This window comes from Ailuropoda melanoleuca, chromosome 3, assembly GCF_002007445.2.
Source record: "Ailuropoda melanoleuca isolate Jingjing chromosome 3, ASM200744v2, whole genome shotgun sequence".
NCBI lineage: Eukaryota > Metazoa > Chordata > Mammalia > Carnivora > Ursidae > Ailuropoda > Ailuropoda melanoleuca.
Window position 1 is genome coordinate 69,518,832 of NC_048220.1, and position 72,089 is coordinate 69,590,920.

A 72,089-nucleotide genomic window follows, 5' to 3' on the forward strand; every position below is an offset into this window, starting at 1 on the left:
TGAGGGGGTCTTTGCCTGGTTTGGGGATCAAGGTAATATTAGCCTCATAGAATGAGTTTGGTAGCTTTCCTTCTGTTTCTATTTTTTGAAATAGCTTTAGGAGAATAGGTATTATTTCTTCTTTGAATGTTTGGTAGAATTCCCCAGGAAAACCGTCTGGGCCTGGAGTTTTATTATTTGGAAGGTTGTTTATCACTGACTCAATTTCTTCATAGTTAATTGGCCTATTTAAGAAATCTATTTCTTCCTGTTTCAGTCTTGGTAGTTTATAGGTTTCCAGGAAGGCCTCCATCTCTTCCAGATTGTTTAGTTTTTTGGCATATAGCTGTTGATAAAAGTTTCTAATAATCCTTGCAATTTCAATGGTGCTGGTCGTGACCTCTCCCTTTTCAGTCATAATTTTAATAATCTCAGTCCTTTCTCTTTGTTTTTGGACAAGTTTTGCCAGTGGTCTATCAATTTTATGGATTCTCTCAAAGAACCAGCTTCTAGTCCTGTTGATCTGCTCTACTGTGGTTCTGGTCTCTAATTCATTGATTTCTGCTCTAATCTTGGTCAACTCCTTCCTTGTCAGTGGGTTAGGCCTGTCCCTCTGTTGCTGTTCCAGTTTCTTGAGGTGAGAATATAGAAACTGCATTTTAGATTTTTCTATTCTTTTGAGTGAGGCTTGGATGGCTATGTATTTCCCCCTTAGGACTGCCTTTGCAGTATCCCATAGGTTTTGGACCGTTGTGTATTCATTCTCGTTGGTCTCCATAAATTGTTTAATTTGTTTTTTGATTTCCTGGTTTATCGAGTCATTCTTGAGCAGGATGGTTCTTAGCCTCCAAGTGTTTGAGTTTCTTCCAGGTTTTTCCTTGTGGTTGAGTTCCAATTTCAGAGCGTTGTGGTCTGAGAATATGCAGGGGATAATTTCAATCTTTTGGTATTGGCTGAGACCTGTTTTGTGTCCCAGAGCATGATCTATTCTTGAGAATGTTCCATGGGCATTTGAATAGAATGAGTATTCTTTGGTTCTGGGGTGTAGTGTTCTATATATATCTATGAGGTCCAACTCGTCGAGTATGGCATTCAAAGCCTTTGATTCTTTGCTTAGTTTTTGCCAGGGTGTTCTGTCTATTTCTGATAGTGGGGTGTTGAGGTCCCCTACTATTACTGTGTTCTTATCTATATGTCTCTTTATTTTGGTTAAGAGTTGGCTTGTGTATCTTGCTGCTCCCCTGTTGGGGGCATATATATTAATAATTGTCATATCCACTTGTTGAATACTTCCTTTAAGAATAATATAGTGCCCTTCTGTATCTCTCTCTATGGCCTCTAGTTTAAAATCCAGTCTATCTGATATGAGAATTGCTACTCCAGCTTTCTTTTGAGGTCCATTTGCGTGGAAGATGGTACTCCATCCCCTTACTCTAAGTCTGAATGCATCTTTGGGTTCAAAATGAGTCTCTTGTAGACAGCAAATGGATGGGTCATGTCTTTTTATCCAATCTGCAACCCTGTGGCGTTTTATGGGAGAGTTTAAGCCATTTAGATTGATAGAGATTATTGACAGATATGATTTTAATGATGCCATTTCTCTTTAAAGTCTTTGTATCGGTTGTGACTTGCTGCTCTGTATCACTCTTGGGGCCTTTTTACCTTTATAGAGCCCCCCTTAATATCTCCTGTAGGGCTGGTTTCGTGGTTACGAAATTGGTTAATGATTGGCGATTTTGGAACGTCTTTATTTCTCCATCAATTCTGAATGACAGCTTTGCTGGATAAAGGATCCTTGGCTGCATGTTTTTCTCTGAAAGAGCTTTAAAAATGCCCCCCCAAGCCTTTCTCTCATTCCAGGTCTCTGTAGACAGGTCTGACGTAATCCTGATACCTTTGCCTTGGTACGTGAGAAATTTCTTTGCCCTGGCCGCTTTCAATACTGTATCCTTGGATCTAATATTTGCGAATTGCACTATGACATGCCGTGGCGTAGGTTTGTCCTGGTTGAGCTTGGATGGGGTCCTCTCTGCCTCTTGGACACGAATGCTTGTTTCCCTTGCTAGATTAGGGAAGTTTTCAGCTACAATTTGTTCAAATATCTCTTCTAGACCTCTGTTTTTCTCCACCCCTTCAGGGATGCCGATGATTCTGACATTGGATCGTTTCATAGAGTCAGTAATCTCCCGTAATCTACATTCGTGGGCGTGGATTTTTTTAAGACCAGCTTCTATTTTCGTTTTTTCTTCTACTAACCCATCCTCCAATTCGCTAACGCGTTCCTCTGCCTCGGTGACCCTGGCCGTCAGAGCCTCTAGTTTTGACTGNCTGAGAGAGCAGCAGCGGCTGAAATTCAGCCTCTGTCTCAGAACAGAGGGATCGCGGATCGTTCTCCACTGATGTTCTGGCCACTTTAACTCTGTTTCTGTTGGTGCTGCTCAACCCTGCAGCATCCCGGGCTGTGCGCCCCACACCCGGCGTCCCAGCCCTCACTTCCAGGGCCGGCACGTCTCTGTCCTTTGTGTTTCCAACCCCGCCCGCCGCCAGCCGCCCCGCGCGGGCTCCCGGAGCTCCCCGTCTCAGTCTGGTGTCTCACGGGTGCTGACCGCGAGTCCGCCTGCTCCCCCGTGCAGGTGGCCCTCCAGCCGCCAGCCGCCCCGCGGACGCTCCCGGAGCTCCCGGTCTCAGCCTCGATCCAGTGAGCACACCGGAGCTCCGGAGCTCCGTGAGATGCTTGGTGGTGCACGCTCCCGGCTCACGGACTCAGTCTGCCGTTTCCAGAGTGCGGGTCCGCGGTCCGCCCGCTCCCCGGTGCTGGTGTCCCGCCAGCTGCCCTGCGCGCGCGCTCCTGGAGCTCACGTTCTAAGTCTGCTGTCTTGCGGGTGCCGTCCGTGAGTCCGCCTGTTCTCCCGTGCAGGTGGCCCGCCAACCGCCAGTCGTCCTGCGTGCGCTCCCGGAGCTCCCTTCTCAGCCTGCTGTCTCAAGCGTGCGGGTCCGCGGTCTGTCCGCTCCCCCTTGCAGGTGGCTACCGCTTCCCGGCGCCCTGACACGGCGGCTCCCTCCCCCTTCTGTTTAGCTTCCGATATCTGTGCGCGGTTTCAGCTCCCCGCTTCGTACCTCGATACTCAGCGCTGGAGATGTTCATTTGTAGAGATCCAGATGTATCTTCCTGCGTCTCAGGCTGATTCCGTGGATATTCCTGCTGGTCTGGTACCTATCCAGCTCAACTCAGGGGACCAGCTGAAAAAGGGGTCCCCTACTCCTCCGCCATCTTAACCTCCTCCTTGTCAATATATTTTCTAAATGATTTTTGGGTTTTATGCAGGTATTTCTGCTGCTTATTGAATAATGGCCACTGAACTTCATTTTCCTGTTCCTATTCTAGGCATCTTATAATCTCATTTCTATAAAGAAGCAAGAGTAATCTATTTAAAACTTAGATAAGCTCATGGCATGCCCATATTTAAAATACTTCAATGGTCTTCTATCACATTTAGAACAAAAATTCAAAACCCCTTGCCATTTTAGTTTGTAGATAAAGTAATCCAATGAAGAAATTGGTTTTATAGGAGATGAGAGGATAATTTATTACTTAATGCATTCATTCAACAAATAAATTTTGGGTGTTTATTATGTGTCAGGCGCTATTGTAGCTACTTGGGTAAACAAAAGACATAAAAATACCTGCCTGCATGGAGCTTATTTTCTAATAGTGCAAGACAGGCAATCAACATAGTTGTATATAGCAAGTTAAAAGGTGCTAAATGCTATAGAAAAAAAAGGATAAAAAAAAGGGAAGAGTGACGAAATAGGACGTATATGGAAATTTTTAAAAGGTTATTCAGGATAGACCTCATGAAGAAGCTGTCATTTGAGCAAATATTTGAAAGAGATGAGAATTAGTTATGTTGTTATTTGGGGAAGGGATAGTCCAGGTAGAGGGAATAGAGGGCAAACAATCTAACAGGAAGTCAGAACTGCCATATTTGAGGAACACTGATTTGCCTCATGTGGAAAGAGGAGGAGGGTTTCGAGCAAAGGAGTGGTATTATCTAACTTAAGTTTTAACTTGTCTCTTTTGTCTGCCGTAAGGCAGAGGCAGCAATGGTTGAAGCAAAGAGACCAGTGAAAGGAGAATAGGTCAAAAGACGATAGCTTGAAATAAGGAGGAAGCAGTGGACGTGGTAAGAAGTAGTTTAATTCTGGGTTTGTCTTACAGATAGAGAAAACAGGATGTTCTAACAAATTGAATGTGGAATGTTGGCTGGGCATCTGACTTACAGAGGGAGGGAACATCAAGGATGCCCAGGTTTTTGGATGGCTGCATGGAGTTTCAGGTTTGAGAGGGAAGGTAAGATACTTGGTTTTGTATTTGTCAAGTCAGGGATGTCTACAACATGTCAAGTGAAAATGTTAATAGTTAGATATATTGATCTGGAGCTCAAAAAGAACTCTAGGCCTGAGGTAAAAATTTTGCTGTCACAAGACTGGAGAAATAAACCCTGGAAGTGAGTGAGAATAGAAAAGAAAATAGATCCAAGTACTGCATTGTGGGGTACTCCAAACTTAAGAAGAACAAAATCCATGTGTGTGTAGGGAGGTGACAGGATCCCATTCACAGCTGTTTATTTATATATTGCTCGCTTCACACTCCCACTGAGATGAGAGAGAGGCTTCTTGTCTGTCTAGAATATTCTTGGCACAGAATAGTTGCTCAGTAAATACTTGTTAAATAACAGCCAAATAAATGAGAATGTTATAGATTTATGAAAACAATTTTGATGTTTTTTATGCAAATTGAAAGCTGAGTCCATAAGGTATCTATTTGAGGTCTCATATTGAGAAGCATAGACCTTTACTGGCACCAGACTGACTGTTAAGGGATTAAGTCCTGGTCTTGGTATTTGACTTATTTCCCCCTCACCAGATAATATAAGTCGACTTTTTTTTTAAATAGTTATGCTGAAAGCAAAAATAAAACTCTCAATCATTTGTCACCAAAAAAGGTGACCCATGTACATATATTCTTCAGACTGGCCAAAGGTAAACTCCAGGTTAAAACCCTGTAAACTGGTCTACTGAGTCATTCTCTCTTATCTCTATACTATTATCATCATGGGTTAGGTATCCGACCCAATGAAGGGAAATGAGAGACTGATTCTTGGTTGGTGAGGTCACATACAGATTTAGTTTTTGAACTGGTGATTCCAACCAGTCTTTTTATGAGGACCATTTTAATAATTTCCACAGAACTGAAAGACTCCCACCCCCACCACAACCTTGGCCCTCATAGTCATTGGCAAGGGAGTTACAAGAGGTAAAGGATGTCAAGTTCTTGACTAGACTTCAGACTACAGTGAATGCCTAGATTTTGTGGTACCATCATGATTCTGTCAGTCTCATAGGGGGAGATGACAAAAATTTTTTGCTAAAGGCACTTCCTGATTAGTTCTTATAAGTTGGGAACCAGTTTCTCCGTTTATTTGGATGCTAGGCCAACCTGTGCATGCAGACTGGCAGTGCCATGCTGGTGTGTGTATGTGTGTGCTTTGCAAATATGTATCTGTATGACATGTAGGACACAGGCCTATGAGTGCAGGTTTGTGTCAAGAAAGATATTCCTTCTGTCTTTCCTGTTTGGTTTTACTCTATAATTGGTGTTTTTCTAAGTTCATTTTACTAGGATTACAAGCCATTTCTTCATAATTAGGTGGTTGGCAAAGAATAGAGAGATTTGCCTAACGAAAAATTATCTTTTATTAGAAAAGCAGTGTATGCTAACTTAAATGTTTTAAATAGTACACTGAGTGTATAAATTTGAAACTGTTGCACTGTTAACAGCTTGGATACTACCCTTCTAGACTTTATTTATTTATATGTAAGTGTTTATATGCATATACTTAAAAACATAAATGCAGTGTAACTATGAATATCATTTGCTTCTTGTGTTTTTTCGCCTAACAAAACTTCAAGGGGCGGCTGGGTGGCTCAGTGTTGTCAAGCGTCTGCTTCAGCTCAGGTCATGATCTCTGGGTCCTGGGACCGGCCTGCTTCAGGCTCTCTGCTCAGCTGGGAATCTGCTTCTCCCTTTGTGTGGGCACTCTCTCTTGCTCTCTCCATCAAATAAATAAATAAATAAATAAATAAAATCTTAAAAAAAAAACCCCAAACTCCAAAACTTCAAGATACTGCTCTATGCCTGTGTATGTGAATTAGACACATTATTTTTTTTTTAATAATTAATTTTATTTTATTATATTATGTTAATCACCATACAGTACATCCCCTGATTCTGATGTAAAGTTTGATGCTTCATTAGTTGCGTATAACACCCAGTGCACCATGCAATACGTGCCCTCCTTACTACCCATCACCAGTCTATCCCATTCCCCCACCCCCTCCCCTCTGAAGTCTTCAGTTTGTTTCTCATAGTCCATAGTCTCTCATGTTTCATTCCCCCTTCTGATTACCCCCCTTTTCTTTATCCCTTTCTTCCCCTACCGATCATCCTAGTTCTTATGTTCCATAGATGAGAGAAATCATATGATAATTGTCTTTCTCTGCTTGACTTATTTCACTTAGCATTATCTCCTCCAGTGCCGTCCATGTTGCAGCAAATGTTGAGAATTCGTTCTTTCTGATAGCTGAGTAATATTCCATTGTATATATGGACCACAGCTTCTTAATCCAGTCATCTGTTGAAGGGCATCTCGGCTCCTTCCATGATTTGGCTATTGTGGACAATGCAGCTATGAACATTGGGGTGCATATGGCCCTTCTCTTTACTACGTCTGTATCTTTGGGGTAAACACCCAGTAGTGCAATGGCTGGGTCATAGGGTAGTTCAATTTTTAACTTTTTAAGGGACCTCCACACTGTTTTCCAGAGTGGCTGTACCAACTTGCATTCCCACCAACAATGTAGGAGGGATCCCCTTTCTCCACATCCTCTCCAACAATTGTTGTTTCTTGCCTTGTCTATCTTTGCCATTCTAACTGGCGTAAGGTGGTATCTCAGTGTGGTTTTGATTTGAATTTCCCTGATGGCTAATGATTTTGAACATTTTTTCATGTGTCTGTTAGCCATTTGTATGTCTTCATTGGAAAAGTGTCTGTTCATATCTTCTGCCCATTTTATGATTTGTTTATTTGTTTCTCGTGTATTGAGTTTGAGAAGTTCTTTGTAGATCTTGGATACCAGTCCTTTATCTGTGGTGTCCTTTGCAAATATATTCTCCCATTCCGTGGGCTGTCTCTTAGTTTTTTTGACTGTTTCCTTGGCTGTGCAGAAGCTCTTTATCCTGATAAAGTCCCATAAGTTCATTTTATCTTTTATTTCTCTTGCCTTTGGCGATGTGTCGTGAAAAAGGTTGCTCTGGCCGATGTCATAGAAGTTGTTGCCTATGTTCTCCTCTAGAATTTTGATGGATTCCTGTCTCACATTGAGGTCTTTCATCCATTTGGAGTTTATTTTTGTGTATGGTGTGAGAGAGTGGTCAAGTTTCATTCTTTTGCATGTAGCTGTCCAATTTTCCCAGCACCATTTATTGAAGAGACTGTCTTTTTTCCACCGGATGTTTTTTCCTGCTTTATCAAAGATTAGTTGCCCAAAGAGCCGAGGGTCCATTTCTGGGTTCTCTATTCTGTTCCATTGGTCGATGTGTCTGTTTTTGTGCCAGTACCATGCTGTCTTTGTGATCACAGCTTTGTAGTACAGCTCGAAATCCGGCATTGTGATGCCCCCAGCTTTGTTTTTCCTTTTCAACAGTTCCTTGGAGATTCGGGGCCTTTTCTGGTTCCATACAAATTTAAGGACTATTTGTTCCAGTTCTTTGAAAAATGTCCTCGGTATTTTGATCGGGATAGCATTGAAAGTGTAGATTGCTCTGGGTAGTATGGACATTTTAACTATGTTAATTCTTCCAATCCATGAGCATGGAATATTTTTCCATCTTTTTATGTCTTCCTCAATATCTTTCAAAAGTGATCTATAGTTTCTAGGATATAGGTCCTTTACGTCTCTGGTTAAGTTAATTCCAAGGTAACGTATGGTTTTTGGTGTTATTGTAAATGGGATGGATTCCCTAATTTCTCTTTCTTCAGTCTCGTTATTCGTGTATAGAAATGCAACTGATTTCTGGGCATTGATTTTGTATCCTGCCACCTTACTGAATTGTTCTATAACTTCTAATAGTTTGGGAGTGGATTCCTTTGGGTTTTCCATATAGAGTATCATGTCATCTGCAAAGAGAGACAGTTTGACTTCTTCTTTGCCGATTTGGATACCTTTGATCCCTTTTTGTCTTCTGATTGCTGTTGCAAGGACTTCTAGTACTATGTTGAATAATAGTGGCGAGAGTGGGCATCCTTGTCGTGTTCCTGATCTTAAGGGAAAGGCTTCCAGCTTTTCCCCATTGAGAATAATGCTTGCAGTAGGCTTTTCATAGATGGCTTTTATGAGATTGAGAAATGTACCCTCTATTCCTACACTCTGAAGGGTTTTAATCAGGAAAGGATGCTGTATTTTGTCAAATGCTTTTTCTGCATCAATTGAGAGGATCATATGGTTCTTGAGTCTTTTCTTGTTGATATGATGTATCACATTGATTGATTTGCGAGTGTTGAACCATGCTTGCATCCCAGGTATGAATCCCACTTGGTCATGATGGATAATCCTTTTAATGTACTGTTGGATTCTATTAGCAAGGATCTTGTTGAGGATTTTGGCATCCATATTCATTAGAGAAATCGGTCTGTAATTCTCCTTTTTGAGGGGGTCTTTGCCTGGTTTGGGGATCAAGGTAATATTAGCCTCATAGAATGAGTTTGGTAGCTTTCCTTCTGTTTCTATTTTTTGAAATAGCTTTAGGAGAATAGGTATTATTTCTTCTTTGAATGTTTGGTAGAATTCCCCAGGAAAACCGTCTGGGCCTGGAGTTTTATTATTTGGAAGGTTGTTTATCACTGACTCAATTTCTTCATAGTTAATTGGCCTATTTAAGAAATCTATTTCTTCCTGTTTCAGTCTTGGTAGTTTATAGGTTTCCAGGAAGGCCTCCATCTCTTCCAGATTGTTTAGTTTTTTGGCATATAGCTGTTGATAAAAGTTTCTAATAATCCTTGCAATTTCAATGGTGCTGGTCGTGACCTCTCCCTTTTCAGTCATAATTTTAATAATCTCAGTCCTTTCTCTTTGTTTTTGGACAAGTTTTGCCAGTGGTCTGTCAATTTTATGGATTCTCTCAAAGAACCAGCTTCTAGTCCTGTTGATCTGCTGTACTGTGCTCCTGGTTTCTAATTCATTGATTTCTGCTCTAATCTTGGTCAACTCCTTCCTTGTCAGTGGGTTAGGCCTGTCCCTCTGTTGCTGTTCCAGTTTCTTGAGGTGAGAATATAGAAACTGCATTTTAGATTTTTCTATTCTTTTGAGTGAGGCTTGGATGGCTATGTATTTCCCCCTTAGGACTGCCTTTGCAGTATCCCATAGGTTTTGGACCGTTGTGTATTCATTCTCGTTGGTCTCCATAAATTGTTTAATTTGTTTTTTGATTTCCTGGTTTATCGAGTCATTCTTGAGCAGGATGGTTCTTAGCCTCCAAGTGTTTGAGTTTCTTCCAGGTTTTTCCTTGTGGTTGAGTTCCAATTTCAGAGCGTTGTGGTCTGAGAATATGCAGGGGATAATTTCAATCTTTTGGTATTGGCTGAGACCTGTTTTGTGTCCCAGAGCATGATCTATTCTTGAGAATGTTCCATGGGCATTTGAATAGAATGAGTATTCTTTGGTTCTGGGGTGTAGTGTTCTATATATATCTATGAGGTCCAACTCGTCGAGTATGGCATTCAAAGCCTTTGATTCTTTGCTTAGTTTTTGCCAGGGTGTTCTGTCTATTTCTGATAGTGGGGTGTTGAGGTCCCCTACTATTACTGTGTTCTTATCTATATGTCTCTTTATTTTGGTTAAGAGTTGGCTTGTGTATCTTGCTGCTCCCCTGTTGGGGGCATATATATTAATAATTGTCATATCCACTTGTTGAATACTTCCTTTAAGAATAATATAGTGCCCTTCTGTATCTCTCTCTATGGCCTCTAGTTTAAAATCCAGTCTATCTGATATGAGAATTGCTACTCCAGCTTTCTTTTGAGGTCCATTTGCGTGGAAGATGGTACTCCATCCCCTTACTCTAAGTCTGAATGCATCTTTGGGTTCAAAATGAGTCTCTTGTAGACAGCAAATGGATGGGTCATGTCTTTTTATCCAATCTGCAACCCTGTGGCGTTTTATGGGAGAGTTTAAGCCATTTAGATTGATAGAGATTATTGACAGATATGATTTTAATGATGCCATTTCTCTTTAAAGTCTTTGTATCGGTTGTGACTTGCTGCTCTGTATCACTCTTGGGGCCTTTTTACCTTTATAGAGCCCCCCTTAATATCTCCTGTAGGGCTGGTTTCGTGGTTACGAAATTGGTTAATGATTGGCGATTTTGGAACGTCTTTATTTCTCCATCAATTCTGAATGACAGCTTTGCTGGATAAAGGATCCTTGGCTGCATGTTTTTCTCTGAAAGAGCTTTAAAAATGCCCCCCCAAGCCTTTCTCTCATTCCAGGTCTCTGTAGACAGGTCTGACGTAATCCTGATACCTTTGCCTTGGTACGTGAGAAATTTCTTTGCCCTGGCCGCTTTCAATACTGTATCCTTGGATCTAATATTTGCGAATTGCACTATGACATGCCGTGGCGTAGGTTTGTCCTGGTTGAGCTTGGATGGGGTCCTCTCTGCCTCTTGGACACGAATGCTTGTTTCCCTTGCTAGATTAGGGAAGTTTTCAGCTACAATTTGTTCAAATATCTCTTCTAGACCTCTGTTTTTCTCCACCCCTTCAGGGATGCCGATGATTCTGACATTGGATCGTTTCATAGAGTCAGTAATCTCCCGTAATCTACATTCGTGGGCGTGGATTTTTTTAAGACCAGCTTCTATTTTCGTTTTTTCTTCTACTAACCCATCCTCCAATTCGCTAACGCGTTCCTCTGCCTCGGTGACCCTGGCCGTCAGAGCCTCTAGTTTTGACTGCATTTGGCTCATAGAATTTTTAATTTCTGTCAGATTCGCTCTCATTTCTGCCCTTAGGGATTCTATATTCTCAGCAACGCTTTCTCTGATGCTTTTTTCAAGTTTACTCATCATCTTGACCATTGTTGCTCTGAATTCCATTTCTGATAATTGGGATACATCCATATGTATTAATTCTGTGGCCGAGGCCAATTCTGTGGCAGAGGCCACAGACTCATTATCTTTTCTTTGCTGGGGGGGACTTCTCCTTCTCGTCATTCTGATGAAGAGAGATTGCAGGGTTGTCCAGAGCCCAAGTGTTGACTGGGACCCAGGCCGTGCGCCCTTGTTTTATAGAGATCTTAGGGATGTGGGCTTCTTCCTTAAAGAGTTTATTTATTTATTTGAGAGAGAGAGAGACAGTCAGCAAGAAAGGGAACCCAAGCAGAGGAGTGGGAGAGGAAGAAGCAGGTTCCCGGTGGAGAAGCCCGATGAAGGACTCCTTACGGAGCGTTGTGATCACACCCTAATCCGAAGACAGGTGCTTGGTGACTGCGCCACTCAGGCGCTCCGGGTTGTGGGCTTCTTGATTTTTCAGCCTGCCTTCTGGGGGAGGGGCCTGCCTGCAGGTACTCAGAAAACCCTGTTTGGGTAGAGTCTCTGTGTCCCTTGCGAGGGGGGATGGGGATGGGCACCCTGTGAGCCGGTATTTCCGGGCTTTTGTTCTCTGGCGGCTTTCCCTGGCGGTTTGCTATGCCTCTTCTGAGAGAGCAGCAGCGGCTGAAATTCAGCCTCTGTCTCAGAACAGAGGGATCGCGGATCGTTCTCCACTGATGTTCTGGCCACTTTAACTCTGTTTCTGTTGGTGCTGCTCAACCCTGCAGCATCCCGGGCTGTGCGCCCCACACCCGGCGTCCCAGCCCTCACTTCCAGGGCCGGCACGTCTCTGTCCTTTGTGTTTCCAACCCCGCCCGCCGCCAGCCGCCCCGCGCGGGCTCCCGGAGCTCCCCGTCTCAGTCTGGTGTCTCACGGGTGCTGTCCGCGAGTCCGCCTGCTCCCCCGTGCAGGTGGCCCGCCAACCGCCAGCCGTCCCGCGTGCGCTCCCGGAGCTCCCTTCTCAGCCTGCTGTCTCAAGTGTGCGGGTCCGCGGTCTGTCCGCTCCCCCTTGTAGGTGGCTACCGCTTCCCGGCGCCCTGACACGGCGGCTCCCTCCCCCTTCTGTTTAGCTTCCGATATCTGTGCGCGGTTTCACGGCTCCCCGCTTCGTACCTCGATACTCAGCGCTGGAGATGTTCATTTGTAGAGATCCAGATGTATCTTCCTGCGTCTCAGGCTGATTCCGTGGATATTCCTGCTGGTCTGGTACCTATCCAGCTCAACTCAGGGGACCGGCTGAAAAAGGGGTCCCCTACTCCTCTGCCATCTTAACCTCCCCCCTCCTTCCTCCCTAGACACATTATTTTTAATAGCTATCTAATATCCCATTATACAGGTAATTATTTACTAAGTCCCACATTTTTAGTATTTAGGTTATTTCTGTTATTTTAAAAATCACAATATTTTAATAAACATCTTTGTACTTACACAATTACACACATGTACAAGTTTGATTGAACAATGAATTCCTAAGTTCGATTATTTGATGTTTTGGTGGGAAAGTACAAAGCACAGAAAATGAGATTTAATTGGAATTTATTGTGGGAATAAATATCCTGCGGCACTAAGTGTAACAAGCAGTGGGCATTTTGGTCTGCCTTTTCCCCTTTGCTATCTTTTATGGCAAAACCTTACAGTGTTTACTTTTCAGAGCTCTGCTTTCATAGTAGTAGCCGGCTTTAAATATATTCTTTTTTTTTTTTTTTTTTTTTTTTTTTTTTTTTGGTCTAGAAAGCCACGAAATGTATGCATTGATCTCTCTGGTCCTAGATTGAGGACCACCTGTGTGTGCTCTGTAATGTATCTCAGGCATTACCTGCCTTATTTATTGTTATATTCCCACTATGTGTCTAGCAAAGTGTAGGCAGTCACTAAATATCTGTTTATATATTGAAAGATACAGCAAAACTGGAAAATTTACTTATGTTGTAGCTAAATATTTTGTTCACAGTGAAACAAGAATTCTAGAGGCAAGAGAAGTCTAAGTTTTTCCTAGGCTAGCATATAGAGCAACGAGAAAATTTAATAAATATCTAAGGACTTAACAACAGAACAAAGATATTTATATGCATTATTGCTGAATGATACTTCCTCTTTAGCTAACTTGCTTCCAGCTTGAACTTCCAAACCAGAAAAGATGCACCTTAAAGTCTGTGGTCCCATTATATCTTGTGGTCACCTGTACTCCAAGGCTGCTTATCTTGCCCATGAGAACAGTGCCCGTTGAGTTACATATGGATGGACTGGGTGGAGATGATGAACATTTTGCTACAGTTCTTCTAGTTCTTATGTCACCATACAATGCTGATAGCTATGGTTATCAGCCATGACAGCAGGAGCCACAACTCTTTTTTGCACCACTTACTTTCAGATATTTCTGCCAAAAGTTGGCAGGTAAAAATATGGTTCAAGCATCATCACTTTTCTTTCTAAATGATGGCAACAAACAACCAACCTCCTTACCCTCCAGAGGTATGGGGAAATTAGTATCCCCTTGTATTTGTTCTTCTTTTTACCTCTTCCCATTCAGGCACTCATGATAGTATAAAAATTCTTTTCTATTCCTTTAACTTGTGCTAAAGCTGTGAGTAGTGGTTGTCATTGACAGCAATAAATCGTATGCTACATATACATACCATTGCAACACCTTTTTTTAAACAGATGTAGGCTGTTTGTTACTTTACATCTCTTCATGGTTGTGGAGAAATTATGTCTGGAGGCCATTTTAGAAATTTGCTTCAAAGTACATATGATCATTTCCATATAATTGTTAACCATTCCATAAAATTTTAGAATTGTAATATTCAAATATAATGATATAACTTTTCTCATTCCCACCTACATGATTGAACAGTACAAAGAACACTAATTCTACTGGTTCTTTGGTATAAAAATTTTACACTTCTATATTTTGAATTGTTATTTACGGTTTGTTAGTATCCAGTAGAGAAAATGGAAAGTAGTTTATGTGTAGGTATAAAATAATGTAGCAGTCAAGCATAAAGTCTCACTGGATGCTTAAATTATTTGTTTCTTTGCTCCTGTAAACCAGAGGTTAGCTTTAGCCCTAAAGGCTAACCCTTGTGTCCCTAAAATCTGTTTAAAACCTTTTCACAAACCTAGAATCCCTTTACCAGTTAGAAAGTAATTGTATATTTACAGCCTTTCGGGTCTCAGAAAGTGATTCAAACTGCTCTTGGAAGTGATGTAGTGAGAAAGAAAATTCTGGCATTAGATTTCTGACAGATTTAGTTTACAGAATGGAATCGTAGATATGATTAAACAATTTCTAACGTTTTCAGACCCACAACCCACTGGGTAGCTTTCAGAGCTGGTTACCACATTGTCAAATATTTTAAAATCAAGGGAGAAATTATGAAGCCGTTTGAGTTTGGGATAGCCATTAGTTTATCCATTAACAAACATTTCTTGAGCGTCTATAATATGTCAAGCATTATTCCAGAGGCTTGGGATACACGAGTGAACAAAGTAGACAAAAGTCCTTTCCCTCATAAAGTGTTTAGGCATTATTTACCTTTATTTATATAAAACCGGCAAATATTAAAATATGTTGGAAGTTGTTAAGTGCTTTGTGAAGAAAGAGAAAGTAGAGTAGGGTAAAGGGGAGTGGAAATGCTGAGATGGGGGAAGGGATGATGGATAAAGAGGGCACTGCAATTTGGAATAGCGTGATGAGAACTGGGCTTATTAAGAAGGTGACATTGGAGCAAAGGTTTGAAGGAAGTGAAAGAGGTGGCTGTACAGGTGTTAGGGGCAGAACATTCTACCACTAAGCCAGTTCATGCAAAGGCACTGAAGTGGGAGTTCTGGCCTATCCAAGAAGCCAATGTGGCTGGAGTAGAGAGAGTGAGAGAAGTTACTAAATCGTGTTCAGAGTGGAGACAGATGAATGGGCCACTGCAGGAACTTTGGCTTTTCCTGGGAATGAGATTGGGGACCATGACAAGGTTTTGAGCAAAGGAGTGACATGAATGATGTGTCCCTGGAGCTGCTGTTCTGAGAATAGACAGCAGGGGGCTGGAATGCCATTCTAGTCAGGAATTAAGAATAGGGAAGAGCAAGGGACATCTGTTAGTGGCTTGGTCCAGGGCAGTAACAGTGACAGTGTGCCAAGTAGTTGAATTCTGGATATATCTTGGAAGTAGCATCTACTAAATTTCTTGATAGATGAGATAAGGGGCATGAGATAAAGAGAGAGATGATTCCAAAGTTTTCTTGCCTGAACACCCAGAAGTTTGGAGATTCCATTACATAAAGTAATGAAGCGGGCAAGAGAAGCAGCCATGGGCAAGAGAAAGATTAATCACAAAACATGTTTCCAATATAGGACCTACTTTGTAGTGTCATCATTTTATTAACATATTATTTTGTAAATGAGTTATAATGGATGAACTGGGCAGAGCTTGTGGACTTCGGTTGCTATGGTGATTCTGTTTCTTACTTTATTAACATATCCTAAACATTTTTCAGCACATTATAGAATTTGTTTCACCATTTTAAAAAGAGCCATCCAGGCAGATCTCCTCATGGCCTAATTGAAGTTACCGATATGATGTCACTGAAAGTGGAGATGGGAAGAGATGTGGGTAGTAGGCTCTTGGGAGACAGTGTGAGCCATCTTGAGCACATTGTGTCTGAGCTATGTAAATTAGAACTAACCTTTACAATATGAAGGGGACCTCTTGAGTCTTAAGACAGACTTAGATGTATGGGCACTAAACTGTATGTCTGTATATTTGCTTAGACCATGGATCATAATTCAGCTATTACATTTTGTATGATGGGATTTTTTTTTAAGATCAGTGTGGTCTTGAAAGGAAATTTACTGTAGGATAATTCAGGAGAAAGAGCCATTTTTTTTTCATTTTCTTTTTTTGTTTATTTGGAATAAATATCACATTTTACTTTAAGTTGGATACTTAGTGAGAACAACCATTGGTGACTTTGAATTTTGCTTCTAAGACATTTTGATCTAAACCAATGCCCTTGAAATGCGTATATTCTCTTTAATTTAACCCACTGAAATATGTATTTAGCAAGTTCATTTTAGAGTCCAATTAATAGTGTCTTATGGTTTTATAATATGAAGTCTGGTTGCTTGACTTTATGAAAAATGCTGATATATTTAACCTAATAGAAGGTATTTTATTATATGTAGGGGTAGTGATGTTTTTCACCAACTGTGCTATGTTAAATCCTGTCTTGAATACTAAGTATTTAGTCCACGTATTGCTGCAATATACCCTGGTCCTGTAATTCTGTACAGACAAATTGGGTGAAATGAATGTAGTACAAATCTGACCAGCCCTTGGGGTATTAATTATATTGCACAATGAACTCAGGCTCAGATATACATTTCCAAACTGCCCTTTTCATGGAAAGCGATTACTCAAGATTGGTAATCGTATGAAATGCTGTAGTTCATTAGATTTGTTATATTATGAAAACTGACAAAAGAAAACAAGAAAATGGATTTTGTTTTCCGTGTTTCATGAGACATAACACATTACTATCATCAAATTTTAAACCTTATATGATTTAAAACTATATTTACTAGTTTTGAACTAGTTCAATTGGCGATAAAATAGACATATAGTTAAATGCATGGATATTAAGTTTATAGTTCAATAAACTTTGACAATTGTAAGAACCCAAATAACCATCACCCGACCGTAGACCAGCACTGTCCAATAGTACTTTCTGAGATGGTGATAATGTCGTATATCTGTGCTGCCAATGTAGTAGCCACTACTCATAAGTGATTTTTGAGCATTTGAGATATGGCTAGTCTGACTCAGGAACTGAATTTTTAATTTAATTTAATTTTAAGTATTTTAAATTTAATTCATATGACCACATGTACTAGTGGCTACAATGTGGGATAGTAGGGCCCTAGATAATTCTCAGCTGCGTCTGTAGGAGAGAAATAAACCCTAAAGCTGTCCTAAAAAGTTTCCCCGTTTCCTTTTCCAGTCAATACCAGCCCCTAATGACAGCCATAATTCTTTTATTTATTTCCATTAACTATTTTTGCCTGTTTACAGGCTTCATATAAGTGAAAATATACAGTGCATTTTCTTTTGTGACAGTCTTCTGTCCTTCAATATAATGTTGTAAGTATCAATAGTACATTCCTCTTTATATTGCTACATATCATGTGATATATCCATAATGTCAACATAGCAAAATTTATTTATCCATTCTCCAGGTGTGCCCATTTCATTTTTGTCAAATTCATTGGCATAAAATTTTTCATGGCGTCTTATTATCCTTTTAAAGTCTGTATTATCTGTAATGATGTCTTTGTTTCATTTTTGATGTTGGTAATATACTTAATTGGTCTTGCTGGGACATTATCAATTTATTAAAGAAACAACTTTGGTGTTCTTGATTTTCTCTATTTTTTTATATTTTACTTATTTCTGCTTTTATCTTTGTTATTCCTGCCTTTTATGTTTAAAGTAAAATCTATTAAAACTAAATCTAGTTTTTCTCCTACCCTTTCATTTACTATATAAATTCTTAGCTATGCTATGAAATGCCAATTCCTTCCATTTTTTTAAATTGGTTCTTCAGATATTCATCAAACATCTGGCTATTCCATGGAAGGTACTAGGATAAGCAATAGTGAACAAGATAGACACAATCTTTGCTCTTTTGCATTCATAATTTTGTTGAGCAGGTGGAAATCAGAAAGGAAATTGCAAGGATGGTAGATACCATGATGCAGAATTACAGAAAAATCTGGGATTTTACAACAGGGGACTTACATAGATTGGGAAAATCATCCTGAGGTAACGCACCCTGAGATGAGCATGGCTGGGAGTTAGCTAGATGAAAGAGGAGGAAATAGAATACAATAGGCAGGAGGGACAGATGTGCAAGACACTGGAGTGAGAAGGAGCATGGATGTGGAGTTAAGGAAGGCCAATACGGATGGAATGTGGAAATGAGAAGGTGTGTAGCTTGGGATGAAGCTTGAGAAAGAGATGGGGCAAGATCACATGGTCTTACAGGCCATGTGGATAATTTTAGATTTATCTTAACTAAGGGTAACGGAAAATCACTGAAAACTTCTAAGTTGAGGAAGCACATCTGGTTTGCATTTCACAAATCTCGTTCTGGTTACTGTGGATGTATGTTGAATGTAGACTGAAGGCAAATATTTATGAATAAAGGCTAAATGGGAAGTAATTGCAGGTGAGACATGATGTGATATGGATCAGAGTATATTCAGAATTCCTTGTGCCCCAATAACTATAGTTCCTGTTAAAATGGAACTCAAAGTGATGTAATGCCATGATTTTTATAAAAGGCTTCCTTTGAGTTGACACTCCTTTTGAGCCAGATATACTAGGCAGTGTATTTCTTTCATCTTATAAATGTTGAATATAAAGTGCTCAAATGTGAGAATAACACTTTTATTCTGTATTGTGACAAGTCAGACTGGGGTGACTGCAGAATGTAGGTCACCTATAATATTCAACTTCCTAAGAAGACTTCTGAAATACAAAGTAGAAGAAAAATTTCATTCTGTGTTGACAATTTCACTGAATTGTATAATTTTTCTGACAGCTTCACTTTTACATGGAATTTTTGAACATTTAAAATTGAAATGAAAAGTTTGTCAGTGTCTCAAATCTTGAATAAAAATAGTTTTTTTTTCAAATAAGTTTTGAATGTGAATTTAACCATTAACCTATTTTTTTTAAATTGCCAAAATTCAATATTTATATTAGCACAAAATTCAGTTATTCATGCATATACCTTAGGTGTTGTAACTATTTCTTTCTTTCTCTCTCTCTCATCATCTATTTATTTATAAGCCATGTATCTTAAAAAATTGTCATAAAGTTTGTCCTTAACGATTGTTTAATAATTATGCTGGGAAGAAATAAGATTTCAGTAATATATTTACATTTTAAAAGTTGTTTTTAATTTTTTGTAACTTTAACAATTTTTTTAATTGGTTTTTTTTAACAGAAAGCCTATGAGTACCATTTAAATAACTTTTTTCCTTTTTGATTTTTTTTTTTAAGATTTTATTTATTTGACAGAGAGAGAGCCAGCCAGTAAGAGAGGGAACACAGGCAGGGGGAGTGGGAGAGGAAGAAGCAGGCTCCCAGAGGAGGAGCCTGATGTGGGGCTTGATCCCAGAACATGGGGATCACGCCCTGAGCCGAAGGCAGACGCTTAATGACTGAGCCACTCAGGCGCCCCTCCTTTTTGATTTGAATGGGGGAATATCTAGCTCATCTTTATTTGGGACAAAATGGAAGTAAGTTAAGTAGATTAATTTCTCAGTGGGATTTATCATCTTCAATAGATTAAAGCACAAAGTAGATGGTCAATTTGGTGTAAGAATAAGCCAGTTAGTGGATTTTAATATTGTCAAGCTATCATTGATTGCTCAGATTTTAAAAGATGAATAACCTTATGATCATTCCATTTTCTAGAGATTTTTAAAAGTACATTTTAAAAGCCAGATATATTTTTAAAAGATCATGCCTACAATAAGTAAATTATATAGTGATAGAACATCAAAAAAAAGAGTTGATGAACAAAAAGGCACATTCTAAGAGCTCAGGAGTAGAAAGAACAGAAGAGTTCTTTTTGGTTTGGTTTTAATAGAGGAGAAAAGGGAAATAGGCATATTAAAATTATTTTCATAAGTCAGAGGAAGACAAATACCATATGATTTCACTCATATGTGGAATTTAAGAAACAAAACAGATGAATGTAGGGGAAGGGAAAAAACAGAGAGAGAAGCAAGCCATAAGAGACTTTTAACTATAGAGAACAAACTGAGGGTTGCTAGAGGGAGGTGGGTGGGGTAGTGGGCTAAATGGGTGATGAACATTAAGGAGGGCGCTTGTGTTGAGCACTGTGTGCTGTATGAAAATAATGAATCACTAAATTCTACTCCTGAAACCAGTATTATATTACATATTAACTAACTAGAATTTAAATAAAAATTGAGGTCCAAAAAATTAGTAAAGTCAATTTTCTAAGTCTTTCCATTATATATAAGAAATAATTGTTTATGGCAATACCTTTAAGTTGGTTTCTACCCTTTATGATTTTACAAACGTAATTTACTTTGTGTGGCATTCATCTAGCAAAGATACATAAATAGAAACACCAAAGTTTGACCTGTTGTGTGTATAGTCACACACCTGTTTGTGTCCTAAAAAACTACGGTTATATATCAGGGTTATTTTTTTTTAACTATATATAATCATGGAAACTAAACAGGAATTAATCAACACATTTCATAAAGACTTGACACCTGGTAAACCTTGCCTCTGGCTATGCCAATGAGTCAACAACTATGGGTTAAAGACTATAAATTCTTATTGCCATCTAAGTACCATCTGATGGACTTTTTTGTAAGTGGTACAACTACATTTTCCCAGCAATTCTCTTGAACAATAAAAGTAATTTTTAAAGAATTAAATAGTAAAAAATAATATGCAATTAAAAAATAAAATAATTTTTCAGGGGACAGTTTCTGTCTGTTGAAACAGTTAACTTTGGCTTATTTCTCCCTGGTCCAAAGCAGTCTTTTCTTTCATTGGCTTCCTGAGAATGTGTTTGGTCTTGGACTGTGTACAGGTGATACATCAAGGCTACCACCAGTGCTGAGATGGCTGGGATCACCCAGTTGGTCCACCACCTGGAATTAGAAACAAGTAGTAATGAGAGTTTCCGAAGGCTTGGTTATCTTTGATCTGTCATCCGGATGCGTGATGTATGTTTTGACATTTCTCCAGTGTCTGTAAAGTGCCCAACGTCCTCAAAGTTTTCAGTAGCATCTGCTCCAGCTTGTTCCCTTAAGACTTCTTCCACACCAGGATGCTCCTCCGAAACCTTGGTCAAATCGTACACCTTGGGGTACAGGATCAGCCAAGTGCTTTTGCTGTGGTTGTGCTTCTGGATCTTTTCCAGGGTGTAGTACTTGACGGTCTGGTCCAACTGCCCAGCCACTTAGGAATGCAGAGAGCCTCAGGCAGGGCAGAAACCAGCCAAGCCGGGTGCACCAGAGTGTGCATCTCAGCTGGTTGGACCCTGGACATTCCCAGCACTGTGGCCCCACACCCAGAGCCCCATTCTCTAGAGATTTTACTGGTATTTTTAAAGAACAATTCAGAATAGTGGAATATCAACAAGCTTCATTTCAGAAGAATTTTTTGAAGATCAAATATTAAGATATTAATTGAAAATTATTTTATATTGTTTTCTGACATATTCAAGTTAATGATTAGTTTGCTTAATTATTAGTGCTAGATACAGCATTTATTTTTGGCATACACTTTGGATTTTGCATGATCCTTAATACAGAAACAAGCTACATCTTCCTTCTTTCTGTGACTATAATGTAGAGTTGCCTTCCTGGAGTGTTTGATTTTATTGATATTTTCTAGTTCAGTATTTCCTAAATGTTATTCTACCATAATACATTTTCACTAGTTCATAATACAGTGAGAAAAATAAGGATAATGTATATTTTGCATAAAACTGAATGTATTTGATTTAATAAGTATCCTTTATTTTCAGATTATACTATTGCTGTTATGAATTTCCACAGTCCTGTTATTTAGAAATTATGGTAATAATAGATGGTGGTTGGCATTGATTTATAAGATATACTTATTTGACCAGAATGAAATGTCTGCAGCACTTGGTCAGACCTATAAATATTTAATTTTGGAATTTCACCAGTCCTTCAAACTTAGAGAATTAAGAACTACTAATTCAATTATTATGTAGTTCTTCAAAATCCTAAGCAAAGGAAAAATTCTAAAAAGCTCACTTAAAGGAAATCTGTGTTCACATAGTGATAAAAACTTAATCTGTTTGAAAATAATTGTTCAATTCTGATTCTAGTTATTATGGATCCTCATTTTTATCTGTAAGTATCCTAGAGTTGGTCCTCTGTACTGATGTAGCTTTTAATTAATTAATTAATTAATTTTTAGAGTTTATTTATTTATTTGAGAGAGAGAGAGTGAGAGAGAGAGTACATGAGAGGGGGGAGGGTCAGAAGAAGAAGCAGACTCCCCACTGAGTGGGCAGCTCCATGGGCTCCATCCCAGGACCCCGGGATCATGATCTGAGCTAAAGGCAGATGCCTAGCCTGACTAACTGAGCTGCCCAGGTGTCCCCTGATTAGCTTTTGATCTGACTTCTGGATTTCATTTATATGGATCAACTTTGTTTTGAAATTTAGGTGCAGTTAATTGAACTGACCACATTTGTCAGTCCATGGCTTATTTTTCTCATTGGTCCATACAAAGCTTCCTCTCTTTCCTTCTTTCTCTTTTTTCTCTCATACCTCACTTTCATTTACCCCTCTTTGAAAACTAAATATTTTAATCTACATATTTTAATTTGAATATGTTCTTCCAAAAGCATATTGTTTTATATAAATATATTCTTAATTAATAAGTGGTATTATCGTACATTTTTCATTTTATTCCTTTTAAAACTGAGTCCTCTTTTTTGACATTGTTCATGTTGTTACTTGTATATCTAATGTAGCTTCTAACTGCTGCATACAATTCCATAGTCTGTGCCAAGAACTCAGAAGGTTTTCTTAAGATTAAAAATCAGGAATGATAATATTACCTGAAATTAAATATTCCGTTCTCTTAGGGACTCCTTGGACAACAGTCCCTGACTGGAAGTAGAAAGCTACTTGCAAAATCCAATAATGACTGGGGCTTAATATTTAAAATATGCAAGTGACTTTTGCAAATCAACTAGAAAAATATACCCCAGGAAAAAGGTAAAAATAGATTAACACAAAATTTAAAGAAGAGCAAATTTAGAAAATTAAAAGGCCTGTGACAAGATGGTTAAAATAATGAATAATATAAGAAATGCTAATTAAAACAACATTGAGCTATGACTTTAAAGCACTAGACTAGCAGACATTAAAAAGATGGATACTAGCAACTGAGACATGAAGGTGTAAGAACTCTATTGCACTCCAGGTGTTAGTGGAGAACAATGTAGCAAGACTTATTTAGAAGAAGTGTAAGTGTAAACCCACCATTCTACTTCTGAGTGTATATCTGAGGTAAATTAAGGGGGCATACATGGGGATTTTCTTTGTAGAAGTGTTCATGGAGGTGAGCTGGAAGCACCCTGGTGTCTGTTGTCTGGGCAGGGATAGATTAATCTGGATGCCCATCACTGGGACAGTGGGTACGTAAAATGTGGAGCATATGGGTGTTCAAATGTCAGCCATTATAAAGGAGTTCTGTGATATTTAAAATAGTTTGTATTTTTCTGATTTTAAATTCGAAGTCCCTTAAAGTGCTCATGGGCCACTTAAGAAAATTAAAGTGCTATATGTGGGATTTAAACAAACCAACAAGTAAAAAAACCAAGCTTATAGATACAGAGAACAATTTGGTGGCTGCCAGAGGCAAGAGGGTGGGGGGTGGTGAGTAAAATACGTAAAGGGGGTCAAAAAGTACAAAATTCCAGTTAAAAAATAAGTAAGTCATGAGGATATAATGTATAACATGGGGCTAGTTAATAATACTGTATTGTATATTTGAAAGTTGCTAAGAGAGTAGATCTTAGAAGTTCTGGTTACATACCCCCCAATTTTTTTTGTAACTATGTATGGTGATGGATGTTAACTAGCCTTATTTTGGTGATCATTTCACAATATATACAGATATCAAATCATTACATTGTACATCTGAAAATAATAGAATGTTGTTTGTTAATTATACTTCAATTAAAAAAAAAGAAAGAAAATGAAAGTGCACTTTACCAAATTTTTAATGTCTGAAGGCTTGAGAGTAAGGGCATGGTTAGGGACTCCTGTCATCTGCCCCTTATCTTCAAATACTTTCTAAATAAAAAGAATACATGGAAGAATGTTTAATAAAGTCTCATAGTGTTAAAAGAATTACAACTAAAAATGCAGTCTCCTGCTGCATCTCTTTTAATCATCAAAACAGCCTTCCCTGTCGGTACCACTTTCAACTCTAAGCTATTTTAAAATATTTACCTCCATATTTTAAAATTATGTACTCATACTATCCTCAATTTGTGAATTTGAGATATTTATTTAAACTTGAATATGCTATTTCAGTTTTTCTCCTTCAAGCATTTGTGCTATATTGCAACCGCATATTCCCCATATTTTATTCTTCCTTCCTCTCCGCCGCCCTACTCCCCTGCCCTGCTATCCACCATGGTGCCTGGTGTCTCTGAATTTCTTGCCTCTCTGGTTCAATAGGTACAGAAAAGGCTGGTTTCTCAGGATGGTCGGTGGTGGTGGTTACAGTTATTCACTTAGAGATATGGAGGTAATGGTAGGGGCCTCAATACTTAATTGTTTCTTTTTAGACTTTCCACCAATCTTCCTATTTTCATTCACCCTCCCAACTTATTTAATTTTATCACCTCTGAGTGTTGAGCTATGAACATCATGGATCTGTAGAACAAACTTTCTTCCAATTATCTTGCGAAATCTCTGAGGTATAACAGCAACCATTTTGCTAAATGCACGATGGGTCTATTTTCTTCTTATATTGTATTTTGTGTTTGAAGATATCTCCCAGTTTTATTAAATATTGTACTTCTATTTCTATTTTTTTCTACTTGTGAGTTTTGGGAGATTATCTATCTATCAACGATAGAACAGTTTATGTAGAAATTATACATAGGATTTTTCAAGCATCAGCCTATAAGACTATAGAAACTTTTCTGGTCATAATTTTGTAGGACTAGGATTCCTTAAAGAGCACTTTGTATAAATGCTTTCATAGGGCATTATTATTTCACACATACTTCCTTAATTCCCAACATCTCTGCACATTAAATGTTATTATTTCCCCAGTTTAGCAGATGAAGAAACAGAGACTTAGAGGTTTAATCATCTGCCCAAGATCACAAAGCCTCTACAGGCAGCACTAGCATTTGAACTTCTGGCTCCATGGCCCAGCCTTAGCCTTCCGTGCTAGCAAGAGCAAGGATTATTGGTGACTTCTTGCAAAACCAGGGCTGGTGCATGGACTTAATGAGATACAAGATGTATATTATGTAGTGCTCAAAAAAAGTTAGCTTCCTCTCCTTTAGTTTTTATTTTGCCATTTAACATAGTATTTTATTTTTTTTAAACCTGTGTATCTTATTTCCTTATATAGATAACATTTTTTGAAGAGAAGTTTTTCACCCATTTTGTAGTCATTATAAAACCAAACCCACTGCTTTTTAGCTGAATATAGGATTTAGAGCTCAATAATTACTTTTATAATAAGTACATGTTTGGAGATTGTCTTTTGATATCTAACTTGTTTCTATTAATATGTGTTGTTATTCAGGTATTTTTAATATGTTTAAAATATCCGTTTTGCAAAACTTTTTTACATAGCCTGTATTTATTGGTTATTATTAGAGAGGGATAAAACAGGTTTGAGTATCATTGTGAAAATTCTGAAATACTTTCTCTGTAATTCTAAAATGTTAATTAAAATAGTATTTTTTATAATTTGAAGTAAAGAAATAATAAAGTGTACTTGACTGGGCTCTTAAGTTTTAGGTGTGGGGTCATCATTGCCTCACAAAGGCTTTTGATTATGGCTTAGTATTATAACAGACTTCTAGGTCCAGATTATACCCCGAGTCTCTAACAATTTCCATGGAGATTAACAGTTCAGAGTGGGGAATATAGTCAATAATATTGTAATAACATTACAGTAATGTATAGAATTGTTGAATCAATATGTTGTATGCCTGAAGCTAAAGAAACATTGTATGTTAATTATATTTCAATAAAAAAGTTCAATACAGCACAACATTCTTGGCTTTTCAAAATATGGTTCAGTGTGCCTTTTAAATTATAGTTTTACATTTTTCCCAACTTGCTACTATTATCTTGGCTCATTACTCACCACACATGTCCTCTGCTTTCTTTCTGCCTCTGCCCATGTTGATCCTCTGTCTGCTGAAATCATGTGCATCTTTCCAGGCCTTTCTCAAATTTTATCTTCTCAGAGAGGACTTTCTTAATCCTTTCACCTATTTTCTTGAATTCTTACAACAGGTTGAATTGATATAGCAATTTTTGTATCAATATCCTGATATTATTCTGTTATATATTATAGCAGTGTTATTATTCTGTGGTACATATTCTATTTCTTCCTCCCATCTCTCAATTTCTACCTACTCTCCTACTCCATGCTTCCAGACTCTTGAAGCAAGAGTTGAAAATAATAAATGAATCCTATTGGTCTTTGTATAATAATAATAATAATAATTATAATAATAGTAATTTTTATGATAATAAGAACAATAAAATGATACCTGAAATTGTTGAGTGTTTATTAGAGGTAGATGCTGTAGTTTGTGTTGCAATATATCTCTTTAGTCTATACAACCTCCAATGACATAGGTATTATTTTTACCACATTTTATAGATGGGGAAGCTTAGACTTAGAGAAGTTACTTGCTCCAAGACCACACAGCTAGTCGTTGGTGGGACCAGGATTTCACTCCAAGCATTAGGATTCCAGAGCACAATATTTTGAATCACTACATACCGAAATCTCTACAGCTCTGTTGCCAATAGTAGAAACTCAATAATTTTTTTTAGGTTGAATTTCTATTTCCAAAGAAGCATACATTTACGTATGAAAATTTGATGCAACATAGTTAGTCTATTTTACACATCTGCTTTGTTCAGAAACATGCATTGTAGAGGGTTTTCACAGTATATTACTTTTTATGGAATATTACTTTTATAAGATTGGAGGTAAGCACTCTGTAGTATAGAAGATTAGACAATGCGGTTTGAAAAACATTGAAATCATTTGACTATCATACCACTTGAAGAAATGACTTTTCAAATCTAAGTTAACAACTTTTCCCATTATAAAGCATTGTTTTTAGAAATTATCAATGATGCACATTGTTTTTGTTTATTACTGGCCATTTTTTGACTCCTCTTTTCTTAATAATACAAGCTTATTTTCTTGCCTATTTCTTCCAGGCCAGGGAGGGCAAACAGATTTTATCTCAAGGATCATCTGTGTTTGTTCAATTAATAGTAGCTACCTGGAACACTGAGTTAAGAAAGAATCTGAATCTTTGCCCAGGGATTCAGGTAGGAGTGGACTATGATTGGTTAAGACTGGTATAAATACCACCGTGCCTGCCACACACTTGCCATTCCTGCTGTAGGCTGTTGTCTTTCAGTGCTCTATAGACATATGTTGGAGTGTAAATGAATTTGGGTATTAAGTAAAACATAACTATTCAGTTATGTTATTCAGGAAATACTTGGAATACAAGCAGTGATTTGTTCTGAGCTAGGTATTTTGGAATAGGTCACTCTTTGTATTAATTTATAATGTATGTAAGGTATAGATTTTTTAGCATTATCTCTGCTGATGTCTCTGTCATCATGATATAATGGCCTATACATTCTTATTATGTATCTTGGCACTATTTTCTTATCTTTTTATTAGGCGCTGTTACTGCAGAGCTTTCCTCCACTCTGGGTGATGCCAAAGATACATTTCACTAAAACAGTAATTACGCTTCTGGACCTTTGCCTGGTAAAATGGAAAACATATAAAATATGTGGTAAGTTTATTAAATTATTACCCAGGGTTTTTTCCCTCAAGTTTTTTCTTTTGTATTTACGAAGTAAGATACTCAGTAAAGGTATTGGGTTATAATGATGACAGTCAATGTTTGTAAGTAATCTTACTTGCTGTTTCCTGGCTCCCTTCAAGTCATCAGTCTGCAGCTTGATTGGTCTTTCTTACCTTACATATCTAATAGTAGTTACACTTAAAGTCACTTCATACTTACAGACTTCATTTTTTGTTAAGGATGTTGTCCATGTTTTGAATCTTTTGTTTTTGGCTTTATTTAAATTATATAAGAATTTCAACCTGAATATAAAGATAAATGAATACCTCTAGTTTTTGAGAGTATCATGTACATTGTTTATGCTTATTAAAGATTAAATCTTATTTTATTTTTGAATGATATAGCTAATTTGGGTTTTGTTGGAAATATACCTAAATTTTGCCACCAGTCTCTCATGACATGTTTCTCTGCTTGGAAGTTTTCATTCACATTAACACACATCTTTACCTATTTTAATCCCATTGACAGAGATTTCCTATGAAGTTCTAATAAGCGATAAGCCCCTTTAGAAATATTTGCCATCTTAATGTCTACATGGCTTTAAGAAACTAAACTGAAACACTAGTGCTCATGATGTGGGTTTGCTTTTTGCCTAGGGTAATAAAAATTTGAATAAGCATTCTTTCACAGATAACTTTTATCTTTATCCTACATTTGACTTTACATATGTATAAAATTACATATGTGAAATTAACTTTGTAATAAAAATGTTATTCTCATTGTAATCAGGTATTCTAGCTACAGGCACTTGGACTCACTCTAACCAGTTTAAACAGAAAAGGATTTATTCAGGCCTGTTAGGGATCTCACAGGATCACTGAGGGAGCTGAAGGAATAGATTTGAAAGAGGTAAACTGCTAAGGGAACCTGCTGGGATATTCTACAGGTCAGGTGCCCCAGGTTTTTTAACAGGCAAATTGTTAAGGGCAGAAGGGGGTGAAGGAGGAACCTATAGATTAAAAAATATTTAAAAGACAGCAAATTTTTAAAAGGGGGCTAAGATTAAACTATGGTGCTTAGGGATACATACTGTTAAAAGATAAATTAAGGCATATTAAAAATGTTAAGAGTTTATTCCATCAAAGATCTCTTCCTATTGGACAGTGTCTAACTGCAAATGGTTAGGAGAAATCCATCAGTAGGTGTTGGGGTGAGACTTTTACAGAGAAAAGTGGGAGCAAAGTAAGAAAATTATTGAATGGTTATAGCTTAAAGCCTAGTTGGTTGTTTGTGATTGGCTGTCCTTAGGTTTCAATTTCATAACTGTGAGGCATTTACAGGCGTGGGCATTTTGGTTTGCTTACTTTCATAGGCCTTGGCATTAGAGTCATTTTGATCTGATGGTCTCCTTGTTTAATTAATTTGATAATACTTAGGTGATAAAAATATGATGAAACAGAAGGAAATAATGTTATAAATGTCAGGATAATGGTTATATTTAGGGGAAAGAGGGTCTTGTTATGGTGATGGGTTACATGGAGGGACTTCTGAGTGGCTTGAAAAATTCTACTTTATGATCTGGGTGGTAGTTATAAGTGAGTTTAACGTTATTCACTTTTTATCTTTTCTCATATCTGTGTATAATTTGAAAACAAAAAATGTTGTGGATGGAAGTAGAGGGTATTATGATAAGCAAAATAAGTCAATCGGATGGGGCGCCTGGGTGGCACAGCGGTTAAGCGTCTGCCTTCGGCTCAGGGCGTGATCCCGGCGTTATGGGATCGGGCCCCACATCAGGCTCCTCTGCTATGAGCCTGCTCCTTCCTCTCCCACTCCCCCTGCTTGTGTTCCCTCTCTCTCTGGCTGTCTCTATCTCTGTCAAATAAATAAATAAAATCTTTAAAAAAAAAAAAAGTCAATCGGAGAAAGACAATTATATGATCTCACTGATATGTGGAATTTAAGAAACAAAACAGAGGATCATGGGGGAAGAGAGGAAAAAATAAAACAAGGTGAAACCAGAGAGGGAGACAAACCACAAGAGACTCTTAATCATAGGAAACAAACTGAGGGTTGCTGGAGGGGAGCGGGGTGTAGGGATGGGGTAACTGGGTGATGGACATTAAGGAGGGCACATACGATGTAATGAGCACTGGGTATTATGTAAGACTGATGAATCACTGACCTCTATCTCTGAAACTAATAAGATAGTATATGTTAATTAATTGAATTTAAATTTTAAAAAGTTTAAAAAATATAATTCAAAATAAAATATGTCAACAACATGTCAGTAGTATCAACTTCTTATTGGAGAAAGATTACTTTTTTGAACATGTTATGTTTGCATATACTGTGTTTTTATTGAAAAGTTATATTGAAGAACTTTTAAATTTGAATCATACCTAAAAACTGTTTTACCGTTAATGTACAATACCAATGTATTCAGACAAATATAATGTAAAACTCTGTTCAGACAAAAAACAAATACATATATTCTTTCAGTCATGTTTGAATCATTGAATACCAAGGAATTGAAAGTTTAAATCCATAATGAATATGAATGACTATCAAGATTATTAATTTTCAAGAGTGGAATTGTGGCCTGAATTCAGATACTGATTACTTTGTACCTTTTAGGAATCGTCAGATAACTCACAAAATAATTGATTTAGATGGAAAATTAGACCATTTTCTCAGTCTGTCCCAAAGCTCTTTCCTTCCTTCTCTTGTAACATGGTAACCACCTACTTTCTTTTAGGGGACTGGCCCATATATATATATGTGAGATGATGTAAGATTTGCTGACTACAGAAAGAAAGGAGTTTTTTTATCTTGAAGTTAATAATTTATTTTCAACTTTTAGATTTGAAAATTAAGCATCTTTAATTCTCAAAAGGGAAAAAAAAGTTACTTCATCTGAAGGGTCCATCCACATATAGACCTGATTTTAATGATGAGATTCTGGACTTTGAGCATTGACCATTGACCATGGTTGAGCATCTTTTCATATGCCTATCTGCCATCTGTATATTTTCTCTGGTTAGATCTTTTGCCTATTTTTTTTAATTAGGTAGTTTGTTTTCTTATTGTTGAGTCTTACATCTCTTGCTCAGTCTTAAAGATTTCTTAACAAGTAGCCGGAATATAGAAAGGTTAAAAAGAGAAGTAAGTGAACAGGAAGTTGAGGATCTAACAAATATTTTTTTGAGTGGTTGGTTGGTTGCTTGTATGTATCTTAAGAATGAAACATAGGAGCAAGTACCCTGGAGCAGAATAGAAGATGTTAGAAAACAAGGAGTGGGGTCTGCTCTAGATCCTGCTTCCAAATCATAGTTTATATTTAACCACCTTTCATATGCCCCAAAAGTGGGACAGAGATGTTGGGAGTCAGTATTGGAAAAGCACCCTCTCTTTCTGAGGCTGTAAGAGAAGTGAGTGATAAAGCAAAGTAATCAAATAGAGAACCTGATCCTGAAGGTGTAACTGAACCAACATGAGTTTGCTCCTTGGTGAGTCAGATACAGCAGGTGGAGTTGTCCCACAAAGTCAACTATATTTCTAGCAAATAAGGTGATTGCCAGGAATAGCTTCCAACACAGTGACTCCCTGAGGGAGGATGAATAAGTACCGTTTGTTTAGGGTAAAGATAAATTTTTAGACAGAGAATCCTTGTCATGGTATGTAGAGGTGGGCATAAGGTCGCACATGTACCTTAAGGAAACAGGCTTTGATGTACAATGCATGCTATGTAAATGAGGCTGAGGCTCCTCCTGGGGCAGAGATTAGTATTAGAATGAGTTAAAGGTAATTGCTGGTCATTCCAGAGGTCAGTCCATGGTCCATCTGCACAGACATGATGGGGGGTTTAACCCAAATAGTCTGGGTGGTCTGTGCCAGAGAGAGGTCTTGTCAGGGCATTCACTTTCACCTGAGGTGTGGTTTCAGGTGTCACTTGTCTGCATTAAGAAGTAAACGAGAAAGAAGAGCTTAAGGAAAAACATAAGACAAAGATTAGTGAGTACAAGCAGGTGGACAGTAAAGGTCAGGTCTTGGGGTCTAGCTGGTGACAAAGGTAGCTGAAGAGGAAATGCTTCCTGGAGGACATAGATAACCACCATGATCCGAGGTTGCTGATGACAGGAAATTAATTCAGAACTGGGTTAAAACATCTGATTTCGGGGCGCCTGGGTGGCACAGCGGTTAAGCGTCTGCCTTAGGCTCAGGGCGTGATCCCTGCGTTGTGGGATCGAGCCCCTCATCAAGCTCCTCTGCTGTGAGCCTGCTTCCTCCTCTCCCACTCCCCCTGCTTGTGTTCCCTCTCTCACTGGCTGTCTCTATCTCTGTCGAATAAATAAATAAAATCTTAAAAAAAACCAAACATCTGATTTCAATCCCTGCTGCTTCCACCAGTATCAGTGTCAGCAACCACTTCAACTTCCCAACCGCTAGAACAGCAGAGCTTTTGAGAACCTTTCCAAGTCATAGGGATTTCTTGCCTTAATCAAGCCAATCAGGTAAAGTTGCAGCGAACATTATTTCTGAAACTGTTCTAACAGTTTACTTTTTTTTTTTTTTAATTCTGTCAAAAAGAAAGTTTGGTTCTTTCTCTCTTGAAAACCTAGAAAGGGCTCTTCATCTTTTTAGATCTGTGACCTATACTGAAATGTTATGCTGAGCCAAAAACCATTAGGGCTTAGATAATTTTTTAAATGTTTTTAAGTAATGGTAGAGATAAAAAGTATTGATATAAAGTATTTTTAAGAAACGTATTCTTATGTAGATAAGAAATATAGTGTAGTATTTATAAATAATATAGTCTATCCAAATTTTGTTTTTTAGGGTGTTTTCTTCATACAAATCATATTTGAATTATAGGTAACTGATCCCATGATATATGCTATATGCAATAAGGAATATAGTCCATCCAAATTTTATTTTGGGGGATAAATAATTCAGAATATATGTTTCATAACATGTCTTATGTTCTGCTTTATTTTGTCCCTTGACTCTAAAATAGGCTATATTCCTTACTGCATATAGCATATAGCATAATATCTATTACCTTTAATGCATACATGCTTTGTATGAAGAAAAAATGCTCTTGGGAATAGTATTTTTATTGTCCTGTGCAATAATACCACTTAATAAAGGTGTTTTATTCCTGAATCTTGGTCTTATCTCTTAGCTTAGTTTTATGACCTTTAACATTTCATGCTATCAATTTTTCATCTTAAAAATGAGGTTATTACCTCCCTGTCTTCCATATACCATATACAATAATCTTGGGTATAAAATAGTGTTATAGGAGGCTTTCACCTCTCTTTGAAGAAAAAAAAAAAGACATTTTTAATGACAGTCTGTATAGGGCCATGATTTGAGTCAGACTTTCAGGTCCATGGTAGAGTAAATGGCATTTTTACATAAATTCTCCCAGATATTTTACAGCAGGGGATCCTGAGAGGATTTCCACCTTGTAAAAGAATTCTTTTGAAATTAATTTATTAGGAATTTTTATAATTTTATTTTTTCTAAGTAATTTTTGTTGGGTAGTACAAAATTCCTTATGTTTCAGGTCTCAAAAATATTTTAGATAGAAAATATGAAGTGTACCATGTTGACATAAAAAAACAAAAGGGCATTTCTAGTTTCCATTGTGTCAAGTGGGTGACCTTTTGAATCTGAACTAAAACAAATTGGCAATGACAGCTTCAGATTTTCACTGATCTCTCTTGAAAAAATTATTGCAAATTGTATCTTAGCAGAAGTGCTTTTAAAAAAAATAATGAATTATTCATGAAAAATCACTTCATCTCATAGTGCACCTGCTGAGAAGGTTTTGCATTGCCTATTAAAGTGTATGCAAAAGCTGTGCAGTTATACCTTCAATATCAGATTTATTTTGCTTTGCTAATACCCTGTAATGCATCATAGGAAGGGCAATGACAAACATGTATTTGAATTCATAGATCATTAAAAAAATAATTAGTGCTTGAAAAGGTCACAGAAAAGAGCAAAGGAAGACTTGCTGTGGCATTTAACCAGAGCTTGAAATGGTGAGGGACATACCTTTTTCTTTTGATACATACTCTTGTCCATTGCATTTGTACTCTTAATATTATTTAGAATTAGTTCATACCACTGCACCCAAGTTTTGCAGCACTTGCACTGATGATGGCCCATAGAAGCAATAGCAGGGGACAGGCCCCCACATTGTCTATTCATGAGATGTCTAGTGCTACTGGGTATCTCATTTGATCAAGAAGACAGAAGAAAGATCTCATGACCAGGAGTTTAAAAACTCAACAATTTTGTGCAGAAGACTTAAGCACCCTCAAAAGACCTTTTAGCTTAAAAATCAAAGCAGTTAAAATGCAGGTGAAGTTTTACTACAAAACATAGTCCCACAAAAAATTTCTAATCCATAAATATACTTCTATTTCTCGGTATGTAATATATAGACTCAAAAATTGCATATTTCTTTTCTCTATTAGTCTTGTGTAAAAAAATCATTTCTCTGGTCCCTGTCTCTATATTTTAAAGTATGGCTTCTGTTTTATGTGCATTATAGGCATTCATTCACTTGTTTATTCTTTGATTTATTCAGTTTTAATCATTTCTTCTTTTATTCAACAAATATTTATTGTGTATAAATTACGTTTTAATTATTGTGGTAGGTTCCAGTGGTGCAGAGATGAAAGTGGGTCCTTACCTTTAAGAAGTCAGGGTTAGTAGAAGAGATAGACATGTAAATTTACAGTTACACTGCAGTTGGGTAAATGCTATGATTGAGTCATGCCGAAAATGTTTTGAGAACTTAAAAATGAGGATCTAACACCTCCATGTTTTGGAGGAATGCCAGTAAAGACTCCCCAGAGAAAATTGCACTTGAGGGTATCTTGAAAGGTGAGAATAAGTTAACTACATGGTAAGGAGGAGGAGGGTATTCTAAGGAGAAATACAACATGCATAGAGGCAAGACGCAGCATTTCACCTTCAGGAAACTCTTTACAGGGTGCCAGTGGGGTTATGCTGGGAGATATGGTTGGGGGCTGGATCACGTAGATCTGGTACTCTTGGACTTTGTCCTATGGCAGCGGTCGGACATTAGAGGACTTTAAACTGGCAGACAATGATCAGAACTACCATCTTAAAAGTTTATTCTAGTGCAAGTAGCAGGTTAGATTGGAGGAGAGGCTGAAGGTAGGAAAATTATTAAAGTAATCAAAGTTGGACATGGTAACTGCTCCAGTTAGATCAACAGCAGGGAGGATAATGAGGAGGGAACATATCTGAAGCTTATTTATAAGTAAAACTAACAGGACATGATGACAAATTGGATTTTCAGGACAGAGGATCCTGGAATGACAGGTATTTGGCAAGGTAGGTGATAATTTCCTTCAAGATGGGATCTAAAGAAAGAGCAACAGGCAATAGCTGAACCATGCCAAATTTTGGTCAACAGTTGTACCATAAAATAACAGCTAATTATATTAGCAAATTACAAAAGTGGGAAGAGCATTATATTTCAAACAGATTTGGATTTTATTTCTAGTTCTTGAGGAAGCTTAATGCATAAACTTGTAGGCCACTTAAATGCTCTGAGCCTCAATTTACCTTCAGATGCAAAAAATGGGAGGTTGGGTTACATGGTCTATAGAAGTATTTCAACACTAGAATTTTGATTATGGAAGATTTCCATATCAACAGTCTCAATTAAATACTTCTTTGCTCCTATATAACCGTCCAGAAAACAACAGCCTATGATAAATTTTAGGAGCCAAGAGGAGAAGGCCAGGGACTATGTGGCTCTCTGTACGGTAGTCTTTTCTTTTAATTTACCAATGTATTCTAGAAAAGGCTGGTGTTTTCATCTTTATCCCTGACGAATGCAATTTTACAGTAGTGTTTATTTTTACCAAATTTTAATTAAACAGTAAATTTAGAAACTTAGAAATAACTAGACATATTTCTTACTACAACATTAAAAAATATTAAAATATCTTTATATTCCTGTATTAAACTTTTAGAGAAAACAGCTCAAGTTATTAGTATAAGAAATATAAAGCCCTAATATTTAAATGTGAGTACATTTTATTATTCTTTAATTATCACTTCTCATTCGTTAGGACTTAAATATTCCTTTCTCTGGGCAAAATTTCTGACTACCGCATCCCTTCCTCCCTTTTCTGGCATCCAAGTCCACTGCCTCAATGTGCCCTATATTCTGTTGTAACACATTACCCAGTTGCTTTAACCTCTCTTCACCACTGCCCTTACTGGAATATCAGCTCCCTTGAAGGCAGCAACTTTATCTCCTTTATCTCTATTTACCCCAAACCTAATATTCTATCTGGCATATAATGAATGCTCACTAAATATTGGCTGAGTGAGTGAATGAGTAAGTGAATGAATGGATCTTCCTAGGAAGATGTAGTGCTCTCATTTCACCTCCTCTGTTAAAGAAAGATTCTTCAACAATCCTGAGAAGGTTACCTGGATGATAATGAAACAGCAGTACCATCTTTATATTGACCACATTTGGTTCTTCCTGTTCCTCAGTTCTGGATGACTAGAAATTTAATTGTGTCACTAACTTTCTCAATCAAGAGATGGAATCAGGGGCACCTGGGTGGCACAGCGGTTAAGCGTCTGCCTTTGGCTCAGGGCGCAATCCCGGTGTTATGGGATTGAGCCCCACATCAGGCTCCTCCACTATGAGCCTGCTTCTTCCTCTCCCACTCCCCCTGCTTGTGTTCCCTCTCTTGCTGGCTGTCTCTATCTCTGTCAAATAAATAAATAAAATCTTTAAAAAAAAAAGAGATGGAATCAAATCACTGTTATTGAAGTTACATCTCTATAAACCAGGTGATATTACTGATCTGCTACATAATTGAACCCAAAATGTCAGGTTTTTCTTTTACTTCTGAGGTTCATAATAAATGGACTTTATAAAATATACACACATTACCAAATTATTTTAGATTGATATTATCTTTTAGTTCTTTGTGACCAGTCTTCAATGTTGCAGTTAATATCAAAGATTTGAGTATGTGAGGTACATCAAAGTAAAACAATTGAGTTATTAACTAGATTTAATAATGACCTATCTCTTGTTTTCTTTTTATTGTATTGGCATTCTGCTAGTCCAGGTCCTTATTAACTTTTATCTCACTTATTACAGTAGCTTCACCACTGAAAGTACTGCTTTCGGTCTTGTAACTGTACAAAATCTGTTCTTCCTACTGACTGCTAGAGTGATCTTTGCACAGAAGACCCAACATGTAGTATCTCTGCTCAAACAGATTCCTCTTCCAGGTACTTACAAAATAAAGTCCACAGCTTGGTCTACAAAGAAAGCCAGGTCTGGACTAGGATTCAAACCCAACTTTCCTTTATAGCCTCTTCTCCTGTTATATATCATAAAATCAGCTGAATTACTTAAGCATGGGCAACAGTTCACTCATGATATTCTTTTTATTTTAACTTGGCTTTTTTTTTTTTTTTTACCTTCCACTCTGTCAAAATCCAAATCTCAGTTCAGTGTCACAGTACCTGAAAAAAATTCTTTGACTGACTAGCTAGCTGATTCCTTTATTAAGCGTCTTTTTTTTTTTTTTAAGATTTTATTTATTTATTCGACAGAGATAGAGACAGCCAGCGAGAGAGGGAACACAAGCCAGGGGGAATGGGAGAGGAAGAAGCAGGCTCATAGCAGAAGAGCCTGATGTGGGGCTCGATCCCATAACACCGGGATCACACCCTAAGCCGAAGGCAGACGCTTAACCGCTGTGCCACCCAGGCGCCCCTATTAAGCGTCTCTTATTCCTTCAGTAAAATGTATCTTTTCCTCGTTGATGTTTTCATGGTGCTTGACTATCCAGGCTAAGCTAATCATTCTGTTACGGTACAAATAACTATACATGTTTAAGTCCTGTAATAGGGTTTGAGCTCCCTGAGAGGTGACCTCTGCCTTGGTGACTTTTGGATGGACAATAGCATCAAGAGCATCAAGAGATACTATGAAAACACAGATCCTGGGGTGGAGGCAGGGCCTTTTGGGCTATCTTTCATGATGTAAGATTTCAAGTTCAGAAAATGGGAAAATAGTATTGTTTGTTTTTCCATGCGCATGATTGAATCAGTCAATTCATACTACCTGCACTCATCGGAGTAAGGTTTTATAAGTTGCAGGGCTAACATTAGAGAAGTTTTTATAAGTTTCAAGGCTAACATTAATTTGTTATGGAGATATATTTATATGCTATAACAGGGACATTACCTTCTAGAGGTGAAGGAAATTGGAAAATAAAATTAGTAATCAGAAGGATGCTCTAAAAAATAGGAGCAAAAGTTTTGTGACGGTTTAGGGAGATGTTTCATTCACCCTAGGGGCGAGCTTGAAAGAAGTGATTTATGGATGAACAGTTTTTTGGGGGAAAGCAAAGTCTATCTCTTGGATATATGGACCATGATAGACACAAACTTTTTTTTCTTTGCTCATTTTTTTTCTAGATTCCGCAGCTTTTCTATTTTAACAAGACAACAGTGATCCTGCAGGCACATTATAGTAATATAGGTAAGTGCTTAATTCCCTCTTTGCATTAGTCAGTTGACTTAAGTTGAAGTTGAAAGGTGTATTTCTTAAGGTGACTGAATCCTAGAGATAGCTTGGGCTCCTCCCACGAGGCCTGGGGTCACTATGGTCTCATTTGTAAACATGTTTACAAGAAATCTTTAAAGTTTGCCACTTTGGAGATGACTATATTTATCTCTTTCATATTGGGTCTTCCTTTGCATCTCAGAAGGTAATCCCTGATTCTTGGTTGTACCCTCTGTGAAGTTTCAGACCATGGTTCTCTTTCCATACCCCCTTGGCCCATGACCTATGAATTGTGTCTTATATACCACGGATACTTAAGAGTCTGATCAATAAAATACTACTAATTGGTTTATATTTTGAAACAATGAAATGATTACATATAGATAAAAGTAAGCATAAAACAAAAAATGTACTGTTATTTAAACTAACTATATATGATTTTCCTTAAAAGAAAAGGAATTCTGGGGTAGACCCAGGAGTAGCTTCCAGCACATTCCTTTCCGCCATACATGTCACAAAGTTATTTTGCAATTTAGTAGAATACTCCTGACTTTTGGAAAGGTTTCTTTAACCTTCCCTTACTAAATCAGCATGAATTTCTTTACCCTTATTTGTAACAATCTCATTGCATGTACTTATCATATCATTGTGAGCTTTTTGAGACTCTGTTAAAGGACTTTTGAAGTTGAGATGGAAGATAGCTTTTTTCTTTTGTGACTCTAAAAAGATATAAATATTGCTGATTGCTTAAAATTAGTTAACATATAATAAATTGGACTTTGTTTTTACTTGTAGCTTGATCAGGAATATCAGCAATAACTCATAAAATAAAATGGAGAAAACCCCTTGAGGCATTTAATAATGTATCTATATTGTAAAACACAGCCTTAATGAAATAAAAACAAGTAAACAAAGGAAAAAAACCTTACATTCCCATTAGGTAAAACATCAAGTAACATTCACAGATAGTGAAACAAAACCATCCTATCTTGTTTGGCATATGTCAGAGCCATATGTTAATTCAATGGAATGGACAACATTTTTGAGGTTTAGCCTCCTGATAGAGAATGCCCTCCTTTTCCCCTAAACCACAGGATGAAGTTCTGAAGGCCTCAGAATTGTCATGACAAGGCATAGAACAACAGATGGTCCCTTAGGCAGACTAATCCTGTGTTATTTAATGCCAAAAGCAAAACTGTCAGCTGTTTCAGGAAAAGCATAGAGCTCAAAACTGAAGAATTGATGAGTAAATGTGAAAATGATTTTGAAATATTTAGTTTGAAATATATTTTAATTTTTCAATCTAAACACACATTGTTACTGATTTGAAATCCTAAACCACTGTTTGGATTTAAAAGTAAGTTCTCTGGAAATTGCTGGGAAGAAAACTCTCTCAGGAGACTTTTCACTAACAATTTCTAAATGACCCCACCCCAAAGAATTATAACATTAATTTCAGTTATTGTTTGAGTGTTAGTGTGTTTGAGCAATGGGTCAAAAGAAGTAAACTTTTCAGAAATTTAATAAATGCATTTGGAGACTAAGCATTTTCGTAGAATTTGATATACAGTAGCTTCGTCTTGGACCTCTCTAAGCAAGTGTAATTGCTTATTAAAAGGAGAATCTCATTAAACTCATAATGTTATGGTGAGATTCCACTATGAAATACTTATGCTCTTACAAATAGGCATTCTGCTTTTCATTACAATTTCTTTTTTATTTATTTTTTTTGGATTTTTTTTTAATAATAATGTTTTTTATTATATTATGTTAGTCACCATACAGTACAACCCTGGTTTTTGATGTAAAGTTCGCTGATTCATTAGTTGCATATAACACCCAGTGCACCATGCAATACGTGCCCTCCTTACTACCCATCACCAGCCTACAATTTCTTTTTTAATATAAAAATATTCATAAATTTAAAATAGGAATATATGTGCCTTGTGGAAAATACAAATGGTATAAATATTTATAATGTAAGAAATAAACTTCTTCCAGTTCAACTCCCCAGAAATCATTACCATTGCCAATTAGATGAATTGCCATTCACCTTTCTCTCCTGCATATGTAATATATATATCCTTACACTCACGTAATTTTTTAAACTAAAATATGGTGGTGTTGGAAATACTGTTTTGAAATTTGGCATGTCAAAAGTTTTAAATCAATTAAACTGAAAGCTAGATTTCAATTTATGGCCAAAACAAACAAAACCTATATTATTTTCTAAGGGCTGTTTTAAGGAACAAAATGAAAAAGAGAACTATTTTGGTTCTGTTTCATATTATAATAAGAAAATTTCTGGAGCATCTGGGTAGCTCAGGCAATTAAGCATCTGCCTTCAGCTCAGGCCATAATCCCAGGATTTTGGGATTAAGCCCCACTTTGGGCTCCCTGCCCAGCAGGGAGTCTGCTTTTTCCTCTCCCTTTGCCCTCCCCCTGGTCGTGCTCTCTCTCTCTCAAATAAATAAATAAAATATTTTTAAAAAAATTTCTTATTGAGGCCAGTGAAACAAATGATGTAAAAATATTATGGTAAATATTTTAACTAATTTATTCAACTAATAAGATTAGAACATATCATATGTGAAACCCTGTGCTAGGTTTTTTCAGGAATAAAAGGCATGATCTGGGCCTTAAGCAGCTAATAATCTGGTAAGATGGATAGAAAAGGAAAAAAAAAAAAACAGTTACAGAAGTGTACTAAGCAGGGAGCATGGAAACACAGAGGCAGGGCATCCCAACAGGTGGAGATAGGTAAGGAAGTCTTCCTAAAGTTTAAATATTTTTAGCTTTGAGTATTTGCAGGACCTCTAGAGACAATTTAGTACAGTAATTAAGAATGCTTTCTCATTTATAAGCTATATGAGCTTGGGTGAACAGCAGAGATAATGATGGTACTTGCTTAGAATTATTGTGAAGAATAAATGAATTCGTGTATTTAAATGAATTCATGTATTGTATGATGAGTGCTTAATAGATAGTATTCATTATTTCAAACTTAGTTAGCCATTAGGCAGTAACATATATAAGTCTGCTGCTTAAGAGGGAGATGGGGATCTAGTCTGTGTTTTGGGAGTCATCAGCATTTATGTGTCAGATGAAACCAAAGATGTGATTGAAATCAACCACATGGAATATCCAGCATAAGAAGAGTGGAAAGAGCCAAAGGGAGCACAAACTTACAGTGATGTGGGTGAAGGAGATGGACCCTAGAAGGAGTCTTTTTGAAGAGTGGCCTAAAAGAAAGGATAAAAAATTGGAAAATAGTTGGCTTCATGAAAATCAGGGAAGAGGAGAGTTTCAAGCAGTGGTTACTAATGTCAGGTATGACAGAAGTACCAAATCGTGTACTGACAGAACATCTCACTTTTAATTTGGGAACTAGAAGACCATTAGTAAGTAGTGCCATTGGAAATGGGTTGGAAACAGGTGGTCATGGATTGGGAATGGAAGCAATAGAGAAAACTGCTAGTAGAATGATCTGAGAATCTTGGCTACAGAAAGTAAGAGGAAAAGAGTCAGCTATAAGTCATGGAAAAGTTTTGTAAAACGGGATTTGATATGAGATAAAGAGTAGAAAAGTAAAGGATGGTGGAGAGAGTATGAAATTAGTGAAGCACAATCTGTAAGGAGGTTGAAGATTTACTTAGTCTTGAGTAAGGAAGATGGGCTGAAATAGAAGTAAAGGTAAGAAATTCCAAGCAAAGAACACTTGCTGAAGAGATTAAAAAAATTTTTTTTTCAATCGTAAGGTGGTAAGGGATTTAAATACATTTATAAATATCTTAATCTGAGGAAAATGACAGTGGTATCTGACCAGGGACAGTTTCAAAATTTGTTACCCCTGGTTGATGACTTTGGAGACCCTGACTTCTCATGAAACAAATCAATAGGGTAGTGTGATTTTTGTCATGCAGTACCCAGGACCCTAGCTATAGGGAATAGAAAATGCAGACCTTGAATTTATTCAGGTTAGGGTGGAGTGGAAAGTAGTAATGGGAATTGATTGACCATGGGCTGCAGGCTCGTCAGGGAAGGAAATTAAAAAAACAGTAATAGTGTAAAAAAAATAGATTAAAGGACTGGAGGATTTTGAGGATGTGAAATGACACTTGTAATGAAAAAAAAGTAGTGAGAAAATTAAATAATGTGCTATTTGGACCAGAAAAAATTACATTCGTGATTCCAGAAATAGGACTGTTTTGGTCTACTGAAATGGAATAAAGTCAAAATTTGGTAAATTGGCATGAACTTTAATGTCTGATAGGAAGAGTCCCATGAAAGTGAAAAAGGATTTACTTGCAAGACTTTGTGCTATATATTAACTCCTCCATATTTTAAGTTAGATAGGGTACCTCTTTTAAAGGAAAGGAGGGTAGGAGTGCCTGCCTGGATGGCTCAGTCAATCAAGCGTCCACCTCTTCATCTCAGCTCAGGTCTTGATCTCAGGGTCCTGAATTGAAGCCCAGCATTGGGCTTCATGCTAGGCATGAAGCCTACTTAAAATAAATAAATAAATCAAATATATAAAGGAAAGGGGGATAAATTCACCAGCTGGCATTCCTTAAGAGGAGGTACTTATTTATTATTATATTTTGTGTTATGAGTGTCTAGTCTAAGAGCTGCCAATAGAAGAAACTTAATAAACATTTGTTGAATAAATGAACAAATTAGAGAGTAAAAAAAGGCTAGAACTAAAGCTGATTAATATCAATTCACGATATTCTAAGAATTCTTCCTCGTAAAGGATTGAATTATATTGCTAATATTTCTTTTTGGTTTGTTATCATGGTAGGAAATAGAGTAAGTCCAGAGCCCGCTTGGAATTGTAAAATATTTTTTAATTAAGTTGAAATGCTATGAAATGTTAGACTTACTGAAAACAATAATCGTTTTAAATTTAATATGAATTTAATCGTGTTAACCTAGTCTAAAAACGAAATTGCCTATAATCTTGTGTGTTTGTTTGAATTATATTGTGCAGTCTCCTAAAATACACAGATGTACCATAGAAGTGTCCCATCCCACTCCAAAGCAGTAAACACTCTCATAATGTTTGACATCACTGCCTTGAATCCAAACAGAAGGATTCAGGAGTGCAGAGTAATTAAAACAGTATTTATAAAAGTTAGCAAATGTTGCACCCAATTGCTTATTTTACTTGAGACAGAATTTACAAATGCAGAATACAAATGAGATAGAAGTCATTTTATGGATGTTTTAGAATGTGCCACAGCTCATATAGCTATACGATGGGAAAGCCTTTAAAATATAATTTATTTGCAAACATATGATTTAATTTTCATTACCCCTTCCTTCCTTTTTTTTTAAAAAAAATATTTTTTCCAAGATATATTATTTAAACATTTTTTAAAAGATTTATTTATTTATTTTTTAAAAGACAGAGAGAGAGAGAGAATGGGAGAAGGGGCAGAGGGAAAAGGAGAGAAAGTCTTAGGAGACTCCAGGTTTAGCATGGAGCCTGATGTGGGACTCGATCTCATGACCCTGAGATCACAACCTGAGCCAAAACCAAGAATCGGTCAAGCTTAGCCAACCATGCCACCTAAGTGCCCCCAAGATATGTTATTAAACATGTCAGAAATCTGATGGATAAATCCTAGACTTCAAATACTATCATGAGTAATTACATTTTTTCTTCTATTGGAAGATAACACAAATTAACTTTTTGCAGATATTTCTAAACATATAGAGCTTTTGGTTTAATATTCTGTTTGGTGATCTTTGCTAGGTGACAAAGTCAGGCGTTTTTTTGTTCTTGTTTTTGTTTTTGGTTTTGATTTTGTTTTGTTTTAGAGAAATCAGGGCTAAGATAGCCACTGAGGTTGGTAAGGAAAAAGTCACTCAATATAAATTCTAAACCCATCCCTATGAGTAAATGTTGAACTATGATAATTTCTGGTTATATCTCAAATTTTCTTTAAAAATAAAATCATTTAATGTAAGCTTTTGTCCAGGAATCTTTAAGAACCACAATAACTTACTTGTCATTATTTTAAATCAAATTTGAATTGACACTAATTTTCTACTGAGTTTTCAACAAAATAGTTCATGTTTTTTACATCATCATTGTGATTTCCCTTTTGTTCCAATGCATATCAGCTCTTAATAATATTTATAGAACATTTTTCTTAATGAGACAAAATACTGTATCCAAATACTTTAAAGGATTCCTCGCCTTTTTGGGGGGATTGATAAGCTGGGCTGACCTAATGAATGTAGTGTAATATGAGAAATCTAGCTGTGCTTGCACTATAGAGATTGAAATCCTTATTTTAAAGTTTTATATTCTACCTGCTTTCAAAAAGGTTGGAAGCAAATTGTAAAATTTGGAGGAATGAAAAATGTCATTCAAATATACAGTGACCAGGATTTTTATTACAACTGAAAAAAAAAATTGTTTCGAACTTTCAGATAGCTTTCATGGATAAACTCCACAAAGGCATGTATTTATTTATTTATGCTTAATTTTTTTTAAAGAATTTATTAAGTTACAATTTTTAGAGTTAAAGATCCATTCATATTTCTAATAATGACATATATTTAAACATACATTTAGAACTTTGTAGTATTTCATAATAAAATTTAGTATTTTTGCTTTAGTATGGCACTATAATGCTTTTATCATTGATTTTTATTTATTTTTATTTAATTTTTAAGATTTTATCTATTTATTTGACAGAGAGAGGGAGAGAGAGAGAGAAAGAGAGAGGGAAAGATTGAGAGAGCACAAGAAGGGGGAACAGCAGGCAGTGGGAGAGGGAGAAGCAGACTCCCCATGGAACAGGGAGCCCAATGTGGGCCTTGATCCCAGGACCCTGGGATCATGACCTGAGCCAAAGGCAGACACTTAACTGACTGAGCCACCCCGCCGCCCCATCACTGATTTTTTTTTTTTTAAAGATTTTATTTATTTATTCGACAGAGACAGAGACAGCCAGCGAGAGAGGGAACACAAGCAGGGGGAATGGGAGAGGAAGAAGGCTCATAGGAGAAGAGCCTGATGTGGGGCTCGATCCCACAACGCCGGGATCACGCCCTGAGCCGAAGGCAGACGCCTAACCGCTATGCCACCCAGGTGCCCCAGCCATCACTGATTTTTAGAAACAATAAACAATGCATTGTTTTTGCTAATTATTCTCATAGTAATTTACAAATAAAGCTGTTATTTAGATTTCACAAATTTGGATTTATTGTAAAATTTCTTTTTTAAAATAAGACATAGAAATAATAAAATATGCCCATTTTAATCAATATTTTGACTCTAAAATTAAATCTAAACAGATGACATACAAAATCTGGAAAAGTCAGGTTAGTTCTTCTAGATGTTTTTATTAAGTATTTGGATATTATTTGAAAAATACCTGGATTCAAATGCCTTTTTTGGATCTCCTTAATTCTATAGTCCAAATTCTCTGACTTAAATTCTATGAAATTAAATTCTCTGAGCATTAGTTTCTCCCGTAAAATGGTTCTAAAAAACAGCTTCCTCTTTGTGCTGTGAAGATTAAATAAAGTAGAACTTTTACAGTGATTAATGTGTTGGTGGCCTTCAGGCAATGTTAGTGTAGCTGGAGATTACGAACAGATTGGTAATAATGGAAGGACCATAAGCCATCATTCTCTGTTTATTGCATACCATGCCACAGAGACAATAGGATTGTAGATTTGGGCTTTCTGAGCATTTGACAAGGACCACAACTTCCAACTGCTTGTGTCTGCGTTTCTTTGCTTGAGAATTTTTCTCAAAAACGTAAAGTCGCTATACCTCTAAAGCTAGCCAAAACACTGAGGGAATTAACACCTTTGGGTGGAGCCTTTAGGCAATGCCCATGGGAGCTAGGGTACTGTAGCTGCCTCATGGTTTGGAAGGACTCATGTCGTAAATTCTACTTCCTCCACGTTGCCTGGCTCCCTGATGTGAACTTTATTTGCTGTTTTCTTTTTCTTTTCTTCTTTCACTTCTCTACCATGTATCAGTGATTTCTATACTTTTCAAATGAACTATTTGCACACAAACCCTTGTCTCAGGGTGTGCTTCTCAGGAAATCCAAACCAAGAGCAAATTAATGTAAATTGAACAATCCCTTCTGCCATTCAGCTAAGCTCAATATGCATTATGCTAATTTGATAAATGCTGTAAGAAAGTTAGACATAAAATTTAATCAGGACACAGATGAGGGTAAAATTAATTATTAAATTTGCCTGAGGCTCAAAGAGATCTATAATATCTGTGGGACATTTGAATTGTTTGGAGGATGAGAAAGAGTTCATAAGTATCAGAACTGGAAAAGGGCACCCCAGATAACAAGAAGTAGCTTGAGAAAAGAATAAGAAGTGAAGAGGCATGTGACATACTGAGAATGATGAGCAGCCCCGTGTGACAAAAGAGAAAGGCAAGATGACCCCAGGGAAGAATGACTGCTGATAAGGCTGGGGCCATACTGAAAAAAGTCATAATGAAAAAACATACTGAAAAATGCTAACTCAGCTCTTACGTTAGTTTCATTCTTTTGGCAGTGGGCAGGCATGAAAGTTTTTGAAGATAATGATGACTACAGTTGTGCTTTAAAAGTAGAGGGAATGAACTGGGCTGGGACATGACATGGGAAGGAAAACCATTGAAAAGGCTATCGCTATAATGCAGAAAAATAACGACGCTTTACTTTGGTACAATGGCAATTTGAGTGGAAAGGAGCTTATGGATGTTAGAGATGTTTTAGCTAAAAAATAGAGGATTAGAACAAAGTGTTGAAAGAAGAGTTTAAGATGACCCTAATGTTTCTAGTTTAAAGAAATATGTGTATTATAATACTTTTATTGCCACGTTAGGGAATTCAGAAGAAAGTGAAAATGTAATCATGAACTGGTAATGAATGTAATTTTGAATATGACATTTGCAGGTTGAGTGACTTAAAGGTGACAGTGGGTAGCGAAATCCAATATCACCAATAGGCGAAGGCAAAGAGGTTCCCTGGCCCTGGGTCCTGTGCTTGTTGGGTCTCCCTTAGACTGTCCTCCACCTGTGATCCCTCCATTGGGCAAGGGGTTGGATCCATCGCCTATATCCCTTGCCTTTGGGTGCCTAGGACCCCAAATTCTCTGTTTAGATGGCCCCAAGCACATTTTAAGGTGTGTAACGGCCTTTAACTCATGTCTTTTTCCTTCCAAGGGTGGACCATGTTGCTTTATTCACATACTTATGCCTAAAGGGTGACCAATGGATAGCTAATTGCTAGAGACATGAAGGGACAGAGCTAGGACATAGAGGCTAACGTGTCTACACAGGGCACCTTATGGTGCAGGTTGGAGCTGCTGACAGGAGGCTGCAGGATGAGGCTGTGTGCCAGAACCCAGGGGTTAGGCACAAGCTCTTCCTGTGCTATCAAGTTCTGGTGCAGAACTTTGAGGAATACAAAAATTCTAAATTCAAGCTTGGCTTATCTGATCATTATGAAATATATTTTTCAAGGTAGCAAGAAAGTACACATTTAATAGTCTGTTAGCATGATGTATAACTATTAAATACTTACATAGTTAGTGTATGGGTTTCTATTTGTATTCTTAGTTCAGGCTTCACAAATGTTAGCAGCAAACCTAATAAAATCAACAGATTTGTGTAATGATATAGGCCCAGGTTAGATTATAGCAGTTAAAATGAAAAGGAAAAGATTCTAAAAGGCACTTTTTTGGGGATGCATTTAACTATCAATCTTAGATTTATTTAAAGATGAACTTGGGCTTCAAAAGTATCTTTATTCAAGGCCAGCAACAAAAAACAATGATCATAGAATTTAAAAGCAATATATTAAATTTAGTTTACTTTTCTGTCCTTAAGTCACATACTGTATGTTTTCTGTTCAAATTTTCTTTTTATTAATCAGTATGAAATAGTGTTGAGCACTACGGTTAGTATGATAAAGATACTATATTCTTCACTTTGGGTTTCTGGGGATACCAAACAGCATTTCAAAGTTCCTATTATAGAATTAAAGGAAAGAGGCTTTTTCAAGCTAAATTTATAAATTTTATCCAAGAGTATAGAATAAAAACATTACTTTCTTTTACTTTTAGAAGATAGTGCAGAAAAACTGAAAATTAGGTGTTTTCACATCTGACCTTGTACAATTGAGGACCCTACCTTGTTACTCAGTGATGATATATATCATTTCTGGCATACGTTTAACTCATGGAAGAAAAAGCCCAGCAACAACATAAAAGTATCTTTAAATAGTGAAGTTTTTCTCTTCAAAGATAAAAAGTCACTTATCAGCATTAGGATCTATATTGCTTGGAAAAAATTTTTTTGCTGTCCCATGGAATTCATTTTCATCATATTGTATATCTAATTTTTCTAGGTTTACACATTTACACATGTGAGTTTGTTTTCTTGGATTTGACTTCATAAAAAGTACCACCAGATCTTCAAAATAATCTCTCATTCTGAGTAAATTAAAGCAGGCTGCCCAGCTTACTGTGTGTCCAGCTGGCTAAAGGCTTAAACAGGAAAGAGACTCAAGGAGATTCTGTGGTAGGTATAAGATAAACATGCTCTTGTTTATGTTTTGCTGATACTCTGGTTGTTTAGAAGTTGGGGAATTTTTTTCCTTGCTTTGGGCTGTTCTTTTAAAAAACCAAACAATCATCCAGTGCGCCTTGTGGCTTTGATCTTTGTTTTTATATTTTGTTATACAAGGCTCAAAGTCTTACAGTTTGTTGTGTTTCATACTTTGCCAGATCATCCCCTTTCTATATATATTGCGCACAGATGGCTGGAAGTAAAAAATAAAGGAAAGGTAGAGTCTTAAAAACTGACATCTCCCATAAATCCCAGGAGAATGTTGTATAAATATTGGCATACTTTTGCAGGTGCTAAAACAGAATTCTGTGGCCTTTCACCTGGTGTAATTAACTTCTTTTTATTACTCAGTGTTTACCATATCTTTTCCTAACCTTTGTGTTTTTTTTTTTTTTTTTTTTTTTTTTTTTTTTTTTACAGGAGTGCCCTTAGGACCAAACCTAGTAAGTTGTAGAGACACCTGCATGCCACAAGGCAAACACCAAACTACATTCTAGACCCAGAACAAAGGTCCTACAAACTGACTACACAGAGTCTCTCAAATGCTGGTGTGATGGATTATGTGAGGCTATGTAATCAGTCTCAAAAGGAATGTTACAGTGATTTGCTAATTTTGACATTCTCACAGAGACACTAGTACCTTGGGTGACTTAATAATGTAAGCTTATGCTTTTAAATTCAGTTATGAAACTCTGTGTGTATGTGGTCGTTGTCTCTGGAATCTGGTAGCTGTTTAACAGAATGCGGGCTGACCTGAATTATGACAAATCTCTTGAAGGTTTGTGTCAGGGAAACAAATAATGTTAACATTTAGAGTATGCAAAGCCAGTAACACTGGTTTATTTCTTGAGCATACACTGATGCCCAGCATGAAAGCACAATGGATCTGGATTTAAAATATTTAATATTAAATTTTAATTTAATACTTTTCATTATAAAATATTATAAATTGTCTCCCAATGTATGCTCTTGGAGCCATTGATGAAGGAGTAACTTTTGTGAACCCAAACTTTGAATTAAAATTGCATTCCTAAATGTTTTCCCATCCTAAATGATATCATATAAATGTTTGAACTTCAGACTCAGTATTTCCCCCCTACAGTCACCTATTGAGATAACTTAATGGGAAGCCTGCTGATAAAGAAATCTTGAAAACATAGTTTTCAGAGTCATAGCTTAAGTATCACAGAGTTGAAGTAAGAGAGGGTAAGAGTCTCTTGGTGTTTTCCAAAAGGGAGCTACAGGTTCTTACTGATCACATGGTCTATCTCAGGACCACAGTCATACAATCCATCTCAAAAGGGGAAGACTCATTACAGAAAAGAATATGGCTTTGCTCTAAAAATCTTGTGCTTTTCAGTCTTGTCACAGTTTCTCTACAGTATCTTTTTTGCCACTCCGAGTACCATTAAATCTTCCTAGTCATAAGGCCCAAGTGGCAGAGCATCTTGTACAGGGCCCTAGACCTGCTGTAGAATCTTCCCTTTCTCTGAGCCTCACTGAAATTTGGCAGCCTTTTGGGTTACTTGGCCCATGGATTGGAGCTGCACACTCTAATGTGTTACATGATTCTAAAATCAATGAGTACTGTACACCCTGGTTGACTCTTATAGCAATAATCAGAGCAAGGTGCAACAACTGGTCTTTACTTGACTTCCAGGCCTGCTTCAGACCAGTAGACCCCTAGAAACTTCATGGTGACACTCTTTGAGTTTTCATGGCCTTATTTCCAATCTTGTGGCATGTTTGTGTCTTTCAACAATACTTGCTACTTTTTGCTTATCTGTTCCAATCAGCATGATGTCATCAATGTAATGTACCAGATTTTCAGTGAGATGCCAATATGATTAAGGTCTCTAAAGACTAAATTAGTTTAGAGAGCATGAGAACTAAGATAGCCTTGAGATGAGACAATACAGGTGTATTTAAAAAATTTTTTTAGCTGAAGTATAGTTGACAGACAGTGTTAACATTACTTTCAGGTGTACAACACAGTGATTCAACAAGTCTATAGCTTATGCTATGCTCACCACAAGTGTGCCTACCATTAGTTACCATGCAACACTTCTATAATATCATCGACTATATTCCCTGTGGTATGCCTTTAATTCCTGTGACTTAATTCACTCTGTAACTGGAAGCCTGTACTTCCCATTCCCCTTCATCCATTTTGCCAATGTCTAGCAGCCATCAGTTTTTTCTCTGTGTTTGTGGATCTGTTTCAGTGCAGTTATATTTTTGCACATTTGGGGGAGAATGAACTGTGTCTAATCATATTCCAACATTAGTAGAGGAAAAAGAATCACCAAATCAATAGCTGTGTACCAGGTGCCAGATTTGTGTTGATTTACTCTAGTAAGAAATTCCAATAGTATCTTAGAGCTGCAACTAGAGTCAACACCTGATCAAGTTTTTTTCTCCAAGAACTGTCCACCACCTGCACAGACAAAATAGCAAGTTAAGTGTGGATGTAATAAAGGTCACCACTTTGCATTTTTCAAGTCTTTGATGGTGGCACTAATATAATCAGCTTATTCAGGTATGAGGTATTGTGTTTAGTTTTCAAACCTGATGGGGAGAGAAAGTTCCAGGAACTTCCACTTTGCTTTTTCTAACATCATAACTATTTCTCCAGTTTCCATGTGAAGGGTGATTTCAGCCAGTTGATGAGTATGTATATTTCAATGATATATTCAGAAACTGAGAAATAAATGATATTATGCTAGGAATATCTGGCATCTTGACTTAATTGACTTTAGGCCATGATTAATTTTTAATTATTTTCATCAACCAACCACGAAAGTTGTTAAAGCCATTTCTCAGCTATTTGAGCTAACACATTAAAACCCAGAATCTCTAGTAAGTGGATCTGTATCAATAAATTGAACCAATCCAATTTTTAAAAAATAACTTTCTTGACTTATAATTTACAAACAACAAAATTTCCTTGTTTTAATCTACAGATAAATGACTTTTGACAAATGTCTATGACTATGCAACTAGCTCAATCAGGAAATTTCCCTTGTGCGCTTTGTAGTTAATCTCCCCAACTCCCTGCCCTAGACAACTACTGATAGGATTTCTATCACTACAGGTTAGTTTTTCCTGTTCCCAGATTTGATTTAAATGGGATCATATAATATAGTTTTTGTTTTGTTTTGTTTTTTGGTTAGGCTTCTTTAACTCAGCATAATTTTATGTTTTTAATTTGTTTCTTCTTATTGCTGGGTAATGTTCCACTACATGAATATATGAGAGCTGGTGTAGCCATTTGCTAGTTGATGAACATTTGAATTATTTCTAGATTTTGGATTTTCTGAATAATGTAAACATTCATTTATAAGTATTCCCAAACGTGTTTTTATTTCTTTTGACTAAATACTTTTAGATGTGGAACTGCTAGGTTATATGTTCATTGCATGTTTAAATATAAAGAAAATCAAATTTAATACAATGTTATATTCTATTTACCTTGGTCTAAAACACTTAGAATCCATATTTAAACAAGTTCTTTGGTTTTCTACCCAAATATGCTAGCAAAATCTTGCAAGTCTTTTGGAATATATGCAACTTCCTCTTAGATTAGACTTTTTTTCTGAAGTTTACTGGGATCCACTCTAATTATAGGTACAAATAGTTAAAGATTGTAATAATTACTAAGAGAATTGATGTCTTCTTAACAGCCAGCTTCCCGATGTGAGAGAATTTATTGCAGGGTACTTAATAAGAGAAAACTGATCTCTTCAGATTCAGGAGAAGGTGTTGGTAAGAGAGGCTCATGGAGACTATTTAAACTAATTCCATGCCCTACGGCTGTGCCACTTTGAAGCCCTTCACTAGGTAATCATCCCGGTTGGCTCTCAGGACAAATGCTACTGCATAACTTGAGTTAAAAATTTCTTTTAACATTTTCATTTAATTTTCAAAGTTTATTTACTTAATTCAACCTTAGACAATAAAACAATTAGCGATTTCCTTTTAATGCATGTGTCAGGTAGTGTCCCAGGCAGTGGGGATAAAGCATTGAATAGAATAATGTCCGTCCTGACCTTAAAGAATTTATAATCTAGTATGCAAGTTAGTTATAAAACACATGAACATCCTAATAAATGCACAAATATGAATCATGATAAGTCCCATAAAGGAAAATTAAAACATATCAGTAGAGATTGTTACTGGGGGAATTTACATTGAAGAGTGTTGAGGCAGAGCCAGCTCTTTTGAAGAAGTGGTGATTAATCCTGAGTGGTAAATTAAAGTTAGTTGAAGAGGGAAGAGGAACACCTAGGCAAGGAAAGGGCAAGTGGGAAGGTGCTGAGACAGGAGAGACCTTGTATTTTCAAAGGAACTGAGAAGTCCTGTTGTGCTAGAAAAAAGGGAAAAAACAAAGGGAATGTGGGTGAAGAGGTAGGCAGGTGTCAAGTCTTGCAGGGTTCATAAGCTTTGTTAAACCATTTGGATTTTATTCCAAGTGCAGTGAGGAGTTATTAAAGGGTTTGATGCAGAGTAATGATTTCAAGTTCAATACTTGAAAATATCATCTGACTGTAGTGTAGAAAAAAGAATGAAGAGAGCTCAGGCAGGAAGTGGATCATGTGTAAGTAGTTCAGAGTAAATTAGAGATAGAGTCATAGCAGTGGGTTGGAGAGATGGGTGGATTTGAGTTGCGCCTTGGAGGTAGAATCCATAGGAATTGATAACTGATTGGACATGGGGGAGCGATGGAAGGGCAGTTTTTGAGGATTATTCTGGGTTTCTGGCATAAGGATGTACAATTATGGAGATACCAATAAACTGCCATGAGGAAGGCTGGAAAGGAAGCAGTTCTGAAGGGAAGATTAAAGCTTAGTTTTTCAGTTTGCTTCCCAGATGGGATGTATGAGTTGGAAATGGAAATTTGTCAATAGATGAAAATCACCTAGATCAGAAAGAAAAGCACAGAAGGAATGGAAGACCAAGGGCTGAGTACATGAACCATGAAATGCTACTAGAAATGCATCAACAATTGGCCCTGTCTAGTGTGTACGCCATCACCTTAACTCTCACAGATGGCCTGGTCTCCTACTTCCCCAAGGAATGGTCTTATATCAAATCTTCCCAGTCTTCACCCTAATCCATTTAGAATCAAAACAACTCTAAATGCTTTCCCCCCAAATCTCTTTCCACTCTTGATTTTCATGGAATGAATCCCTCCTGTCCCTTTTACCTTGACTACTTTCTCTTGCCATTTGAGCCTGAAATGTTGATTTCCCTGAGTTTCATCCTGGAACTTCTTATTTCTTACTTTTTGTGCATTTACACCCAGCCTTAATAAGCATGTAAACACGATACAGGTTAAAGTAAATTCTTCCTGTCTCAGTTTTTTGCTGAGGTTTCAGATTTCAAGAGCAAAACAAGAGCTGCCAAATACTTAAGTAACTCGATCGAATTGCTAGACTACCTATTCTGGATATATTAATGATAATGAATTTTTGCCCCTGTTTTTAGTGATCACATTTCTCCAGCCTACAAGAGAGTAAAGTTTGAAGTGTTAGAGGAGAATTTTCTTGAAGATGGTTGAGGAATCACCATTGTGGTGCTATGAGATGGTGTTTTCTCTTTTTACCGCAAACCAAACGAGGTGCTTTGCCATGTGCCAGGTAGATTGGAAACTTATAATACATTTAAGAATATTAGATACAATAATTCTTAAAGTAATGTAGTATTAAAAGTAGGAAAGTATTATAAATTCAGGAAGTTGCTATGTCTGGGAGTACCTGAAATGTTCTTGCTGTGTCATAGACACCCTTTTTGTTTATAGGTCACTGCAGAGGATAAAATAGCTTGCATCCCTGCCCCCCGCCCCCCCTTTTAGAGCAAGGTCTTTTCTCTGGTGGTGTGTGAAATGGTTGGTATAATTCATTGATTGGTGTATAAATAACAGACATACGTGCCATCTTCAGTAACTCACTGTTTACAGATGTTGTGCTCTTGATTTTTTATTTAGTATGTAGAATAACATGATAGTGAAGTGATTGGTTTTTGTATTTTCCTATTTGCTACTTCCTGTGAGTGAAGATCTGTAGCTTCATTTCACCACTGTAAATGGGGCTCTTAACATTTCCTTCTTGTAAATACTTTCTAAAACAGTTAAGATTTTCAGAAAAGTATAGCTGTTTAGACACAGAGACATCTTGTTTAAGCCTCAAAGTCGTCTTCCCTCTAAGAATCAATGAACAGTTTTTGAACTGCCAAATTAAAAAAAATAATGACATGTAGTTTCTTTTCTTTTTCTGGTGAATCTTAGAAATTATTTTACTATTTCATATTATACAATATTTTATCTATTTATTTTGAAAGATTTATTTTATTTGAGAGAGGACATAAGCACATGAAGGGGTAGAGGCAGAGGGAGAGGGACAGAAAAAAACAAAACAAAACAAGTGGACTTTGCGCTGAGTGCAGAGCCCAACACAGGGCTCAATCCCAGGACCCTGAGATCTCCTCAACCTGAGTGGAAACCAAGAGTTGGATGCCCAACCCTGTAACACCCAGGGCCCCATATCACACAGTATTTTAGATCGGTTGATATGGAATTACATTAACCTACAAATCACATAGTGATTTTAGTGATTATTTCAAATATTTAAACCTAAAATTGGATAGATTGATTTTTAGTAAAGAAAAAAATAACAAGAACCATGGGTGGCATATATTCAAGATACACACTATTTGTCATGATGCCTGTACCAGGGTTGCTCATAGAATTCTAGGCATTTGAAGGATATTATTTGGATAAACCTGATTCTTATTCAAAATATTTATATATATAATTTAAATGTTATGAATATATATTGGATTTGTAATGTCGTAACTTGGTTGAATTGTGTTAGCATGTGTTATATGCATAGTGATTATTTCAAATATTTAAACCTAAAATTGGATAGATTGATTTTTATAATCTTATTGAAAATGCAGATGGTTTTCTATTCATACTCAAGCCTCAGTAAATTTTTCCCTGATTTAAAAAAATACCATTTTGTTCTTTTAATATTTATGATGCTTAAACTACTCCTTTCCTTTCTGGAAGCTGTGATGATTTGTTTAAGCATGATATCTATGCCAGTTTTTAAACAACTATACTATATCATAAAATTATTTTTAAGCATTTGCAATTTCTGTGAGAGGAAATCCTATCTCTCTAAATCATACAAATTGCTTCATTGAATATTGTTGTCAAACCCAAAGCATTAAATCATACTTGGTTTCTTTCTCTCAGAATATAATGCAAGGACATTTCCTTTAGATAGGGCGAGCAGAGAAGAGATGACAGAGCAATGTGAAGGCCCTGTAGTCCCTCCCTTGCATACCCGAAGGAGAAAATTCCATTGAATAGCCTATTGTTTGGTCATACCTTCTTTTATAGAAAACTCCCACCTTATCTCTTACTCCTTACTTTTTAGAATAAAGATTGAAAACAACTTAATTTATTCAGTAATGTGATAGCAAAGTTCAGCCAATATATATACAGTATATAAAATATATTAATATATAACATGTATATATATGTAATATATGATGTACATAATATAATATATAAGTGCTTGATACCTAATAACCTTTTTTTTTTTTTTAAAGATTTTTTTAACTTATTTGACGGAGAGAGACACAGCCAGCGAGAGAGGGAACACAGGCAGGGGGAGTGGGAGAGGAAGAAGCAGGCTCCCAGCGGAGCGGGGAGCCCAATGCGGGGCTCANATCCCAGGACTCTGGGATCACCCTCTGAGCCGAAGGCAGACGCTTAATGACTGAGCCACCCAGGCGTCCCTACCTAATAACCTTTGGAAGAGACTGCAAAGTAAGTAACCGGATGTTGTGCTAAAAGTTGCCTAATGAAAAGCTAGGGAAATTTAATTTTTGTCTGTGGCATTCTCTTCTTCCTTATCTCTTTATCTCAGATCCATTTTCTGTCTCTCTCTTGGGAATTTTTCTCTTTGCTTTTATATGTAAACATTTTGGATTCTGGTGGTGGGCTCTGCACTGACTACTCACTGACTATGAGATGAATCTTGGCACCATGATTGACTGCTATAGAAAGGCATTGGGAGGTGTGGATTCAGAAAATTCAATGAATTCCTTAACTATTTCCACAACCTGAGTGTCAGTATTGAAGGAAAATCATAATAATGAGACAAAAACTCTAGAATTTCCAAGGATTTGATTTCTCCCCACTCCCTCTCATTCCTCATTTGTACTTCAAGCTTTTATTTCCTTACTGACTTAATTTTTTTAAAATTAATGCAGGTACTTCCGTATTCTGGACTCCAGACTTTCTTAGAACAGGAACCACATTTGAATAGGCAACATAACATAGTAGTCAAGAGCCTGTCCAGATGCAGAGTGCTTAGGTTTCGATACTCATCTACTGCTACCTTGCTTGGTGACCTTAGACAAATTACTTAACCATTCTGTCTCTCAACCTCAAAGTGTGGTTGTGAAAACTATATGGATTAATATGAATAGGATGCTTATATGCGTTCCTGGCTAATAGTAAATGTGTGAATATTTACAATACTATCATTAGTCTTTGTCACCTCTGAGTCCAGCACAGTCCCTAGCATTGAGTAGGTGCTATAAAAAGGTTATTAAAATAAATGGAGGAATTGAAACCAGAGCACCTTGTGAAATTTCATTGTATAGCTCCTTCCCTAGAAATGTTATCCTTCCCATGACATCAACAGAAACAGATGATACTAAAATTGGAAGCAGTTGTGTTGGGCTGAAATACTTGCCTTCATATCAGTTTCAAAAAGCTAAAATAGAGGTGAGGAAGGGGTACTAGCCCACTTCTAATTGTAAAAATTCTGTGAATTTGTTTATTTTCTGATATCCAGATGCATATTCTCAACAGCCTATTGAGGCTTTTATAACCCATATTTAAACTGAATCTATCTTTCACTGATGTGGGAAACAAAGGCAGAAGGAAACATAGATAAAATTAAATGTCCTTATCACCTGCAGCGCATTGACAAATACTTCAGGCAGGCAGAGTATAATGTTCCTTCAGGAAGCTCCGACTATCTTAGTGTTAATACCTTGCTAGAGGGAAAAACAACCGTAGTTTGACAATAGCAAGGCCTCCAGAATCCTGTGTCTTCTTTAGCATGTGAAAATCCTTTAGGAACTTCCCTGATTTCTTACTTCCCCCAAGCCCAAGGTATATAATCAATTGCCCCTCATAATCCTCTAGGAGCAGGGGCAGCTGGGGACAGCAGGAGGCATCAGCTCTTTCTGCCCATGGGTCCTGTCCCCATGCTTTAATAAAACCACCATTTTTGCACCAAAGATGTCTCAAGAATTCTTTCTTAGTTGTCCACTCCAGACCCCACCAAACCTCACCTTTATTCAAAAACTCCATCATCACCATTCAGATGAACTTCTTTACTGTTTCCTTTTATTATTGTCTTAATTCAGCTGGTGTCATCCTCATCTACACTTGTAATGGCCTCCTAACTGATTTACCTGCCACGTGACCCTGGGATCATGACCTGAGCCGAAGGCAGATGCTTAACTGAGTCACCCAGGTGCTCCTGAAAGATACCAACTTTCAATCCTATTCAGTCCTTATGGATTATACTATGTTCTTTATTTATTCATTAAATAAAAAATGTAAGCACCCAGAATGTATCATAAATTGTGCTAGGGATAAAAAATAAGTGAATGGGAGACATGGTTCTAGTCCTTAAAGAGCACATTGTCCAGTAACCCACTGAGCACAATACCGTGATGAGTGCTGTGCAAGAGTGAGCTAAGAGTGCAGCAGAGGCATCTACAGGGACACAAAGAACCAGAAATAAGCTGAAGCATGTCTTCATTGCACAAGCAGTGGCTAGCTTGGATGTAGAAATGTTCTAGGTGAATATCTTAAAGGATATGAGAAGGCATATTAGGAAGCATGGAATACTTCTGCAGGCGCACAGATCTTCTTGGAGACTGATTTTTGCCACCTCAGGTATAAAACGAGTAGAATATATGGTTGGACTAAAATTTTGGTTTCAAAGGGCAGGCAAAATAGAAAACAATGTGAGATTTTTGAGAGAGAGGGCTCGAAGTGATGTCTTGATATCTGTGCTGGTGAGGAAGTGAAACTGAAGGGAATGGTAGAATGAACTGGAAAGAAAAACATAGTCAAAAGATGTGAAATGTCCTTATCTTATTCTACACTTACCCTTGATTCTCTCCATTTCCCATGCTCCAGCCATCTATTTCCCAAATGTAATACCTGCCTTTTCCAAAGTTTTGGTCAAGATATTCCCTTCCCTGGAAAGTTTTCTTTCTTGGAAACTTTGTTAAAGCCAAGCCCTACTACCCCAGCTAAAAAAATTCCACCTCCTCAAAGAAACCTTTGGCTTTATAATTATTTACTTTATCCCTTCCTTCACATGATATATGTATTTTTTTTACTCATTTTTATTCAATTCTGCCTTTTAATAGGCTTATTTACTCAAGTAATTGTTCCCCCCACTAGATCATGGGTTCATGGTGGGTAGAGATTTGGCTCACTTGTCTTTGTTTTTGCTGTGCTGGACTCTACACCATATAGTGTAGTAAAGGAAGTAATTACGGTCTCTGGGTCATGGAGCTTACATTCTAGTGGAGAAGAGAGACAATAATTGAGCAAATAAGTGAATAAGATAATTTTCTATTGTGACAACTGTATGCCAGGAGGGAGAGAGGTGGGTGGTTTTAGTGAGGGTGGTCTGGCAAGGTGTCCCTGAGGAGAAATAACAGAACTAAGAAGGAGCCTTAGGAAGAGCCCACAGCAGGAAGAGGAATGGCGGGTGCTAAGGCCCAAAGTAAAAAAGAACAAGGCAGGTTGCAGCTTCCAGCTGGGCATGGGCAGAATACTGCCTCAGAAAGAATTTACTTGGCTAAGGGTCCTAGCGTCCTGTCAGTGAGTGAAGATAACGCTGGACAGGAACTGTGGCTACCTCGGACACATCACTTTATACTTTTGAGATTAAATATACTTTAGTAATATGAAGCAGTTGGTCTTCATGTCTTAAGGGCATTTTGGTTTTTGATTCCTCTTCGTTCTGGTATAGATGGAGTAACTTTAGGATTTCTGAGAAGAGCATGGGCTGGAAAGAAGATTAGATTTTTCTCCTTTCCTGTTCATAGTAACTTTGAGTCCTTTATGTTTGAACATGCTGGCACCTGCGTGTGTCTTCAGAGTACAGCTAGGGACAGAGGGAAGGGGAATCGTAGGTACTTTTCTTTGTCTCCAATAAAGCTTCCTTTTAACCTGCAGAGAAGAGTCTGGCTGCCATTCAGAGGCACAGATTTATTCAGAAAAACCAGAGCAATTTCCAGAAATTTGAGGGTAAAGAAGAAGAAAGAGAACACATGATCTTCACCTTTTCTACCTGTGAGGATGAATTGGGAAGAGAAAATAAGGAGTTGTTGGTTTAAATTTTTAAGTTTCCCATATTATTTTTTCCCTGACAAACCAGACTGGGCATTCCTCATAAATAGAATTACCATCGTATTGGTGAAATGCTTCTTCAGCCTTACCTCTAATGAAAAAAGCCTGATAGATAGATAAATAGTCCCAGGACAGATAATACCATCTTTAGTTCTTTCTCACAGATTTGCAGAAAATTAGATCTGAGATGGTGCATTTGCTCAAGAGGATAAAAATGAGTGATTGCAATGGTTTATATTTTTGAAGTCAGTGATGGATATTTTTTATCTTAACTTCTTAAATTCGAATTGCAAGGGGCCAGAGAGGCTAAGTTCTGATTAAAGATTAATATAAATTCAACCATGGATTGAATTTGAACTTTTTTTTTTTTCAGAAAAATGGTTAGTTTGTCCAGCTAGTCTTTTAACTGTTATTTGTGTTAAAGATGAGTAAATGACAATATATATTGTGTGACAATGATTTATGAGATATGAATGCAAATTGACTTTATTTTCAGACATAAAGAAAAACACTTTGGGTTTGTAGTAAGATGATGAATTGGGATTTTTATGCTGTTCTGATTAAAAGACTATTCCTTTGATGATTAAAAAGATGAGATATAAAATGATTTTATTAAGATAGTTTTAATTTTCATAATGAGCTTAACACTCCAGACTATAAATTATCGTAGTAATTATAGATGTTTTATTTGTGAATCATTTTCATGCAAACCAGTTAGCTGTGGAATAACAAGAGAGTGCTTTGAATATAATTCAATTTTAAGGAAGGTGTGTTGCAGAAGAAAATTTTTTCATTCATTTGTGCACTACTTTCGTGAAGTGAAGATATAGAAACATTTTTGTCTATTTTTTCAACAAATAAAACTTTCCCGTTCCCCTTTTATCTTAAGATAAAGTAAATTCAAATATATTGCACTGAATTCTTTATATGGTTAGTATTAAATTTAGCAGAAAAGTGATAATACGAGGAGATTTAAAATGTCCACTATTGCAAACCTAATACCTCTGTTATCCAGCCTGTGAGTGTATTGTTAGCTAATTTTTTTTGTCTTCTAAGTTAAGCAGTGAAATTGCCCAGATGTTTTAACTTTTTTGGCTTATGTCTCCAATGGATTATTTTCAGAAAGAGATGTTATGAATTTTAAGTCTCCCATCAGAACAAACCAAGCAATGATGGTGTCAGTGTACTTTTAGAAAGACTTCATAGGCACACGTGTGAAAGGCTATCACTGATGATGTTAGCTAACCAAAAAAAAAAAAAAAAAAAAAAAAAAAATTATGGNAGGGGAAAAAAGAATTTCACCCCTCAAATACTGAACCCTGAAAACTTTAGCAGACTGAAAACTCACATTTAAAAAACTTAAAACAAAAAATAATACTTAAAATCAATGAGAAAAATAGAAACTACTGAATAATGCAGAGATCTTTATATTACTCAATAAATAGAATAACATTTATTTTCACCCTGAAATAGAAACTTGTCAGGCCTCTGAATTAAATAAAACACATGGCTATTTTAATTAGAACAGTCAAAAGTGAATGATTTTAATAGACTTGGCTACCCTTCAATAAGTTTCCAACTCTGTGTCACCTTCCCTTATGACTTTAACACAAGTAACCTCTGTCGAAAGTTGTACATCTAAGACTTCAGAAAAGCAACTTGAGAAGGTAGAATTAACCTCTCAGTATCTACAATGAATTGTGTTCAGCAACAATGGTTGCTTTATGCCACCATTTAATTAGCATGTTATGGAAATTGTAACCTAATATAAAAGTCAAACATGGCACTATTGTGTCATGTACCCATTTTTAATTGAGGCTAATATTGATGAGGGATGCCCTTATTTATTTAAAAAAATCTGTTTTAGGTATATGATTTCCTAGATTGTTATATTAAAATTTTAATGAGTTTAGAAATTTGGTTTTATTAAACTCCAAGATCTTATGCACTGTATCTAATCTATTATAACCTATTATTTGTTTCTGAAAGAATTACATCAATTCTGTAAGGTTAGAGAATTTTTTTTCCTTCTCTTCCCTAATCAGTAAATAACATAAATTTTGAAAGGGCGATAACTCATTCCTGCCTCATCTTGATAAAAATGTAATATGAGAATTTTATGTATTTGTGAGAATCTACATATTGTATATATGGAATTGGTTTTTATTTTTTAAAGGAATGTTTTGGGAGGACACTGGGGTACACGATGGAACAGACAGGCTTTAAGAATGGGAGGTAAGAAAGTTATGGTACTCTAGAAAGGGACACCGAATCCAGCCTTGCTTATCTGTTCATGTGAATTATAAATTTCTCAGTTTAATAAAATAGTTGTGCAATTAAAATTTTGAATGTAAATTAACTTTAATTAAGGTCAATATTGAATATTAAATACGTAATATAGCTCCTGAATATTTTAAGAACATAAATTTAGTACAAGGCAGGTTTATGATTTACTGGACAATAGTATTTTATAACATTTTAAATTTGAATTTATAATATTTATTCTCAGTTAGCAATTATATATTTATTTGTCTGTGATTTTCTTTATGCCACTTTTTCCCAGTATGTTGTAATCTTCATGAGTCTTGTGAAGATGAGCCCTGAACCATGCTAACCTTGTTTTCTACAGTAGTCCCAATCCTGCCACAGTAGACATCTAAATATTTGCTAAATGTGGTTTTATTACATAATCTGTGGTCAGTTGGAAGAGATACGTGAGATAAACGTTTTTATATGGCATGTTGTTGAACCTATATATAGTTATCCATTTTATTTATTGTACATTATTTTTTAAATATTTCATTTATTTATTTGAGAGAGAGAGACAGAGAGACAAAGAGAGACAGAGAGAACAAGCTGCGGGGGCGGTGGGGGGGGGGAGTGCCGCAGGGCAGAGAGAGAGTGAGAAGCGGACTTGGAACTTCCCACTGAGCAGAGAGCCTGACAGGCGCTGGATAGCAGGACCCCAAGATCATGACCTGAGCAGAAGGTGCTTAACTGACTGAGACACCTAGGTGCCTGTACTTTTCCATTTTAATACATTGTCTTTAGGACTTTGTATAATTTGACTGTCTAAACATTGTTTCTCTTGGAACTCTCATTTATATTTACAATTGCAAATATCACCTCTCTCTCAAATTTTAGAACAACATATTTGATTAACTCTTGAATATCCTGTCACCTAAACTCAGAATGTCTAAAATCAATCTGTCATTTATTTTTCGAATTCACTTTAATAATTTTGCCACATATTTTCTAAGCTCAATCAGAAAACTATACACATCTTAAATTTTTCTTTTTGCTTCCTTTATCTATCCTTAGCCATACCTAATTAGTCATAAAGTTGTATTGTTCTGTCCCTTGTTGTATCTTTGCATTTTCATTCCTTTTCATTAGTGTGTTTGAAGCCCTTACTTCCTCACACCCACCACAACCTTGTGCCTTTGGGTTCACTTTCTCTCCTTCCCAAAATTTTAGGTATTTCACTGCCAAATTAAACTCCTTGAAGCACCACAATCAACTGATTTTCTGTTCTTTCTTTTACCCTTAGTGAACAATTATGGGACTCACTCAATAGATTCTTCAGGTCAACTTGCTTCTTTCCCCCATGCAAAGAAAAAAATGAATTCAGACTGGACCACATTCCTAATATCGTCTTCCAAATTTGTCTTTGAAGTTTCTGCACTTTGCTCCTATAGGAGAATGTTCATACTTAGCCTGGTATTCAAATCCACCTGCTGATTCAAATTTTTTTTTTTTAGGTTTACCATGATAAAATTTGGTTTAATCATTAAACATAGAGATTTGCAAATAGTAGGCATCCAATGAGTATTCACTAATTTTGTTTGGCACAGGGAAGCTCATGTGTGTCAACTTGGGATACTGTTAAAGAATACAGTTCCATTTTCGTTAGGTTAGCACAGAAATTTCCAATCTCTGTGCTTGGTCTTTATGGATAGACCAAGGTGCTTGTTTCCTCAGCCGTGGGCAGCCTACAATGATAGGGGTTGTGGAGTCAGTTACCTCATTGGGTTATCTCCCTGTGCTGTACAAATAGCATTGTTTTCTACGTGTGCCAGCTGTGATGAGCAGCACTGGGTAGCAATGCACTGATGTGTTCAGTTTATGATAATTCAACTGTTAATTAACATTGCCTTCTGATTTTATTATTGAGGTAAAGCAGAATAGAATTGGTTTAATAAAGGTTGTCTTCTTGCTGTCAACATTTCTGGTTCTTTTCCAGTGTTACCTAGAGGCGTAATTTTGGCTACTTGTTCCCTTGGGGATTGTTGCTGTCACTAGATTAGCATTTCCTCATTTTTGTGACAAAATATTTTGTATGATTTCAAGCTTAGTGAAAGAATCTTGTGGAAAACATGCCCATGGCTTTTATAAATGAAATAATATCAGAAGCAATTTTGTATATTTTTATAAAATACATATTTTATATTTTTGTCAATTTTATCAGTTCCATGTACTCACGCATCTGAGGAATTTTTTTTTAAGGGCATCTAAGAAGAAAATATACTTCTCCTGGTTTGTCTCCTTCTCTGATTTTGGAAACAAACTGAGGGTGACAGAAGGGAGGGGGTGGGGGGATGGGGTAACCCGGTGATGAGTACTGAGGAGGGCACATGTTGTGATGAGGACTGGGTGTTATATGCAACTAATGAATCGCTGAACACTACATAAAAACTAATGATGTACTAGATGTGGGCTAACTGAGCATCAAAAAAAAAAGCATACTTCTTGAATACTGAAAAAATACATTGATTTGTTTAGTATCATTTTTTCAATATTCTGTTGATTTAAATCCATTTATCTACAAATTACTACTTCTAGGAGGGATTGATAGTATACAAAAAGAGCTGTCAGAGTTCATATTTCCAGTAAGGCCCTAGAAATGATCATTGTTAGTTAATTTAAAAAGACTGTGATATGAGGGAAGTTTCTTTGATTTTTAGAGACTCAGTGTTCTTTGACCTGATTGCTACATTTTTAAAAAGCATGTATTGATACATATTCATTTTAGGAATATGTATATAATTTGTTATAAAAAAAGCAAACACCAAGTATTTTAATCCTGTTCTTAGGTATATATAAATATTTCTGAAGATAATGTTTCTGAAGACAATGTTTCAAACTTTAGCTAAATAAATCTTAGTATAAAACCAAATAGTCACTTTAAGATGAAACAGACTTTGATAAAACTGTATTTTTTAAAGAACAGAGCTGTGTGAGAGATATATACACAGAAACCCAGAGGAAAAGTTTTTTTCTTCTCTTATTTTCACATATATATTCCTTATTATTTGTCAATTAAAACTTACATTTAGTGGTCTTTGTAAGGATTTTAGTCCAGAATGGATGCATAGTAGTCATATGAGTCAAACACTTTGCACACATTTTTCATGAAAATGAGCTGTACGTGTCATTTAAACCATTTGTGGAATAGAATTTTGTTCTTTGCTAAAATGTGGTTAATAAGCAAGATGGGTTCATGATAAGCAGGATGAACATTTGCATCTGAATCTCTCAAAGTTCAAGAATTTAGTTCTTTTTTTTTATTTTTTAGTTTAAAGTTTGTTGGTTAACATATATCCAGGATTTTGTTCTGGGGGGTCCACACTTTACATGGGTACATATTTACAGCAGAGACCATGCCTCAGTAAAATGACTTGTTCTTTCTTGTAAAATGTCATAAATTCTCTAAATGTTATTCACTGAATTGTCCTTACTTTTGGTATTTTAATTTAAATAAGTTTATCAAATGAAGGATAGTATTTAAAATTTATCCAGTCTTCCTATGAAACATTTATCCATTTCTAATGCATGAAACTCACACTCTTTTGACATTGTTTTATTTTATTTTATTTTTTTAAAGATTTTATTTATTTGAGAGAGAGAGAGAGAGAGTGAGAGCATGAGAACACAAGCAGGGGGAGCAGCAGAGGGAGAGGGAGAAGCAGGCTCCCTGCTGAGCAGAGAGCCTGACGTGGGGCTTGATCCCAGGGCCCTGGGATCATGACCTGAGCTGAAGGCAGACGCTTAATGAACTGCAACACCCAGGCGCCCCTTGACATTGTTTTAACCTAATAATTTCTGAAGCATCTCAGGTAACAAGTATAAGGTGTTTATTGCCCTCAAACTGTTTACAGTCAAGCCAAAGAGATGAAGTTGTATTTGATGAAATATAATTCAGCTACAAAGAATGTTTGGGGAAAGAGTGTTTTGGAACACCATTTTTTAGATAGACAAATCTAACAAAATATTTCACTTTTTACCTCTTGGATATTAAATAGTCTAAAATTATATTTTGTCAATAGAATATACTGAATACATCTTTTGGAAGATTCAAGGTCTTCATGATCAGAATTTGCTCTTTGGATAATACATTGAGGTTCTACTGAAATGTTTTTTCTGTTTGATTATACCTAAATAACCCCAAACTGTTATGAATTTTGTGTTCTTAAATTCGTGTGTGTGTGTTTGTGTGTGTGTGTGAACTTGTGATTGATATCCACTTTGCAATGGTGCCATCTCCCTACTTGCTTCATTCCTATTTCCCACTCTTGCATTTTGCTTCTAACTTGCTTTGGACTTGGAAAATTTTCTTTCTGCTCTCTCTTTCCTTCTTTATTTCCTTTCTTCCTCCTTTCCTCCCTCACTTTCTTTCATCCATTTGCTATTTGACAATTATTTATTGTCTCCCATGTGCTAGGTAGTGTTCTTATTAGGATTATATAGAAAGCAGAAAAAATGAGCTTCAGACAAGATCCTAGAGAATTTTCTTACGAATACAATGCACTGATCTTAGTGAATGGGCTTTGTGATTTCTCTTTGGTTTAATCAGATGTCTCTTATCTCTACCTAGTTTTGAGCTGTGCTTCATTTGGGTGAGGTGTTATAGTTATGCAATGAACTATCAGGAGTTAAGTGACAAAGGAGTTCAGTAAAAGGTGAGCAATTAGGGTGGATTATAGTAATTGGAGAAAATTTCATGGAAGAAGCGAGAGTTGATTGACTCAACATGAGCTTATAAAATTACAATGATATAAAAATATCCATGACGAAAAATTACCACATTGAGAATTTTCTTATTTGCGGCACTAGTAAAATTTCAGACAAGATGGTAAATACTTGTGATCAAATAAATGTTTGCACAGATTGTTCATCCTAATTAAATAAAATTTAATAGCCACATGTGATGATATAAATGATGACTTCACTTTATAACATTAAGCTGTTTATTGTCCAGTGATTCATAATGGAGGCTTCATAGTACCAGTTACATGTGATTGGATTTGCCTTTCTCAGACTGTAATAGTCCAGGTTGGGGGGTGCATAAAATTGTTGGCTCCACAGAATGCTGGTAAGGACTAGGACAAAGTTTTTTCAAATGTTTTTGACCATGGCTTACCTTCACACACTTGCACAAAAACAAACATATACTCCATAGACATAAAAGAGACAGAAGTTTCACAAACTTCCTACATGCAATTCCTTCTGATATTTCCTGCTCCATTCAATTTTGCTTTTAAATATGTGGATATGATCCACTAAACTGATTTCATGACTCACTAATACGTTGCAATCTTCAGTTCGAGAAAAGCTAGTCTCAGAGTTATGGTATGAGGCAAGGGAAGAAGACATGATAGGCACTAAATTCAGTCACGTGCAGTGAACATTTGCTGTTGTTGGTTGCCCAACAGCTATTCCTATTTTAATAGTGCCCTCATTTTCTTTTGGAGATTGTCCCTCTTCCCCTATGGCTGTTTATGGTGGGCCGTTATTTCTAGGTGCCAGAATCTCATCCTGATAGCCTGTCAGATGGCTTAAGCTTGGTCCATTGGCCTCTATATCTCTAGGGATGTTAAGTGTTGGGAGAGTAACTGAGAAATGGTCAGAAATGACTGATCTCAACAGCAATGTCCACATCATCCTGGACCAGGCTGTTCCAGTGTCCTGTTTTTCTGCTTCTTGTGGCTCCCTGGGTTCTGGCCTTCCAGACTTGGGCCCCAGTGTGTATCTTATTGATCAGTGAAGTGGCCCTATCTACCAAATGCTTATAATAACATAGTTTTTGCTTTAGTGTAATAACATGTTTTTTGCTTAATTTAATTAGAATTAAGTTCTCTTGCTGGCAAACAGAAACTTTAATCGATTCGTTAGTTAAAAAGAAGAGCTGTTGATTAGGTTGGTATTATCTAACCACGAGGTTATCTTTTTGATATATATGTTATGGAGAAAGAAGGGTGAGTCAAGAAGTTGGAAATCAAACATTTGATAAGACTGTGCTACTTGACAGACGGCACTGATATGTAGCACTATTTCAGAAAGCGCCATGTTTTGACAGTAATCTAAATGTAAGTAAATACCAAATGGCAAGGAGGCCAGTTGAAATTGGCTAGGTTATTCAAAGGAAAAAGGGCCAAGAGAGATTTGTTTCACTTATATGAACATCCATTTCCTCATTAAATGGTTGTTTCAATTAGTTCAACTGTTTTTATTTTGTCTTGTTGAATGCAGTTGGACCAGGTTTTTATATGTGGATAAATTTTGTACTTAAGGGAAACCTGTTCTTAGAAACTGACAATTTGATTGTTAACTCAAAATAAAATGAGTTGATGCTTTTAGGTGAATGCTATTTAATAATCCCAGGGTACTTACTCCTGTTACTACTATGATTGCTATAATTATTAATCTATTTTAATCTCTGGTTTCAAATGGTGGGATATTTTCAGTGAACTATTTAAAAAACTGATAATATGCAAAAGTGCATAAAATACTAATCGTCATTGTCAAAAAAAACCTGCTACAGGTTCTTAATAAATAATTTAGAAAGGCAATAAGAAAAGGGTAAATAGGAAAGTAAAATATCACTTGAATGTCTACCTAGAAATAATCATCATCAAAATGTGATAAACACTTTTTCAGATATCTTTCTATACAAATACCGAAAAGATAACTAAAGGTGATCTTATATGAGTAGTATATCACACACATTTTAAAAAAAAGATTTTATTTAAATATTTATTTCAAACAGAGAGTGAGAGAAAGTGAGAGTGCACGTGCACGAGTGGGGGAGGGACAGAGGGAATATCAAGGTGACTCTGCATTGAGCTTGGAGCCCAACATGGAGCTCCATCTCATAACCATGAGATTGTGACCTGAGCTGACACCAAGAGTCAGTCACTTAACCAACTGAGTCACCCAGGCATACCATACATGTTAATTCTTAATAAAAGTATTTTTATCTATGAGAGTAATTTGACAGAATTATGAGTTGCTAAGATATTTTAAAAAAGTGATAATTCCCAGTATTTTTGAGTATATAATCCTCAAACAAACATTATTTGCCATAATATACTTAAAATCTCCCCCAAATTCACACCTTTTAGATAAAATCAAAGTAGCAAAAATTATTTGGTCACATAAAATAATCAGAGATGTGTTCAAATAGCTACCAGGATATTTACTACTATGATATTCATAATAGTAAAAAAGCAGGAAAAATTACATTACATATATCCAAGTTGGATAACAGTAAAATAAATTACTCTATTAGTCATTCCATGTAGTACTATGCAGCCTTGCCAAACAATGTTGCATAAGAATCATCAAAGGCATGAGAAGTTATAATACAATACCAAGTGACAAACTACAAGTTGCAAACATGAGCAGGTGTCCCTTGAACAACACAGTTTTGAAATGTGCAGGTCCAATTATTGATGTGCTTTTTTCAATAATATACTGTATATAAAACTGTGTTATTTTCCTTAAGATTTTCTTTTTTCTATCTCACTTTATTGCAAGAATATAATATGTAGTAAATATAACTTATAAAATGTGTGTTAATTAACTATGTGTGTAATTGGTAAGGTTTCTGGTAAGTGGTAGGCTATTAGTAGTTAAGTTTTGGAGGAATCAAAAGCTATATGTGGGTTTTTGACTGTGCAGGTGTCAGTGCCCCAACCCCCTCATTGTTCATGGGTTAACTGTACATGAAATCACACAAAATGGATGAAGGTGTTCAAAAGGTACAAACTTCCAGTTTTAAAATAAATAAGTCATAGAGATGTGATATACAGCATAGTTACTATAGTTAAATAATACTGTATTGCATATTTGAAAATTGCTAAGAGAGTTGATCTTTAAAGTTCTCATTACAAGAAAAAATATTTTTTAACTGTGTGGTGATGGACATTAACTAGACTTATTGCAGTGATCATTTCACAATATATACAAGTATCAAATCATTGTGTTGTACACCTGAAACTAATATGTTTTATGTCAATTATACCTCAATGTAAACAATCATGTGAAAAGAGACAGCTGAATTGGCCCAGCTACTCCAGTCATCATTCCCAGTAGATATCTGCAAAAGTTATAGGCTTCAAGGATATTCATTGTGGTTTTGAGTTCTCAACCTAGCAAGGAGTGCTATGGCTTTTCTGTCCTCATAGCCAAGAAACTAAGAGAACTCCTCACAAACTAGGAAGAATGGGGTCAAAGAGACTACCTCAACGGTGCCCGGAAGAGGATGACATTGGTATCTCAATCTTAAATTGGATGTCTCTTCCTAGGCAGCCTTGCAGATCTACTCCACAATTGCATAAGCAGAGGCGGGGCAAACAGAACACCTACCAGGAGAGGGGGAGCAGCAGGTAAGGAGCTCCTGCTTGTATTGTGTAGGGCACCAGGTGCTGGAATTTTACACAAAGCTACTGATGCAAAGGAAACATGTGTGCTTGATCACTGCTCCTGGCATTTAAGGCAGGATTGGAAACATTGAACTTGAGTAGATGTTTCACATCAGAAGGCTATGCAGTGGGGAGGTACCTTCAAAGAGACACCCAATAGAATTCGCCTGTGCTCTCTAATAAAAGAAGGGTTTCAACACCCGCTGTTGGGAGATGTTTGTTGGCTGAGGGAGGAGTACAACTTACACAAGGTAGGTAATGATGTTTTTGGCGTTTTTCTCTAAGCTCTACATTCTGTTTTAACAAATGAAAAGCTAGAACCAGAAAAGGGAGGCAGGGAGAAATACAAAGAGCCTGAGTTAGGAGAGGGGATTGAGTGTATTGGATATGAAATTGAAGTCCTAAATTTGAGTAGGATTAGAACGTTATAGATTCTATCTCAGGTTATTTTGAGATGTGGGAAAGGGAGATTCAAAAGGGTAGTTATTAAAGACAAAATCATTCCATAGTTGGGTTTCACTGAATTAAGATTGTTCAAGTAATTTGTTAACACTTGTATGCCATCAAATGGTCTTATATGCGTTGTGTAGGCTGTTTTACTTATCCTTTGGTGTGACTAGTAAATTTATGGTTAGAAACCATACAAAAGTTTTTAATAGTCTTGAATTAAATCTCAGTACAGAATTTCATTGTGTACGTAATTCTTATGACACTAGGAGGCATTTAACAACTTCAGTACTAATGATTATCTTTGGATTGAGAAATATAAATTTTACTCACAATTCTTTAAGAAGTATCATATTCATGTTGTTAAATCAAATGAACTCAGATATTTAGGCCCCATTTTTCGAGGATATAAGAAAGTAAATATTGGTTTTGTTTTG

General features: G+C 36.6%; 1 long non-coding RNA gene and 1 pseudogene across 1 annotated transcript; one reads left to right on the forward strand and one right to left on the reverse strand.

Annotated features, from left to right (window-relative positions):
- Positions 1–20,686: 20,686 nt before the first annotated feature.
- Positions 20,687–24,728, reverse strand: LOC100473946 (annotated as a pseudogene).
- Positions 24,729–27,224: 2,496 nt separating this feature from the next.
- Positions 27,225–54,659, forward strand: LOC117801539. The gene is made up of 6 exons (XR_004624162.1): positions 27,225–27,338; positions 27,703–27,820; positions 38,345–38,408; positions 48,818–48,990; positions 49,459–49,481; positions 54,526–54,659. It is a non-coding gene; the product is annotated as an uncharacterized LOC117801539 (long non-coding RNA).
- Positions 54,660–72,089: the final 17,430 nt, after the last annotated feature.